The sequence below is a fragment of the Hypomesus nipponensis genome, chromosome 17, assembly GCF_054491055.1.
Source record: "Hypomesus nipponensis isolate SF chromosome 17, ASM5449105v1, whole genome shotgun sequence".
In the NCBI taxonomy this organism is placed as follows: domain Eukaryota; kingdom Metazoa; phylum Chordata; class Actinopteri; order Osmeriformes; family Osmeridae; genus Hypomesus; species Hypomesus nipponensis.
The window spans coordinates 5,618,686-5,687,070 of NC_140377.1; the positions used below are offsets into that span (position 1 = coordinate 5,618,686).

The 68,385-nt window shown below is 45.3% G+C and overlaps 7 protein-coding genes and 1 long non-coding RNA gene across 14 annotated transcripts; 4 read left to right on the plus strand and 4 right to left on the minus strand.

Moving 5' to 3' along the window:
- Positions 1-11,666: 11,666 nt before the first annotated feature.
- On the minus strand, positions 11,667-14,236 carry LOC146253150 (ADP-ribosylation factor-like protein 4D). 2 transcript variants are annotated; one of them, XM_084677688.1, is made up of 2 exons: positions 13,964-14,236; positions 11,667-13,049 (listed from the first exon to the last, which is right to left on the minus strand). In XM_084677688.1, exon 2 carries the CDS (start codon positions 12,908-12,910, stop codon positions 12,305-12,307), a length of 606 nt encoding a protein of 201 aa, XP_084533814.1. In that variant the 5' UTR covers positions 12,911-13,049; positions 13,964-14,236; the 3' UTR covers positions 11,667-12,304. The 2 variants fall into 2 exon arrangements, with proteins under 2 accessions (XP_084533814.1, XP_084533812.1); XM_084677686.1 differs by having other exon boundaries at positions 13,898-14,234.
- Positions 13,669-18,509, plus strand: LOC146253151 (uncharacterized). 2 transcript variants are annotated; one of them, XR_014731758.1, is made up of 9 exons: positions 13,669-13,786; positions 13,905-14,051; positions 14,937-14,999; positions 15,086-15,148; positions 15,430-15,672; positions 16,277-16,354; positions 17,112-17,181; positions 18,259-18,338; positions 18,416-18,509. It is a non-coding gene; the product is annotated as an uncharacterized LOC146253151 (long non-coding RNA). The 2 variants fall into 2 exon arrangements; XR_014731759.1 differs by lacking the exons at positions 14,937-14,999; positions 15,086-15,148.
- On the minus strand, positions 18,142-22,460 carry LOC146253152 (transmembrane protein 106B-like). 2 transcript variants are annotated; one of them, XM_084677684.1, is made up of 9 exons: positions 22,282-22,460; positions 21,878-22,042; positions 21,563-21,626; positions 21,264-21,417; positions 21,007-21,147; positions 20,869-20,912; positions 20,329-20,382; positions 19,668-19,856; positions 18,142-18,370 (listed from the first exon to the last, which is right to left on the minus strand). In XM_084677684.1, the coding sequence occupies exons 2-9, from the start codon at positions 22,032-22,034 to the stop codon at positions 18,292-18,294; spliced, it is 882 nt and encodes a 293-aa protein (XP_084533810.1). In that variant the 5' UTR covers positions 22,035-22,042; positions 22,282-22,460; the 3' UTR covers positions 18,142-18,291. The 2 variants fall into 2 exon arrangements, with proteins under 2 accessions (XP_084533810.1, XP_084533811.1); XM_084677685.1 differs by having other exon boundaries at positions 18,142-19,856.
- Positions 22,461-22,608: 148 nt separating this feature from the next.
- Positions 22,609-33,622, minus strand: nbr1b (NBR1 autophagy cargo receptor b). 2 transcript variants are annotated; one of them, XM_084678371.1, is made up of 22 exons: positions 33,397-33,622; positions 32,018-32,080; positions 31,869-31,887; positions 31,738-31,760; positions 31,384-31,569; positions 31,096-31,173; positions 30,771-30,967; positions 30,332-30,457; positions 29,850-30,053; positions 29,510-29,669; positions 28,980-29,249; positions 28,602-28,730; positions 28,430-28,505; positions 28,022-28,135; positions 27,646-27,822; positions 27,246-27,479; positions 26,928-27,132; positions 26,438-26,674; positions 26,251-26,327; positions 25,776-25,848; positions 25,462-25,558; positions 22,609-25,181 (listed from the first exon to the last, which is right to left on the minus strand). In XM_084678371.1, the coding sequence occupies exons 1-22, from the start codon at positions 33,496-33,498 to the stop codon at positions 25,008-25,010; spliced, it is 3,021 nt and encodes a 1,006-aa protein (XP_084534497.1). In that variant the 5' UTR covers positions 33,499-33,622; the 3' UTR covers positions 22,609-25,007. The 2 variants fall into 2 exon arrangements, with proteins under 2 accessions (XP_084534497.1, XP_084534498.1); XM_084678372.1 differs by lacking the exon at positions 27,246-27,479.
- Positions 33,623-34,110: 488 nt separating this feature from the next.
- syngr2a (synaptogyrin 2a) lies at positions 34,111-37,834 on the minus strand. The gene is made up of 4 exons (XM_084678183.1): positions 37,269-37,834; positions 36,115-36,352; positions 35,809-35,945; positions 34,111-35,587 (listed from the first exon to the last, which is right to left on the minus strand). The coding sequence occupies exons 1-4, from the start codon at positions 37,365-37,367 to the stop codon at positions 35,381-35,383; spliced, it is 681 nt and encodes a 226-aa protein (XP_084534309.1). The 5' UTR covers positions 37,368-37,834; the 3' UTR covers positions 34,111-35,380.
- LOC146253155 (transmembrane channel-like protein 6) lies at positions 37,015-46,299 on the plus strand. 2 transcript variants are annotated; one of them, XM_084678180.1, is made up of 21 exons: positions 37,015-37,141; positions 38,662-38,765; positions 39,420-39,529; positions 39,727-39,867; positions 40,042-40,185; positions 40,352-40,460; positions 40,577-40,664; positions 40,758-41,012; positions 41,422-41,618; positions 41,715-41,859; positions 42,434-42,577; positions 42,974-43,164; positions 43,961-44,111; positions 44,255-44,352; positions 44,445-44,540; positions 44,635-44,710; positions 44,921-45,054; positions 45,150-45,326; positions 45,448-45,526; positions 45,677-45,775; positions 45,930-46,299. In XM_084678180.1, the coding sequence occupies exons 4-20, from the start codon at positions 39,744-39,746 to the stop codon at positions 45,758-45,760; spliced, it is 2,292 nt and encodes a 763-aa protein (XP_084534306.1). In that variant the 5' UTR covers positions 37,015-37,141; positions 38,662-38,765; positions 39,420-39,529; positions 39,727-39,743; the 3' UTR covers positions 45,761-45,775; positions 45,930-46,299. The 2 variants fall into 2 exon arrangements, with proteins under 2 accessions (XP_084534306.1, XP_084534308.1); XM_084678182.1 differs by having other exon boundaries at positions 44,021-44,111.
- A 302-nt stretch (positions 46,300-46,601) lies between these two features.
- Positions 46,602-48,462, plus strand: LOC146253156 (heterogeneous nuclear ribonucleoproteins A2/B1). The gene is made up of 5 exons (XM_084678496.1): positions 46,602-46,804; positions 47,054-47,148; positions 47,556-47,651; positions 47,806-47,952; positions 48,183-48,462. The coding sequence occupies exons 1-5, from the start codon at positions 46,795-46,797 to the stop codon at positions 48,303-48,305; spliced, it is 471 nt and encodes a 156-aa protein (XP_084534622.1). The 5' UTR covers positions 46,602-46,794; the 3' UTR covers positions 48,306-48,462.
- A 140-nt stretch (positions 48,463-48,602) lies between these two features.
- On the plus strand, positions 48,603-49,920 carry cenpx (centromere protein X). 2 transcript variants are annotated; one of them, XM_084678408.1, is made up of 5 exons: positions 48,603-48,686; positions 48,978-49,029; positions 49,119-49,172; positions 49,301-49,389; positions 49,683-49,920. In XM_084678408.1, the coding sequence occupies exons 1-5, from the start codon at positions 48,657-48,659 to the stop codon at positions 49,695-49,697; spliced, it is 240 nt and encodes a 79-aa protein (XP_084534534.1). In that variant the 5' UTR covers positions 48,603-48,656; the 3' UTR covers positions 49,698-49,920. The 2 variants fall into 2 exon arrangements, with proteins under 2 accessions (XP_084534534.1, XP_084534533.1); XM_084678407.1 differs by lacking the exon at positions 49,683-49,920 and having other exon boundaries at positions 49,301-49,407.
- The last annotated feature ends 18,465 nt before the right edge of the window (positions 49,921-68,385 follow it).

The following is a 68,385-nucleotide window of genomic DNA, read 5'->3' on the forward strand; positions in this document are numbered from 1 at the left end:
TAGAGCACCAGGAACCGTCCAGACAGGTGTGAAGGACAGAGTGGAGCTCGCCTCTACCCCCCAGCCCTCCACCCCCCAGCCCTCCACCCCTCAGCCCTCCACCCCCCAGCCCTCCATTCCCCAGCCCTTTACCCCCCAGCCCTCCACCCTCCACCCCCCAGCCCTCCATTCCCCAGCCCTGTACCCCCCAGCCCTCCACCCCTCCAATCCCCAGCCCTCCACCCCCCAGCCCTCCACTCCCCAGCCCTCCACCCCCCAGCCCTCCACCCTCCAGCCCTCCACTCTCCAGCCCTCCACCCCCCAGCCCTCCACTCCCTAGCCCTCCACTCTCCAGCCCTCCACTCCCCAGCCCTCCACTCCCTAGCCCTCCACTCTCCAGCCCTCCACTCCCCAGCCCTCCAGAGGTGAAACAACAATAGATGCTTTGTACTTGAGAGTCATGGCAAGGGTTTCATGACGTCCACGTCCTGATACTGATATGTGCGTGACCTTTCTTGTTGTGTGTAAGTGTTTCTTTCTGAGTGTGTGTTTCGGAATTGATGTTGCTTTTCTCCATTCCAACACGTGACCAAGTCAAGGTTGTGGCTGCGAGGTGTTGTGTCTGCCTCCTGAGAACATGTGCCTAAACACAGTTACAAACAAACCGGAATCTTCCTCCTCCAGTCTCCTTCGCTTCAATTTCTCCCCTGCTCCTTCTGGCATGTTTTCTCCCCTCCCCCCCCTGTTTGTGTGTGTCTGGTGGTGGAGGAGGTGCAACCTGCCCAAGTATTCACGTTGCTTCGACATCAAATCCTTTGAGATTTTTTTTTTAAAGGATGTCAAATTGGAAGAGAATCCTGAAATTGCTCTGCAACCGAAAGCAATCAAAAGTAAGGATTTGGTCAACTAAAATAATCCCCGTATTCAATGCCACCAAACCCAAGCCATTTGACAAAATCAGTTTATCCCAATAAAGTGCTTCTGTGTCCCCTCAACAATATAATGCTTTTGTTCAATGAAGCCAGGGACAACCTCTATCTCTCTGTCCTCATCTGCTCAGGGGGGCTGGGGGGAGCGGGGGGCTGGGGGGGCATGAGAGACGTTTGTCAAAACAGCCATTCAAGTAGAAATGGGTTTGAGCATGACGCTTGAACAAAGACGAGACATAAAGTGGAGAATAGGAGGTGTTGACGCCTCCTGATTGGTAGTAAAACTCTGCGACCTCCTTAATACAACACTGTCCCTCACTTTATGAGCAGGATTTAGGGGCTCAGTAGTAGAGGGGAGGGGGTTGGGGGATTGGGGGCTAAGGGGACTGTAAGAGCGGGGGGGGGGGGTTACGAGTGAGATATGGGGATGTCTGGAATTCCACTCAGTGTCTCTAAACTAATCATTCGACTCAAAGAGCTCAAGCTGAGATGTTGGGACATTTACTGCGGCCAAGAGGGGTGAGGGGGGGGGGGGCTATGGTGGGGGCTGGGATGGAGGGGAGGTGACAGAGGGGAGGGTGCGAGTGGTGTGTGTGTGTTCACGGTCAAACGAATTACCCATGCAGAGGTCCTGAGGTGGGTAGCAGGATTCTTCCCTTTACGACCTGGGTTTAGAGAACGGCTGTGAAGGAGAGGCTGGGGGAGGGGAGTTGGTGGGTGGGTGGGGGAAGGAGGGGGCTGGGTCAGAGGAGTCAGACAAACTAATTAGCTGCACGGAGGTCCTTAGCTGCCACGGTAATCTATTCTGAGTCACAGAAGAGGAAAGATGGAGGTTGAAAAAGGTGTACAAAAGAAGAGCGAAAGGGGTGGAAGAGGACGATAATGAAAGGTGATGAGAGGAAGATGAGGGAAGGGAAGAAGGAAGGGCTTTAGAAAGCATTGAACATCAACGAGAGAGTAAGAGACCTAATAGCCACGCTGGACGCTCCTATACACACATACAGCAGCATCTGTGCATTCACCTTTACCCAATCTTCCCCAAAGGTCAGGTAAGCCTACAAACACACAGCACAATGCCAGCTTTGTTTCTTATCCGCTCCTTGAAGAGCAGAGAGCAGACCGAGGAGGTGTTGCAGATGTCCACACAAACACAACCCCACACTGGTCTCCATCCACAAACTGAAATATTGAACATTGTTGTGCCTCCTGTCGAGTCTTGTGGTTATCTCTGATCTCAGGAAAGTCGAAGACAGTTTTACACCGAGCGTGCCACGGGGTAGGAGGGAGAATGTGCAAACCTTTGATATCTCCCAGACTTTGTTTGCCCCGGCAACTTACTGGTAGCTTTGATCTCCATCAAACTCTTCTCTCTCTTTGTGGGAGAAAAACCAACATTCTAACGGGGTTAAATCTGTCCGGGAGTTTCAAAACTCTGATTTAAAATATCAAATAATCAGTTTTAATCCAGCATCAACCAACATTAAAAACATAACAACATAAGCATATTTGAATTTAAATTCAAGATTGACTGACAACAATGGATGGACGAATGGATGGCTAAATGGATGGACAATGCTGAACGAGCCAAATCACTCCAGCACTCTCTACCCTCACTGACCAAAGGCCATGACCTCTAGTGATGTGCAACATTCAGTCATAAAAGCAGTGTACAAAAGCTTGCCAGGGGATTCCAGGGCTACTATATAATCGGGGGATGGCCAGGTGTAACTGTTTGTTGAAAGGTGAAACCAGGTATTTATTATGAAAGGAAACATAAGATGCTTGCAGCACTGTGTGTATTTTGAAGGCTGACAAAACCACTTTCACAGTAACATTACCAACGGCACCTGAGGGAGAAATGTTCCAATGTAGCTGAATAAAAAAGTAACAAGAATTTATATGTATGTAAAAAAAAAAGATTACCAGATGGCTGCATGCTAAAAACCCATGTGGGCATTTTGCTGCAATGCCCTTGAGCAAGGCACTTAACTTAGATTGCTTCATTGTGTGTGCATCGGGTCTTCAAATGGATTACCTGTAAAATGTAGCCTATGTGCCACATTTCTGCTGAGTCCAGACCAAATACAGCAGGGGAGGAAGAGAGAGAGAGAGAGATTAATGTGGGAATAGAGGTTACCACAGCACTGTCCTCTTTCACACAACCCCAGAGATGCAGTGTTCTTTATTTGTTCTAGTGCTTTCTACTGAATTAGGCACTAGATTCTGGATTCCAATGTTTTATACTTTCACTTTCTTGGAGCGGACATAAACAGCCAGGCATCAGGTCAACAGCAGTACACAAAGATGAAACATCGCACGCCTCTGCAAACCTTCCAGCAGGTGCTAGTTTGCATCCTGATTAATGCCATGCTTCAGTGGTTGTTTTGGGAAAGAGGTAAACAATGACGTGAATTCTCTTTGACAGTGGTCATGGACAACCATAGACAACAGAACAGGGACAGAACTGAGTGAACTAAACACCCTACTGTGTTTAGCAAACAGAGCAGCGTGAGGGCTGCATGACCACAACAGGGGTCATGAAGGAGATCTTATGCTTAGAAAAAAATTGCCAGAAAGGGAGAAGATTATTTCACATAAAGACAGGGAAATCTAAGAGAAAAGAGAGAGAGAAGAGGATAGTGAGGGAGGACACAGGGAAGCACAGTAGTGTAACAGTCTTTGAATGCCAGGCATACTTCTAAGTGTGTGGCACCCTGCTTGGATTTAAAATGGACAGTCAGCTTAGTTAGTTAGTCAGTCAGTCAGCATGCTGACCAGTTAGTTAGTCAGCATTCAGTGAGTCAGTCGACATTTTGTGTAGAAAGCACCCCTACTAAGAAGTTATTTTAATCAAGCTTTTCACCTCTGTTTGCTCTTCTCAGTGAAGGAGGGTTAACTCCGTAGTCAGGTTAAATCAGTCATGGGCAGGCTGTCATCATCCTCACACGTCCTCCTCTTCCCAGCACCTTAACCTGGCCTAATAAACCTGAGATGACTAAAACCTTCCCTGACAAGTCAGTAGAGCTTCTTCTCTGCTGTGGCACAAACCCAGAGGTGATATAAAACCCCGCCGTGCCACAGGGCATGGTGTGGAATGACAAATCCTTGGTTTATTGGAAGGGTGCTCTTCATCTGACCTGGCACATAAAGAACATAACACCCCCTGATTCATTTCATAACAAGCTGGTTGTCTCCTAGGTGAAGTCTGGATCTGGAGGTTTGAACAGCTGTTACCCAGCTGAGATGCAGAGGGTTTTGCCCCTTCGTTGGTTTGAGTGTGTGTCTGTCTGTCTGTCTGTGTGCGTGTGTGTGTGTGCGTGAGAAAGAGAGTGTTCCTCTGCTCTGACCATTATTTTCCAGACAGTAACGTGGCCCAGCCGGTGTAGAGTGACAGTGCACCAGACTCTGGTCCAGGAACAGTTGGGTGTTTCTCCTCGCCGGTCATGGATTGGATCTGGGAGAAGAAGCTGATCCGAGATCAGTGCCTGAAGGGAAATTCAAAGCCAAGCTGGCTCCAATTAAAGTCTGCCTTGTTGCCTCTTCAAGTACCCAGACAGACGGCTTGGCCCAAAATGTCTTCCGAGGAGTATTAATATTCCCCTCTTCTCTCATTCTTTTTCTGCGGCACTGTCCATCGGACGTATTTGGATGGAAAAAATGGTTGAAAAAGGTCCTGGAACAGCTTTAGCATTGGTTTTCATTAACCCTCACCTCCCTTAACCCCCTTTGTCCCCCTCCCTCTCTCCCTTCACCCCCTTTGTCCCCCTCCCTCTCTCCCTTCACCCCCTTTGTCCCCCTCCCTCTCTCCCTTCACCCCCTTTGTCCCCCTCCCTCTCTCCCGGCACCCATCTCGTCTGTTAGGTAATCTTGGCAGGCTGGCCTTCCCTCGGGGGGAGGGCTTTACAGTACACAAACAGTGGGGCAGAGCTGCTACGGCTGGATGGAGGGGTGAGCGAGAGACAGAGAAACACAGAGAGTGAAAGAGACCAGCCTTTCTGTTAACAGTAAACAATCACTATTACAGTGTCACTTTGTACTACTCTGTTTACAGTTGTCAGGTCAGTGATCCACCCATCAATGATCCATCAGAAAGAGCAATCACAGACACACTGAGGGGTGGTGTCTGTTCAATCTTTCAAAGTGAGTCCTGCCCGGGACAGTGGGAAAGATAGTTTACACCATCAACAGAAAATGTAATTTACAATACAATGTTTCCACAACATATCCTGTCACATACTGTCCTGTCTCCGACTTCTCTAATGACTCATGTTACAAGAGGTTATGAACTCATTCTGTGAGGACATAGCCCGACCCTCAGAGGACAGTACACACTTCATGGTTGATGGCTTTTATCTGTGGTTCCAATGTTGACACAATGTAGTCCACCAAAACCCCACTAACAGGAGAAAATAATCTACTTTTGTTCTGTGGCCCTATCTCTCAGCATTTGGGTAGCCTTGAGTTACAGTGCTTCAAATTCATTCCACAAGAGTACTCCTCCTCCCATCAGCACATTGGAAAACGGTGGTAATTAATTCAATTATGCACTGGCCTGGTAACATTCCTGAATGGTCTGGACAGTGTTCCACATGGTCCTGATGGGAACATTCCTCACTGTAAAAGTCGATTAAGTATCGGGAGTTTACAGTTTGGGCCCAGAAAAGTTTAACGAGCAGGACAAATGGAGAAGAAGTAAAGGGATGGATAGAGCAAGAGAGCTACTACTGCAATCAATGATGCTGTGATTGTTTTGTTGAACAAATACGGACACACACAGACACAGTTCCCTCTGCAAATATGAATATACAGTTTTCATGAATGTGAAGTTCAGTTTGTACAATGAGAAGAACATTCAGTGGAGTCAAAGTGTTACATTACAGTTTGTACAGTTTGGGTGATGAGCATGCAAGGACATCTACTATGCACTGTCTGTTTGTGTAAAGTGTTGTTCACAAAAAGGAGAGGGGGAGAAACAGAGAGAGAGAGAGAGAGAGAGAGAGAGAGAGAGAAAGAGAGACAGAGAGAGGGAGAGAGGAGGGAGAGAGAAAAAGTTGACTCAACAGATTTTGCCCAGGATGTGAAATAGTCAAAAGACACATTTTGTGTTCAGTTACATTCCAACTTGTGACACATTGGTCTATTCATGTCACAAACATCGAAGGAAAACAATGCGTCAAACGATCTTAAACTTCTCTGGAGACAATGCATGGCCACTGCAAAACAAAAAATGGAAGTAAAACGCTTTCAAGTGTATTTCCCAAAGGGACCAAGTTGTTGAGGTCAGGCTCGGTTGGAGCACAGCTAGCTCGTGCCCAAACCACCCACAGGAAAGGGCTTAAACAACTACACATGTTTCACTGTGCAGCAGACAAACTCTCCATTGTTATACCTCGTCACTCCTTGACACAGGTCTCAATACTGTGTTGCACTTTCCCTACACTAATGACTATGGTTTAGAATGAGTTTGGGTTGAGCTGACTGTGTTTCCTTCCTGGAGGCAGCCTCCAGCCCGGGTTGGCAGCCCAGTGCCAAAACACAAGCTCCTGCTGGGTGGCAGCCCAGTGTGTGTGAGACAGACAGGAAGACAGGTCTGCTTAATGACCCTCTAAAGGCCTGAGAGCACCATGTTTCACATGATGAGGTTTGTTGACAGGCTCCGCTTGGTTAGCTGTTGTCATGTTCAACACTGAGCTGTCGACTCTCTCTCGCTTTCTCTCTCTCTTTCTCTTTTCCTCGATCTCTTTAAGTCTTTCCTTTAAGTCTTTTCTCTCTTTCTCTCACAGTCTTTCTCCTTTTTCTCTCCTGCCTTCTCTTCTCAAACCTTCAGTCCTGCTGTCCACCAGTCACCCACTCAGACTCTTCAATCTCCTTCTCAGAATCTGCTACCTTTATTTCGAGCCAGCCTCAGTTGTATGGCCTCAGTAGTATACCGGTAGGTCTGCCTTATTGTTGTCTAATAACTAGATCTTCTGTGAATTGAACTGTACCCTATCCTCTCTGTGAGCCGCACACAGCGTGGAACTACACACAAGCCCAGGAATACTAGACACATCCTAATTTATCATCTCCATTCACAAGTTTACAGTAATGACTCTCAATGATCTATGACCAATGGCTTCCCAGTAGCACATTTCAGGGGTATGTCATTAATTTATGGATAATGCTCTTATCTATCGCTCAGCAGAGGCTTCTAATGAAAGAATGTTCTGAGTTTGGACTGGGAGGTCAGAGATATTAATAACAATAGGTTGACCTCTGCTCTGGTGGCTGTATTACAGTGGCGTTAGAGTGCCTGCAGGTGTGACTTCATGCATCATGAGAATTGATATTACACAGCCAGGCCAGAGGCATTGGTTCCAGTCATAGGGTTTCAGTTTCAGGCATAATCATTTCAGAACAGGACTGAAAACTCAAAACAATAGTTCCTACTTCCCATACAGTACAATAGAAGAACTATGCTGTGTTGAGACACGTGCGCAGATGTCGAAAGCAGGACTTGACATGCAGGTCTGGAGAAGGTGAAGCAGATGTCTTCTGAACCTGCTAGCCTAAAGATGACATGTGACAAACATCTCTCTGGCTTCATGAGAATGTTGAGCTGAGGTATCCCTGTGTAGACACACACAGAGAAACCCACACACACACTCACACACACTCCCTTGTACACACGCACAGACACACACTCAGATCACTCCAGGGGGAGGGGGTGGGTAGAGGATGGGGAGTGGGAGGGCCTTCAGCTGACGGGCCATCTGTCAGCTAGCTGTAATCAGGCAAAGCCATTAGACCTCTGTACACTGTACTGTACTACAACTAGTGTTGAGGTGTTGATGGATAGTGACTGTAGTATCCCTTATATTGAGTCTGACCAACAGAATGGACCATCTAGACATAAACTCACACTTTTCATCAGTTTATCCATATGTCCATGTGACAGTTGATATGTCAAATCTTATCTCTTAATACAACCATGATGCATTATCAAGGTGTTCGAACATTCAGTATCATGTGCATAAATTCTATCATGATCAGGGGGGGGGTCATAAACTCCACAACTCACTGGGTTACACAGGTCGTCAAACATGAGCGCACCCTTCCAGCCGACACCCTGTCAGTATGTGTACTCTGAAGGCCCCAGGGGAATCTGGAAACTGCAGTCAGGCCTGCTCCCTGGTTCTTAGCCATACTGGCTGTGGGTGTGGACCTCGGGAGCTTCGATGTAACAGAGTGTGACATGGGGACAGAGGCTGGCTGTTGACTATTCTGACGTATGGGATGCCTAGCAGCCCAACGTTGGGTGTGACCTGTCAGCTTGCCAACAAGCACGTCTTTGTTTACACATGTACACACTGAAATGAAAGGTTTTGGAAGTTCTCTGAGTTGAAGCAATTGGGGCTGTGCGAGAACTTTACACAGCACGGAAGCACCACTGTCAACAAGACTATTCACACAAATGTGATAAAAAAAAAAATATATATATATTGCATTTTTTAATTAGTTCTCGATATAAAAGTACTGTGAGTTGAAGGTCCTTTCTGAAAAAGCAATTCCCTGTGCTCATCACCTGATTTTCCCTGTCTTCCCCCGGCCCTCCAAGATAAGCTGCTAGGGGAGGAAGAGGGAGAGGTTATGTTCTAATGATAGAAGCACTACAGTTCTATTCTGGAATACCTATCTCAATCCAAATGGCCCGTGAAGCAGGACACTCCCAGCCTGTAGAAAGATAGCCATCAAAAAACACAGTCTCCGTGACTGCTCTGGCCAGAGCGAACAAACGTAGCGTGCAGGACCCATTTAGAAACCCGCACCAGGACGGACTGCAAGTCATTTTTTTATTGCCGAGACGTGTCGTGTGGTGAATCAAATCATTCTAAGAAACAGGTTTGATTCCTTAAACAGTGACTCATGTAAAAGCGTGTCCTGACTGGATCTGGTCTCTCCCCTCATGGTGGGAAGAGAGAACCCTGGTGATGAAACAGCAGAAAAAGCACTCTGACAGTAACATGCTGAAATGAATCTAACTTTTGGTGCTGGTCTGACACTCCCTCTGTTCTTTCCGGTGAAGTGTTCAAGACAATAATGCTGACTAATCCTACCACAGCTCAAGCAGCCCAGGACACACTAGGAGGTTCCATTCCAGCTAATTGGATTTGGTATCAGTGGAGGTATATGGGGATAAGACTGTAGGAGCTGGCAAAGCAGGGGGAAGGGAATGGTAGTAGATGTGGTATCAGTGACGTGGGGGACAGGGACTGTGGCTGAGGGAGCGGGGGGGAGGGGTGGGTATTGGTGGGCTCTCAAATTCCTGTAGGACTTGTCTTCTCAGCCGGAGGGCCAGATGAGAGTGGCCTAGCTGTTAGAGGTTCCTCAAAAGGGGATCCATGTGTGTGTTGGTGTGTAGTTATCCTTAAAAAGGACAAACGCTGACTCCCTGACATGCGTGAGTTTCGTCTCTTCCTGCATGGGTGTGCCACATTTGTGTGAGATAACAAAAGCATTCTTCTACTGAATCCAAAACTGAATAGTGTGTTTTTTTCTTAAAAGGTAATTGACTGATTTTATAGGGTATTTCACATTGTTCCTTAAGGTATCCGAATAGGGTATGTAGCATTGGTTGGGCTGAAAATGGGCCGGGTGCTGTTCTATGCGCCCTAATGCAACCCTGTGAAATAGCCCTAGAATTAAAGGAGAGGTTTTATCCCTTTTATGGTATGCTCATAAATATTTAGAAGAGCTGTGCTCTGATTGGGTGATTTACAACAAGCAATGCTGCCAAGCAAAGATGCAACATAGCCAAACACAGGTTATTTATTCGAATGAAACAGTCAGGAAAATGAAATGACGTTAGCCCTATTGCCAGTAAACTAAATCATCACACATTCTACCTATGCTAGATACAGGAGATGAGACGATTTACATTTTTAGTCATTTAGCAGACGCTGTTATCCAGAGCGACTTACAGTAAGTACAGGGATATTCCCCCGAGGCAAGTAGGGTGAAGTGCCTTGCCCAAGGACACAACGTCAGTTGGCACGGCGGGGAATTGATCCGGCAACCTTCTGATTACTAGCCCGACTCCCTCACCGCTCAGCCATCTGACTCCTGCTCTTGCTAATAACTGTTAGCGACAAAATCATACTTACAGCTTGCGGTTGTGATGAGCATAAGGTCGGAACAGCACCTCTTTTCAGCAACAGCTTCTTAGCAAATCATGCTTAAAATTGTCCAATGTTTTCAAAACTGTCTTTGGTGAAACGGTTTGAGCAAATTAATAGTTGAGTGTCAAACTTCACAAGGATCGTCTTAAAGACATCAGCCATGCCCGTAAAGTGTTTGGTTCCTTAGGGGGGGAAAAGTGTCAGCATTCCCTGTACAACTTGGAACACTGCATTTACAACCGTGGTCCATTTTCAATTTCATTGAAAAACTTATTTGTAATTTCCGTGGAAGTACACAGAGCAGCGTGCAGCGAAACTAGTGTCTGAGAGAGGAAAAGGCTACCTTTGGCCACGGCAACATGCCCCATAGTCACAGCCCAACGGAGAGTTATCAGACTCATATTCTGACTAGAATTATGAGTATGACAACGTCAGGCTAGGCAACAGTTCCTATTAGCTAGAATTAGACTGTAGATCGAGATTAAAGAGAATGGTCTAGCATCATGTCTAGCATCATTGATTTCTGTGGTACATTTGAAGTCTGATCTCCTCACAGCCTCCTTTCATCACTTCACACAAATTCTCACCAGCCAAAACCCTCCATGTCATTGTTTCTTAGCATTTTATGCATTAATACATTGAACCAGTAATTTAACAGAATTCACTGCAACTCTTGAAAATTGAAAATAAAAAAATGAGAGACAAGTACAGAGAACCTTTCAACTGCAGAAATTCAGTAAGGGAAGAAGAAATGTGCCCCTGGCTGGAACTATTTATGATGCTGAAATATCTGGTTGACTTATTCTCTTGTATAATTTCAGGAGGAAACTTAATCTTACTTTTATCAAAGTATTTTGACTTGATGAAGGTACCATCCCCTTGTTTTACCCCAAAGCAGAGATAAAACCTATTTCACATATCCTGCACTCCCTGTAATCCATGGACACCAATTAAATGTTAGCAACAGATAATTGAATTGTTACAGTGGGTAGATACATTTAGTTAATGAATGCCCTCTAGAAAAGCCTTTGATGTGTAAATGACCAATAAATTGTTGGAGGCAAGTTAAGGTTAGATATCCTTTCGGTACTGCAGCTGATTTATTCGAATTATTCGAATGAATTATTCTAATGTTCCAGTTGTAAAAGCAGTGGTTCCTAAAGACATCCAAGATTCTAGATCCCTACCTGACTAGTATGAAACACAGATGGCACTGCCCCCTTCCTCAGTGTCTGATATGAGAGATGGCAGCTCATGTTTCGGACTCCAAAGGACATGTTTTCTATGGGTTTCTCTAACAAAACCACCTCAAAGAATGAAGCGTGATATGCTAGCCTTAAAACTTGCAGTGCACACAAGAAATTGCTACTCGTCTTGTCTCCTGTATGACTCATTTAGTAACATGACACTTAATAGCCCAAATTGCACCAGACAATGCATAAATCACACCTAGTGTGTCCTTCAGATAAAATCCCACAATACCTCCATGATTCTACACACTGAAGCTTCCACTAAAACAGTGAACGCTCCGCTGAGGGTTTGTTTTAATTGTTCATTGTGAATCATTTACAAGAAAGCACAGGGACACTGACAGAAACAGTTGTCTTCAAAAGTCTTCAATAATTTATTCATTTGTATAAGTATTACAAAAAAATATGTACATAATGTAAAAACTGTTAACTTCTTCATCTACCTCAGATAACATTTAGGCTAAGTCCACATCTACCATGACAAGTGAGTAACGGTGTGTAAAACTTGCATGGCCAGAACTAGCTGCTTTCAGGCAGTGATGTCACTGTGGAGATCCATTCAAGTCCTATACACCACCCCAACAGTGAGACAAACCGTAGTCCTCTTTTGATCTACAAAAGTAGTTGTGTCCCAAGCAGTTAACCTCCATGCAACAAAGTGAACTATAAGGTGTTAAACTATGAGACAAATCCCTTAGGATGCTTAGGATAGGCCAATAATTGTGACGGTACTTGTTAAAAGGAGATGGCAATGTTATTCAATACAAGTGACTTCTTTCAAGGGGCAGTCAAGGCTCAGTGTTCAGCATCTATCATAGACCATCAGATCTGTCTCCTTTTCTTTCCACACAGTCTTTTCTCGAAGACATCCCACTCCTGTCCCAGGATATCCAAAATTCCCAAGGAATGCCAATTAAGTCCATGGCAAAGCACCTTCATAGCGGAATCTCACAGACCCAAAGTCCACCACGAGCAGACCCTGCCCCCCTCATCTCTTCTTCTTGCTGTGCCGCAGCATCTTCTTCCTCTTGAGGATCATCTCGTAGAGTTTCTCCAGGGCAGGCTGGAGGCCCTGCCCGTCCAGAGCGCTGCAGCCCTGGGTGTGGTGCAGCGTGGAGGAGCTGAGCTCGTGGAGGCCCAGGGTCTTCTCCACCTCCAGGGCGGACACGGCCCCAGTCAGATCCTGTTTGTTGGCCAGCACCAGGACAGGAATCCCCTGGTTCTCCGCCGAGCGGGTGATCCGATGGAGCTCCACCTTGGCCTCCTCCATTCGCTCTGTCTCGGCGGCGTCCACTACAAACACCAGGCCGTCCGTGCGCCGCGTGTACGACTTCCACAGGGGCCGGAGCTTCTCCTGGCCCCCCACGTCCCACACCTGGAAGGTGGTGGTGGCCCGAGAACTCCCAACGGCCACCTTGATCCTCTCTGTGTTGAAGCCTTTGGTGGGGATGCTCTCCACAAACTCTCGCAGCTTCAGCCGGTAGAGGAGAGACGTCTTCCCTGCAGAGTCCAGGCCGATGATGACCACGTGTAGGGACTGAAAGCTGGGGAGAAAGGGGGTGTTGGGGGCGATCTCTGTGAGCTGGTTACCCATGTTGGCTGGTCCCTGGGTGGGAGGTGATGACAGACTGGAGAGGGAGGTGGTAGGGACAGTCTCCGGGCCAACAGTTCCTTCACACCTACTTCAAAGGCAGTGGCAGCAGAATGGGAGGCTGGCTGGAGTCACAGAAGACCTTATCAAAAGAGACAAGGCGAGAATCATGAGTCAACTGTTTAAACAAAGGCATAGTGTGGCCATAATTCACAGTAACTTGAGTCTGTTTCATAATAGTTAACTCTTAAATAATGCCCTTATCTGCTTAGAATGAGGAACTCACCAACACTTGTATTGCTATTTACTTAGTAGGGTGACTGAATATCTAATTGGTTATGCATAGTCCCTTTACGTTGCCTGCCGACGACTGAAATGGGTTGGAATGGCGGTCATTCCAATACAAGGTGGTTTGCATTTGCGCACAGAATCTTGTTGAAAAGAATCTAAGACTTGAAATCTGCAAAATGGGTAAAGTCTGACTTTTTGACAGTCAATAAATTATGATGGACAAAAATAATTTTCTAACAATCTGCAACAAATATATATATATATATATATATATATATATATATGAATGCATCTGTCTTAGAGATGAAGTTTATTTTAAAATGTTTTTTTTTTGTTTATTATCTAATAGGCCAACTCTTCCACTAGTAGTGGCTGTTGTCCGGCCGGTCGGCAAGGGAGAGCCTGTTACCGCGGTGCGCTATCTCTTAACTCCCTTGCATACTTGCTGTGGTCGGGTTGCTATGGACACAGCAATTTCAAAACATAGGTCTTACACTTCACAAGCTATCCTACATCAATCTCCAACAAAATTAGAAATTAATGTTGCCGATCACAAAACGCTAACTTGAAGCGATCTCGCATCATATGGTTAGTGCTAAGGACGACCAGTCTGACCTGCCGTAAATCCGCGTGAGAAATCAAATTCCAACCCAGTTAGATTAACTCGTGTGTTTTAAAACATGTAAATGTAAATCTTACCTTTCAGCTTTTCCGTACTCCTAAAACAGACAGCATAATTCCAGTATTCAAAAAATATATCCCTACTTGCAAGTAGTCCAGGAGAAAGCAAGCAGCTACGTAGAAATGCTGCTGAACCTTCGAATCTCCGTCGAGAAATGAACTGGAGAAGTTGGTGAGAGGCAGTTGAACCACACAACCCCCACCCATGAGTGACGTAACATGAACCAGCCCAAAACAATCCCAGCCCAACTAAATAGGAGATCGCTGACCTTTTTCAGGGGTCAGTTTGTGAAAGCATAGTATTTAGACAATGTGACAAACAAAGTTTATGTTTATTGTATCATCTGAAAGTATAATGATAACAAACAGTAATGTCCAAATGAGCCCACTACTTTTTGCAATGTTTTTGATGATGGTTTAAAGGTGGGTCTACTGCCATTGAACATTGTGAGAGAGATAATTAAGAGGACATTACAATAAACAGATGGTTTTGAAGATGCTTGAGAAACTGGCTGTTATCTGAAAATGTATGTTATCCAGTAGGCTACACCTGGTCAAGTCAGGGAAATGGAAAACAATCTTTCTCATTGAAATGTTAATGATTTGTAGTCCTTTCCTTTAACTCTTGTCGCAGTGACATTCTGACCCATTGACGCCAGTTTGACCTAGATGTGGCTGTAGATTCAGACTGGGTGTTATGAAACCATTATGATCATATCAGCATCAGAAACCTTCCAGAGATGTTACCTTGAGTCCAACAATGACTGGCTATAGGTGTGTCATCATGGCAGGATGCAAAACTGAACTGCCTAAAAATAGACTTCAGATGCAGCCTATCTGCTTTGTTGCCGGACCATGCAGCCCTTAGGGGGAGAGATACACCATGGTGTGATATAGATGAAAGAGACTCGCTGGGGTATTCAGGAGCATTTGGAAATTACTTGCACCACCAGCAATGGCACAACAATCCCACTCTGGAATGATAAAAGAGTGTTTATTATTAAAATAATTAATCTTATTTATTTCTTTATTTATTTATGTATTTGCCTTGAAGCAGCTACCAAGCAATTACCTGCTGGAAGTGTACTGATTAACTATCTGTCCAGCTCAATATGAGATGGTGAGAATTGCATTACTATTTGGCATCTACAACTTTTTTAGTAGTCTTATGCAATATGTAAATGTAATGTGTCTGTTTATTGACAGTAACCTGAAGTGGGTCTACTCAACATTGCATTGTAAAAATGTGGACAGAAAAACGAACAAAAGGTATTTAATAAAAAATATCTAGTCTACTGTTCTCTCGCTGCTCTTTGGCAGTAGGCTACATCCCCCAAATTTCGCCAACCACATTTAAAAAAGCAAACAGGCATGTGAACGCTTTTTTGGTACAAAGGGGTTTAGCTCCCCCTGTCGACAAGTCGGCCACTTCACAACAATGCAAGACCAAAGCAACGTCTTAAAAATAAACGGATTACACATTTATTTACTATACGTTATGTACATTTTAGAGCGAATGTTTGTCAACCCGGTGATATTCTTCTTTTCAGGCAATGGGGTGAACACCTTAAACCACTGGGGGTGACTGAGCAATGATTTACTTAGCCTATCTCAGCTTTCTCTGACGTAGGACCAACCCATGAGAGCGTCCAGTTGCCAGGTGACTTGCGGTGGGAATTAGGCTACTTAGAACTGGGGGGTAGAGAAAAGTGCCCCACATCAACATCCTTAGTGCAACTTACTTTGTGAGGGTTACCTCAGGATTTTACACTTTGTGGACTCCCCGTGGATTCGTAAGTAGCCCCTATAGAAACGAACAACTTTAGAGTTTAATTTGCAAACTCTAATTATGGTAAATTAAGAATTATGAATTCTAAGAATGTTTTCATTCTGGCTGTATGTTAACTTGCATATTTGCTTGTAATTATAACTGCATTTGATTATGATATATCTTTAAATGATTGCACTGGGTTGACATTTATCTCAACTGAAATGTTAATCAGCATTAAAACCACCATGATTTCAATTGAAGTTCCATTGTAACTGTGTGTTTCTTCACATCCATATGAAAATATAAGACGGCCTTCATAAACTTATATGTCATTTTGTTATACATTTATATCATTTAGATGAGCCAACTATAGAGAATACGTGTCCCATTAGGCTGTGTTTATGTTTATGGAACAATTAAGATTGGAGTCTGCAGTTTTTGCACTGTCATTAATTAGAAGGACTTGGAAACCACTTGATAGATTATGTCTCAGGTTTCTGTCCTTGTATATCACAATCACTGTGCACACGTGCGCGCACACACACACACACACACACACACACACACACACACACTAATAAGCCTGTGTGGTGCTTTAATAACAGACTCTCTCTCCCTGGTTGTAGTGTGAGATGTCTGCCATGCACTGGGAGGCCCGTCGGCGCCAGTCAATGCTGGATCGCAGGATGTCCAGAGACAAGCAGGTATTGGATTGAAAATGCAACCTTCTAGCAGAACTGATGCAGCACTTCCTCATTCATTATTTATTCACACTTAGTGGTGGAAACAGTAGTTGCACATGCAACACCCGTGTGTGGGGTCAGTTGATCTCACTTCCTCTTGTTAAATTTGCTGGCTGTGTACCTTTGGACATACCTCACAACTTTGTTGATAACTGCCTGTGAGATTTTAAACCATTACATTCAAAATCCCAAAACAGTAGATGTTCAAATGGTGTCATATTTCAGTTCAAAATGTATATTGGAATCAGATTGTGAAAAGGCTCTCTGCTGTCTTTATGGTCCCAAACAACTGATGGACTCTCAAACTTGACTCATTCTTTTCATGTTGCTCAGTTTCATTTAGGATGTTGTAGGTCAGGTCTGTGGGTCAGGTCTCAAGTTTCAAGTTTATTTGTGAAACAAGGTCAGGTACATTACAATTCTTTGGTCCTGTCTTGACAATCCTTAGCAGCCTAACTAAACCTATAACAAAGAATTTAAACATAATACGTAAACACAAAGTACTAATATATATATAAGCTAAAATACTTAACAATTCATGTAATGAATTAAATGAACATTTGAATGAGGTATGTAAGGTGGTACCCTGTCATAGATATGCTACATACCTGTTTCAACCTGTCAAGAGCCACCTTGTATAGTTGGTCACCATAAATGATACCTTGAGGCTTCTCCATGTTGTTTTCTGTCTGCAGTATTGAGAGACTTTTCTTTCTAGTTACAGGTTCAGAAGGAATCTACAGAAGTCAGGTCCAAGCTGGAGTCAGATGTACCGGTCCAACAGCCAGGTACCCCTACCTCCCTTTAAACCCTTCTGCACCTTTCTTATTGTAGAGTTAGCCAAAACACGCCGGCAATGATTATGACACATGACCATGTTTTACAGGGTATGGGTCAAATGTCAAGAAGCATTTTGGTTTCTGAGAATTTGCATTTTGTGTGCATTTCACACAAAGAGCTTGATCTCTGGATTTGTAGTCAAATCCTCTGCCACTGATCTATACTTTGCCAACACCTAAAGCCAAAAGTTATATAGGCCCAAAGTTTGTCTACCTATCCCTACTGCTTGCCTCAAGTCCAAACATGACTTGGTTAAGCCATCCACCATTGAGCCCACAATAGAAGAGACACTAATCCCCAATTGACTACAATCACCTCAGGAATAAGTGTAAGTGTTTACACCCACGGACTCAGGTGGCTCATGCATATCAGTGTGATCTGATCTACACATAGAAAACCCCTCCTGTGGTTCCCATTAGCCATGTCAACAACAACCCATTCACCAAGAGGTGACACAAGCACTCATCCTAAAACCACAACAGACATAAGTTTAGTATGTCTACAATGATTGGACAATGCTGAATGGGCTGTGATTAAAACATGACTACATTTCCCAACTACAATTACACATGTATACTGTACACAGCTACTGCTGTACAGCTACCGAGTATGCTAAACTGAACTCTGTGTGCGTGTGCAGTGCATTCCTGTCTCCACAGTATCTGGGGAGGTTGTCACACTCTATGGTCCTCTCATTAGACTGAGGGCTGTTGAATAATACATTTTGGACCTCACTCAATCCTGACCACACTCTGTATCAGGTAGCACTGGAGCGGCCCTGAGGATTGGAAACCAGAGATTTCAGCCTCCTGAAAGCTGGACCTCTCAGAGAAAACAGAGAGAACGGCTGCAAAATCTTCATTTCACTGCTGACTTTCAATTTTTTAAATGATTGAGTAGGGACACAATTGTAGTCCTGGCACTCTCATTGTTGGTACAGCAACATAGGTATAGACAGGTTGAGTCATGAACAGAACTTTTTTTAGAAGGGTCTGTTTTGTTCTCTTGTCCCTCTTGTCCTACAGCTGTGAATGAGTGTTGTCACTGTCAGAACAAAATCAGAAACCCGGTCCAGTACAGCGCCAAGATAGACAACAGATACTCGGTGAGTGTACCCCCTCAGTATCAGAGTTGAGGCTAAAGAAAGGAAATGGTAATTAATGATTTTGTTTTGTTTTACAGTCCACACAGTACTCTCAACAATGGTGAAGAAAGGTTTGGACTCTACATTACAAAGAAATAAACAGTACTGTGGAGAAGACATTCTTTTGTTGAACTATTATGCACTTGATGATTTTTGCTGCTTTCCAACATCACATTTAGGAAGTCTACTTTCATTTCAAGGGACTACTTTCATTTCAAACACAGTGCCACTCAGTGGCTATTCAAAGTCACAACAAGTAATAGTGGAAAAATCAGTAGAACAACTTCACAATTTGGCAGAATAAGGAAAATGAAATTAAACATTACACATTAAAGGCAGTACACACGAATGGTTCCAATATAAATTTTCGCATTTCCTTCATTTTGTTTATAACAATAGAACCGAAACAATATATTTTAAAACAACTGCCTCATAAAAGTGTTTGAGCTGAGTGTAATCTCTAATAAAAGTAAATCCTTGTAGACAACTGACTTCCTCATTCCCAAAAGATGTGTGGTTATCTAGTGACATACAGTAATGCTTACATGGACCATATTTGACCCCACCAATATGTCTTACAATAATAATGTGAATTCCACATCCCCGAAGGATTCATAGAGTTAGCATTGAATGAAGGACAAAGGCAGAAAAGTGTCACATAGATGTCATGTTCAGTATACAATTCAACACAACATCAAGTGTGCTTACATGTTTTCACAAGACAAACAGGGTTTTAGAAACCAGGAATCTATTTCAAGCAGTAGATTTTGCAACAGCTAAATCCAAAACATGATTTATCATGATCAAATATCAAAGTTAGATAGTGTTTCAAGGATTACATGTGAACAGTATGAAACTATGTAAAAAAAAAAAAACACAGACAAAATAAACATTTTATGATAGGAAATCATTGGGTGGTCATTCAAAAAGTAGTGCAAAAATTGATCTGTAAGCCCAAGGTAGTGTTTTTCAGTTCAAAATGAAACATAGCAAGAAATGCATGTTGCAGAGACTATGCAAACATGTTCTTCAAATTTCATTTTTTCATTACAAGGCTCTAACCAAAACAATGGCAACAAAACAAAGTTCTAAAACATCACCAACAAAAGAGAAATGAGAAAGAAGTTTCACAGAAAGATGCGTCCAAGCATTTGAATCTTGCAGGTCTTTTGCAGCAGCTCATGTTTAAATTCTTTATTTTTTACTGATGCTTATTCCTGTGGCTGACTGACTGGTATGGTCACATGGTCTATCCCGTGACTTTGTCTTCACAGTTTAGCATGCACTCACTCAGTTTCCAACAGTTTTCCAGAGGAGCCAGAAAGGAGGTCTAAGGATGGAGGCTCGACCCCAGTCGGGAGGACCTGTCCAGGCTGGATAAGGTGGACAGTGGTGGTGTTGGTTCCACAATCTATGTACTCATAGGTGTCCAGAGAGATCTCCTCATAGTGGGCAAGGTAGTACACCGTCATGGTCAACCTAAGGGAGTGGAAACATAGCATGGACATGTTGAACAAATGAGTAGTTGGACTGGGAGAAAAACACTTTAAACACTCCAGAAGTGGCAACGCCATTTTACTTTTGGTTTTTCTAGTGGAAACAGAATAATTAAATGATGGACTCTGCAGAAAAGTGCCTATGTGGCGTTTAGGAGAGTTTTGTTTGTATATTAATTTATTAACATTCATTAAATAACTAGGTCAGGCTAACAGTACAGTGTTTAAGTCTGCTCGTGACCCATTTCTGAATTGTCTTCTGCTGATAAGAGCTTCTTCATTTCACATTCCTATACAACTGTAATCCCAGTCTGGCTTCTGACTTACCAAGGAGTAAGTCAACATTTAGTCAACACATTTTTACCAAGTGACTAGCATCCAGCAACCTTCAATTGGAATGGTATGAAGGTTGCCTGTGTCACACAAATAGACATCACATGATCAATCTTACTCACTGGAAGTGTAGAGACAATTTGCGGACAGCGTTGATAGAGAATTTACAGTAGAAGCTGGGAAATAAAAAAGACATTCTGATTTAATTCATCAAGTATATGGTTGTTTTAGAAACAATTGAGTCATTTGTACATACAGTCATCCATTATTTTCTCAAAAGTAAAATTGCCACACTAATCTGAGGTTCTCAGTTTGTTTAGGTGTATCTGGTGCAATGATCTAAAGTGCAAAGCAAGTGTACATTCCAATACTTTCACATGACAGAGAGAGAGACAGAGAGAGCAAGAGACATAGAGAGAGAGACAGAGACAGAGAGACAGAGAGAGAGCGGGCCACACATGGACACAAGGAGAGCCTTATTATAACACTGTGTTCTTCGCAGAGTTTTCAGAGTACCTAAACATGATATCATGCTATTTAGACATGTCTAAATGTCTACAACTCCAACAGTATGATCTTTTGACTCAGTAGAATAAGAGGGTTATTCAGCAAAGCCACAGATAACCGTTTCCACAGATAAGCAGGTTAGAGGTGCTACTCACTACAGGCCTGGGTCCTTCAGCGTGACAGGCATCTCAAAGGTGTACTGTCAGGAGAGAAGAGGAAAGCTACAGTGAGCCAAGGACTTAAGTTGTAGCACTGCAGAGCACACAGTTTAGCAAACACGCAGTATTTCTTACCATTTTGTCAGACAGAGGTTTAACAATGGTGACGTTTTTAATAGCAGTCGAGCCAACAACCGTTTCAAAGAACAGCACCTGGCCTGTGAGGTTGTACGCATAGACGGTGGCAAAGTTCTGGTTGGTTATATTCAGGATATTCTGTAATAAGGACAGAGTTAACATGATTGCATTATTACGATTCTATTTCAATGAAGTTGTTGTGTGGACATAACAATATAAATATTCATGGTCAATTGAATCAGAACACGACTGACTGTGACGTTCATCAGGACGGTGTTGGATGGGAAGGTGACGAAGACAGACTTGACGGCCACAGGGGACAGAGTGACACAGCGAGGGTACAGGAAGAACAGGACCAGCGCACTGACCAATACGCACACAGACACCGAGACTGCCACATACAACTTCCTGTAAGATGTTAAATAACAGAGACATGTGAACGTTGGATAAATATTCAAAGATTGTGTGTTATGAGTACAGCTATCGTAGAAAATGCATTACTCATGATGTTGGTCTTAAGTCTCTAAATGTAGTCTTCCTTCTTTGAGCTTACGTATGTCGTGGATCCAACCTCTGGTCATTGCAGGGTATAACTGCTACTAACATGCTCTCTTGACCTGCAAAATAAACATTACAATCAATTACAGCCAGGCAGCTAGCCAGGTTTTATATTCACTCTGATGGTTAAACAAACAGCGATACTACTAGACAAGGACAGACAGCTAGACAGGAAGAGGCAGCTTGACAGTCAGATAGACAGACAGACAGGCAGACAGACAGGGAAAGACAAAAATATGAGAAAAGGCAGATAGTCAGTAAGGCACTGAGAGACAGTCAGATATACAGGTACAGGGTGGACCCTACACACCTTGTGGGATGCGTCCAGTGCCCTGGCAGGTAGGGCAGTACACAGTATCAACAGAGTGGCTCCTGCTGGAACTCTTCCTGTGCTGGGAAATGAGGTCCTTCTCATCCTCATCCTGGTGAGACCCCCCTACCACCACACTGCTGCCCACTGTTCCCATGGCCGCTCCTTATGAAAGACAATCATGTTGTCTGATCATTACTTAATACACATCGTATCTACAATAGCAGACATGCGCTACATTAGGACATGGTCCATTGTCTTCCAACATAAATAACAAATGTTGCTTCGTCGTACGCAAGGGATTGAGGAACTATGTAGCTACTTCAAACAATTTGCATATTCATTTCATAGCTCTCGAGATAATAGATTAATGTCTTCGCTCAAAGAAACTCTTGTTTACTTACCTTTATGAAGATTTAGACAATGGCCAACATTATCAAGATGGAAAATCCTTAAACTTGTTTTAAAAACACATCTGACCGTAGGCCGACATGTCTTTTACTCGATTTAAGAGCAAGTTTCCTTATGATTTCGCGAAGACAAACTATGGTCGGATCGATGTTGAATTTAACTCCAGATCCAGGCCAGCCCACACGGAAGTCATTTCGATGACGCAGCGTGAATCTTGTAGTGTTTTGTCGCCTCACTCCGGGGAATAGTGGCATAATGTATTTTTTCTAATAATATAGGTGCAGACTCAGTAGGGGAAAGACATTTCAAAACTACAGACATTCGTGAGTGTAGTGACTTTTATTTGACAGAGATTTGTACATCACATATATAATGTTCATAAAGTGCAACACAGAAAAAGCTTAATCCGCACCATTCTCTTATTCTAAAAACCTCTGTTCACTCCTATGAAAATATCTTAACCATTTGGAAAGCATACAGTACGTTTCATTGTTTCAAGTGGAATTCTCTTCTGAAATATCATTTCTGTCTCAATAGATATTTCAGGGACAAGAATTTCAAAATTTAATTATTGAAAATACCATCATCATCAACACAATTGTTCTTTATTTTATATTTTATAACCTCCTAAAATAAAATACTACCAATTCTTTATTATCTCTATAATAGTATTTATTATATTGCACATTCACTGTAAATCTGGGAATGGAACTTAATATTTTGTCACCTATCGGAGTATAGAGGTTCATTCAACTTTGGTTTGACATCGAGGACATAAACTAAATCCAACTCCATTCTTAAAAGCAGTACATTAGAAACCTGTTTTCATTCCTACATAACATATATATTTCTATGTATAAGTGCTTTTGTTTTTTTCTCACGTCCATATCTTTCTCCCAACTTTTATGAGTGCAAAACATCTAAAATTATTTTCCGGCAACAGTTTCTAACATAAACGTACAACAGTGCAAATCCTAACACAAATGAGCACATTTCCAAGAGATGACCATCAAAAACAACATTCTCTGTGACTTTTTTTTCAAACAACCAATACGTTAACCCTTACAATAGCATAATAAACCTTTCACTTCACTTTAGAAACGAAAGCACACTCAGCCTGTCCATATCACAGAAACAAAGAAACAAACAAAGAAAGCACGGCAGCCTTTCGATACATCTTTTGATTCCAGTCAGTTTTCAAGTTTGGAATAAACTTGATGCGTTTCTTTTTTTTCCTTTTATGTCAAAAAGAAACAACAAGCTTATAATAGAGAATGTCGATCCCATCAGTCATTGACCCACAAGAACAATGAAGTAGAATGTGAATGTCACGTGAAAGCTGTTAGCTCTTCTTTAAGACAATGATCTTTTCAACAGGATCTCATACACACTAGTCCAGTCTTTGTACAACAGAAAAAGAAGAAGAAAGAAAAATAGAAAGAAATTCGGATTGGTATTTTTTTCTCCTTTCGTTATTGTATGGTCCTCATTTGAAACCCTTCCATGGATACTCTTGGAGTGCGTCTTCAATGTATGGTCCCAATTTTTTTTGTTGCAATTACATTTGACACACCCATTTCAAATACCCACAGCATGATGTCAGCTAAAGGAAAATCACATCACAATAGTAGGGGGGAATGCGTTTCAATCATGAATAACCAGTATCACTTCATAATAGTACACTGATATTTGAGCAAATCAGATGAGAGTTTGGAGGAGTGTGTGGGTGTGTGTCCAGGTTTGTTTCTATACCGGTGACACCGAACACAGAGAAGTTGAGTCTCTTTAACATTGACAGTCATGCACACTCTGGGAACAGTGGCTGGGACTCACACAAACTCACAATGTAGCATTTAAAAAGCTTCTTATCTATACAAAATGGCATCAATCAAACAGCCCATTGTGAGAACTAGAGGCATATAGCATCTAGCATCAATTAACCTTGCAATCAATCAATCAAATACCTCTTAGCCGGTACAGGAAGAATTCAAAGGACGTCTAACTAAATTGAATGATTTGATGGGGATTACTGGACATGAGGCCTCTGAGTAAATACTGCAATGCAAGTTGGTTTGAGTGTCAGCCAAAAATGTAAAGTGTTTGTTATTTGAACACACAATGTCGTTAATAATCATCATACAAAGTCAACACCTACAGTATGTTTATAAATAAGTCCCATCTGATTCTGGGCATTGATAAAGTAGGCTAGCTATCATACACCTATTGCCTATATTCTGTTAAGCAAATTGTAGCTCTTTAGTTTTTTTTATAGCTACATACTATCTTTGCATCAGGCTATAGCCACAAGAGTGAATGTGCATGTAGCTTTGTTGATAGCAACTGATATGTTGACCACTGCTGTCATATTGATGCCATAGTGATGCCACAGAATTCAATTGTTATTCACTTTCTCTATTCCTCCTCTCGCTTTTTCTATGCAAAAGCAAAACACCACTAAAGGCTACGGATGAATGAGTGAATCTACAGACTGTAGCTATTTGATAGTCTAGAATCCCAGAGTTTTCGGGAATGTCTCTTTCCGCTCACAGTCAGGATGTGACATCCTGTTGAAGTGATCCAATCGGAAGAAAGGAGGAGGCCATGAAGGCGAGGCACTGCCGTTTAACACCTCCTCCTCTCGCTCCACCTTGTCCTTACCCTCTCATCAAAGGTCAGGCCACTTCCCCCTTCCTCCACCTCCTCCCTCCTCCTCCCTTCCTCAATAGCGTGTAGAGTACCAGTCATTATCTGTCATCTGGACCAGCTCATTGACCACATCCAGCAGGTTGTGGCTGTGTTTCTTCAGCAGCCGTTGGTTGAGGGGCCGGTCCCCGAAGCCCATCTCCACCAGCACCGCCATCATGGTGTCCTGGGTGGTCCCGTCCACAGGAGGCTGGGAGACAGACACACAGGTTACGCCAATGAGCAGCAAAACAAAGACGGATTGGTGCCTACGGCTCCGTGGAACACTAGAATTGAGCCGCCAATGGGGCCGTGGCTTTCCAGGAGATGCACACTAGCGAGGTGGTTCCAGATCGATTTACTCGTCGGCACTGGTCCAAATCAATAATCAACTGAGTGCATGTCTAGTTTTAGACACTTCCTGTTGTCATTTCCTGCACTGCAAAGCTATCCGTCACTGGCTTGCGCAAAGTGGCCAATCATGTACTGACCTGTGTTGGTCCAGGCTGCCCAGTGAAGAGAGCCTTGTAGGCTGACGCTGCTACAGAGAGAGCTCCCTTCACCAGCCCACCCGTGATGCCTGGGTGCCTGCATACAAGATAACGTATGCAGTTTGTGACAACGTCATTCGATTGTGAGCTCGATCCTAACGGTCGTCCAAAAAGGCCATCAAACGTCACGAGATCACGTATGCATTTCTGGATCATCGGTCATTTGACCAACGGCGTTATAAAAAAAGAAAAATCGGCAGCATCAGCGGCGTGAGGTTTTTAGCGCAGCAGGAAGACGTGGGGCTTCCTCTCACCTGGGGTCCTCAGAGGCCTCGGCTCCCCCAGACGCTGCTGCGTCGTCAGGCTGCGGCTGGACCGGGCTGGTCCCTGTTAAGACACACAGACACCACAACGGTGGTTAGGGGGGTCCTATGGTACACATGATTCCGCAAACCTGGCCATAGGCTACCTGGCCCTGCGGATCAGCTCTATTCGATGGGAGCTGGACTGTGAAGGGCAGGGTTTTACAGTGGGATTACGACACGACAAGCAGCAGGACAGACAGCGGGGCAGCAAGCAGAGCACATGATCAAGCTATGTGGAAACAACAAGCCTTTGTCTTTCCTGGTTGTGTGCGTGTGTGTATGTGTCATATTTTCTCCTTAAATAACCTGATGAAGACAAATCACTCAATAAAGCAAGTTCCAACTGAGCTAGACTATGTGGCCCCTCCTGACTGTCAGATGGTGTGTGTGTGTGTGTGTGTGTGATCTAGTTGTGTTTCCTTACCATCTACCGTGACCCCAGGCTGGTAGAGTCCAGTCACGTCCAGACTTCCCTCTGATGGTTCAGCATCACTGTCCACACTGTAACACACAACCATCCATCTCTTTACAGGACATGACCACCTTCCAGAATGTGTGTGTATATGCATGCAGGGTGATGAGTGAGTGTGGGTGTGTGTGTGTGTGTGTACCTGGATGTGGCAGCAGTGTTGGGCCTGGGTGCTGCCACCACCACAGGGGTCAGAGGCTCATCATCCAGGGTCTGGGAGGTGCACAGCATGTCGTTGGCACTGCTGGACCCTGACACCGCCCCGGTGGCCTCTTCCATCTCCCTTCCTTCTCCCTCGGGGGTGGTTCGACCCTGACGTTTGTGGTCGGGATCCCCGGGGGTCTCGGGTAGGGCTTCTCCAGGCTGGGACAGGGCGGAGCTGGGGGGGCACACCACAGACAGTGGATGGATTGATTCATCTGTGAAGCTGTCGTGATGGGCGTGGTCGTTCTCTCTCACTGTGAGCTCACACAACTCGAGATGAAGTGTTATCATTATAATATGAAACAGGTAGCATTTTTTGGAATGAAAAAAAAAAAAAGGAGATCCCATCTGTAATGTATCCTTTCTAAATCCATTCCTTGAAGCTAAATTCAAACTGGGAGCACTGTTGGCACGAGTGGTCCACTCACCTGTACATGGACTCCCCTAGTGGACGACTGGTGTCAAAGCAGTCAGGGAGGATGATGATGTAATCCTCAGAGGAGGCCGAGGACGAGCGACTGCGGGCCCCCTCTCTGTTTGCTTCCCCCTCGGGGTCTTTCTCCGCTCCCTCCTTGGCCTCATCGCCGCTGGCGTCCACGCAGATGCTCTCGATGTCGGATTCCAGACCCCCGTCTGTGGAACAGGATCACGGGGCGGTTAGTTTTCACTCGCGGCCCAACCCGTTTGGGAGGGGTTTAGGGTTTGTAGCGAGGCCTTAAGGGGAGGTTGAAGGGAAGGCAGATCACCTGACATCCTCTGCTCCTGCTGACAAGCTGTGGGCGGGGCTGGGGCTCGTACGGGGGGCGGGAGAGCGGTGCGGAGCGGGGGGGGGTGGGGCGCTCGCAGGGGGGCGGGGAGGGTGGCGCGGAGGGGCGCCGCTGCGCTGGTGTCCTGGCTCTTCTCCCCCCTCCTCCCCCCTCGATGATCGGCCCCTTTGACACAGGTGGAGGAGGAGCCCCCCTGAGCTGCTGGGCGGAGCACTGGGAGGAGTCAGAGGGAGGGGAGGGGGCATCAGCACACCACTGGTGTTTCTACATCGAAAGGGGAACACTGCTTACCACAGAGATAGTTTACAGGGGTGAGGTGTCTTAACCTCCGCTAAATGTAAAATGTGTCAGGGCAGGGGGGGGGGCGCTTCAGTCTCACCTTTCCCTGTCCTCGGACGGGTCCCATGCAGGGGGGCGTGGTCAGGAGCCTCCTCCAGAGTGAGGGAGCGAATCACGGTCTCGCAGACAAACTGAGTCCCGCTGATGTCCTCCTCTCCTTCCTCCTGGGCTGGGACTCCTCCCACTTCTGTGCCAGGCCCCACCCCCAGGGACACGTCTGATGGGAGAGGATTGGAGGCCCAGACTGAGTGACAAGACTCGAGAGCCTATGATGTGATCCAAGCAAGTCAACATCTACAACGCTGGACAGCAAATAGTCCATTGTGGCTCGTTCCACTCTCATAAGCTGTTTTAATATCCAACACTCATAAGTCCCTCTGAAGCACTACACAGATGTGCCAAAAGGCATGCATTACCCAGAATGCTGGTGACTCCCTGGGCCTCAGCCTCTTCCTGTATCAGTCCCAGGGGTGTGGTCTTCTCCTGTAGGGGGCCATCATGGGGCAGGGGGGACATACAGGGGGTCATATCTGCGGGGGACAGATGGGAGGTAGAGAAGGAAGACTTGTCTGTCCAGTATGTACTCGTCAGGCCATTTTAGGGGTACAGCTCGGTGGTAGAGCATTTGAATAAAGGTTCCGGGTTCCAATCCCCTGTACATCGCTTTGCATAAAAGCATCTGCCAATTGAACACACACCATTCATTCCCCACGATGCTAAAGAGTTGTGCTCTCTCGCTGGCTTATGAGATGTTTGATATTTTAGTACACCGTGTTAGTACACGGTTTCACCGTTCGACACAGCCCAGCAGAGCTCAGTCTTACCAGCAGGAGTGTTATTGGGAGCACTCTCCAGCTCCTGCACTATGTTGATGTCCAGCAGCTCGAAGGACAACAAATCCTGAAAGGGAGGAAACAAAGAGAGAGAGAGGGGTTTCAAGAAAAGAGCGATGGCTTAAAGTACGGAACCGTGGCTCGAAATAGGCGCAGTGAGCACCTGCGCGGTGAGAAGGTCGACGGAGGGGATGTAGTACTCCCCCTCTTCCTGGTCCACCGACATGAGAGGCTGCTCTCTGGAGACGACACAGGACTTCCCAGGATTCCCAGTGGACACGGGGTTCTTCCCCTGCAAACACAACACGGTTATACGAGTAGTATACCGAAACGTACATAGTGGACAGGACTACTGAAAATGGAAGGGAAGAGGGAGGGAGGGGAGGGGAGGGGAGGGGAGGGGAGGGGAGGGAGGGAGGGAGGGAGGGAGGGAGGGAGGGAGGGAGGGAGGGAGGGAGGGAGGGAGGGAGGGAGGGAGGGAGGGAGGGAGGGAGGGAGGGAGGGAGGGAGGGGGAAATGAAGGACTGGACGGGTAACAAACCTGCGGGGTGACGCAGGGTGACACCAGCACCCCATCAGCCATCATGGCTGCAGGCGCCAGGGGGTCCACCACGATGCTGCACCAGACACGGGGGCCAAACTGCTCGCCGCCGTGGGCCAGGCGCCAGTGGGAGGTGTAGGAGCCCTCCAGGGCCGGGGCGCACAGCGCCACGCTGACAACACCCACCTGCCCAGGCTGCAAGGAGGGGACAGACACCTCCCTCCAGCGGTCCCCTGAACCCACCGCGAGGTTACCCCACATGAACTTCAACTGGGAGTGGAGAGCGAGCCAAAAAGAGAAAGAGAAACAAAAAAGAGATTTAAATCAGATGGATCCAATCTCACTTTGCTGAACTATGACATTCTGACAAAAATAGATCACACAATAAGATCTGCCAGCCAGCCAGCCAACTACACTTACTGGAAATGTAAGTCACACTTTACAAGTTAGGTCATTTATAGATGGCCTACCCATTGAAACAAACATAGTGAATTGTGTTAGTGTGTTGCTCAATCTAAAAGCTCCTGTACCTTGGTGTCGGAGCTCCAGCAGACAGTACCAGTGTTCCTCATCTTCCAGTACTTGATGAACTTGGTGCCCGGGCGAAGGCGGGTGCCGTCGGGCAAGTTCTCGTCCAGGAACAGGGCGGTCATGGCAGGAACCACCAGCGGGCAAGGGCGCTTCGGACGCCTGGTGAACGGAAAAGAAAAACATAAAAGCTTAGAAACAAGCTGCATACTTGACTCCTTCACCTCAGCTAAAGATGCCATCATCCAAGACATAGAGAGAGTGAGTTAGTGCGTGCATGTTCATTAAAACACTCATAAAGGGGCATTTCACCCAACATGGCCGGGTGCGGTGAGAGCGTACTCGGGGCTGTTGGCCTGGGTGGCCCGAGGCTGCAGCAGGACGGGGGAGGAGCTCCCGTCGCCGGCGGTGCTCCACTGCAGGCCCCGCCTCTCCATCCTCAGCTGTTTCCTGATCTCCTTCACCTCCGCCTTCAGCTGGCGCTTCTCCGCCTTCAGACGCTGCTTCTCCGCCTTGCGGAAGCTGCGGTCGCCTCGCCGGTAGAACCTGGGCGGCAAAAGCTGGGAGTCAGAACACTGGAGTAGAGAACATTCCGGAGGTCGGAAATGATCTCGTTCAGACCCTTGTAAGGATTCGATTGGACTGACACTCATGTAATACCAATCAAAATCCAAATCGAATGCCGCCATGTACAAGTTTAGATAATTCTTCCTAAGAAAGACTACTCACATCATTGACTTAATAATACAAAACTGTATATCAGTTACACAGCATCTCAGTTTAGAGAGCTCTTTGTCTTTCAGGACCATAGAGCAGTCACCTACCTGCTGTGGTCAGGCGCGGGGGACCCGTGCTCGGGGATGGAGAGGGGGGTCCGTGCTCTCACCAGGTTGTGGCTGGGGTCATGGGAGAAGCTGCAGGGTTCACACAGCGTGCAGGACGTACACACACTGGAGGAGAGAGAGAAACAGACTCCTCATCAGACAGACTGATCCCACCCGTGTGACGAGAGCTGGCTAAAGAGGGAGGGGCTTCGTATGAATCATCCTGGGCCTTCTCATGAAGGGAAACTGTTCCGTTTTAGGTTTCATTATCTCAGAAAGGAACATTTAGGGGGATTTGGGGAGGAGGTTTCTTCTGAAATGAACACTTGAGGGAAATTTCGAATACTCCCAAGTGTCCACCGAACCCTGCTTACAGACACATATAAAACACACACACACACACACACTCTAAGACAGTCTCACATTTTTTCACACACACCTGCACTGGTACCCTCCTCCAGCAGTCTGGCCACGACAGCTGCTGCAGGCAGGGGTTGAGCTGGGTGCCCCAGGCAGAGTGGAGGAGGTGACCTCAGGGACCTGGGCTTCCGCGCCCAGGGGCTTGTGGATGCAACATTGGCCAGAGAACTCCCGGCAGATCTTCTCCACCGCCTCACGCACCACCTGGTCCTTAAACTAGAGGAAGGGAGGGAGGCAGGGTGGACTTGAAATGAGACTGACCTTAAAAAAAAAAAAGCGAATGAAAACATGCATCGAAAAAGAAAACTGTGTATGGAGGGAGATGGGTCTCTAAATCTGCGTACCTTCTCCATGTAGGATGTGAACCAGGCTGGTGGGGTCTTGTCCTCCTCCTTTGTCCCCTTCAGTTCCTTCATGATCACCTGTGGGACCAACGCAGGGAACACAGAGGGGAGAGATCATTCATCCACGTCAACACTTCGGCTACCAGCTAGCTGGGCTAATGTCCTGACAACCAGCCCCGATTCGTGTGCGTTCGTCTTCCTGAGAACAATCATACTGGGTCTGACCCTGGCCAAGGGTTAGTTCTTAAAGCAGCTTGAAACACCATGTTGTATAAGGCCGGTCCTTACCATGCCCTGCTCAGGGACAGCAGCCTGGATCTTGCGGCTGACCACCTGGGCCAGAGTCGGGCAGTGTTGGGGTGGCCTGAAGCCCCTCTTGGGCTCTGTGGCGCTAGCCTTGGCTGGCACGCGTGTGGGCTGGCCCCTGGTCTCATACACGTTCATATGAAGACGGTTCCCTTGTCGCGATGCACTCTGAGGAGAACAACGTGGAATAATTTTGCTGCTTTTCGTAAGACCTGTCAATCGACTGTTTGTAAAACACCCTGGTAGCAACAAGCGTATAAGCTCCTTTGACTACTCATAAAATGTTTAGTGTTGGTATTTGTCATTCAGAATTTTGACCAAAACAAATCTACGTACCTTCAGGGCTTCCTCATACTCCACTAGGAAAAAACAGAATATTAGCAAATAATGTATATCATTTACATGTATTGCTGATATGTTTTCAACGTCTGTTTTGTGTGAAAAGTTTAAACTATTCCAATACATACTTTGGCTATTAATGGATACCTGAAACATAAGAGACACAACGTTGATTAATTTTGTTCTACACTGTGAGTGAGAACGTCTTGCTGTAAAGTGAGCAAGTGCAGAACATGATAAGGCATGTTAACACGATGGACCTATTGGTTCTACTGACCTCCTCATTTTCCTCGTCAAAGTATGTCACTTGCAGGTTACACAGACCAAAGGACCTTTTCACCTGTAGAGACAAAATGCGATGACCAAACAGCTGACTGTGAACAGACACATCATAGAGGGACCAGGATCCCAATGTCATCATAGACAATGTCCCCATTAGAATAAACCATGGATGGGCTACAATTGAAAGAGCTAGTCAGTGTTACGTGATTTGGTATATAGCTACCTGAAGGGAGAATTCTCCTTGAGAGGGGACCAGTTTATACCTGGACATATTCTCAGACCCCATGGTCATTTCAATTAGGATGAACTCAGTGACTTGGTGATCTGAGTCATGATGAAGGTTTAATGCCAGTGTCTGAGTCAAAAATAAGTAATAGCTACTAGCTTGGTAAAAAGTATAGTTCTTAACTGAGCTAATAGGTTCACTGGAAAATTAAATAGTAAACCGATGTTGCACTTTCAAGTCTAGCATTGCATCTGGGTAGTGGTTCCTTTGGCTGGTCGCCTCTCCATACAGATCGTAGACCACAACTCAAATGTGACACATGAGACTCAGCAGCTGGCCACTTATATAAATTAAACTTTCAGTCTGGTTTTGTTGTGGAGAGAGGGAGAGGCAGAGGGAGAGAGTAGCATTTGAAGGGAATCTTCAGTGATGAATTTATTGGCACTAGTTATATTTCAGAACAAGTATGCTTGGCTCTGGTGTTTTATGGCACAATAGAAATGTTTAACCCTCATTCATAAGTGAGTGATATGAGTGATCGCTGACTGTAACCTGTATTTTTAAGAGGTGGCAGCCAATATCAGATTACAATCCTCAAATTTCCTTTCGACTAGTCCACCAGAATATATTTCATTTAGTCAATCCTAACTAGCCACTGCCAAAAACGACAACTGACGAAAAGATGACATGCAAGAATGTTACCGGACTTGTTTCGTGTCTGCATGCTTACACTGATTTCACGATCACCCCACATGACAACAGAATTGACAGATTACTTGAAACAAAAGCTACTGTGAGACAATGACAGCGGCCTGTTCATTACAACATGTTGAGTATCCATTTCAACCTTATTTCTGTCACGTTAATAACATTGAGGAAAAACTATGTGAGCATTAATGCCCATTCCAATACCGCTGGTGTGTTTGTTTAGATGGCTAATCTGCATAGCCATGCCAGGCCTTCAGCAAACAACAATAAAATATGGTATACACGTTTTCAACAAATTGGCCTTTGTACAAATCTAGCTGATACCGTAATTGTATCAGAAACCGCTGAAGGTCGTTGAGTTTTACTATGCCTTTACATGAGCCAAGACAAGGTGAGACTGGAGCCGCTGACTCCACAACCCATTCGTTACCGTTCCTTACCATGGCCTCCATTGACTCCCAACTCTTCGTCTCCGAACCAGACAGGAGGAAATTTTTGGCATTGCCCCTGAAATTCACCTTCAAATTAATGTAGAAGTCCATCGCTTCTCACTTTTAGAACTTAAAACATATCATGAACGACTACAATATATGTTTATTGACAAGATATTGAGGGTAATCTTGTCGTTTGGCTGCTATGACTTATCTGGATGAGGCGTATTTTCTGTTTACATCACCTATGTAAACACACCCACATGACCACGTGTAAGGAAGTAGTGTCCAATGTTTTTGTTGCCGTCAAAGCTGCGCACTGAGCAAGGTCTGCGCATATACGATTGACATCGAGAAATTGCTAAATGTAGTTTTCTATACTACATTTAGCAGGAACGATCAATTAGAAAAACAGGAATACTTGTTAGACAAAAAGCAATGTCGGTCAGTGCCGTTGAGATACGTTGAAAGCACGTTTCGTTTGACCATTCTGAAAGTAGGTGTAATTGTATTGTACTAGGTCCTACGCATTATGTACCAGCTACCCCCCCCCCCCCCCCCCCCACACACACACACACACACACACTTAAAGCTAACCATTTACAGACTGCCTTTTCTTTTCTCAAGCTCCTTCACACACTAGTACAATGAATCACTGTTCAAATATTTACAATTGGAGCACACCTTTCTAGGCAAACGTTGACAAAAAGCTGGTTTGGCTACTTCATGAACAATGAAATCTTTATTTGGCAAAAGTACAGTAAAATTACTGTTACAAATGAATGTGTAAGGCACTTGTGTATCATTGCTGTCAAGCCCCCAATACAGGCTATAAAGGTTTAAGTAAAACAAAACTAGCATGGTTTATAATTGCAATATCATGTACTATTGTTTGGATTGGAATTTGGCTGAGCATATACTGAAGGTGAAACCCACCCCAGACAGAAGCCTTTGGAAGGCCCAGTTGGAAAACACCTGTAGTTTGGCAGAGGTAGGAGTCCCACACAATGTGGTAAAGGGTCTTAACAGTCAACCCAACTTAACTAAATACACACAGCCATTTTTGCAGTAACATTATACAAATCCAAAACAGAAACAATATTCTGAACAGTTGCAACTATCCTAAATAGCATAGCGAAATTACTATTACATTAATACATTCAACTGCCCAAAAAACACAAGGCATATTGTAATCCAGTGTACACACAAAACCACACTTGTGAATTCAGTGGTTATTTATAAAGAAATTCTATGAGGAAGATCTATAGATTTGATTATTATCTTAGTCCGTATGTGCTCTAATTTAAGTACAGTTGTGGGGTTGTAACAAAGAAAACAGCATGCATGGGTTTGCAGAGAACATAAACTTTGCTGTACCTTATGATGTAATAGGCTCTAGAATGATTGAATGTGTATTAAGTAGAGCATAAACTAATTTAAATAGAAAATGATCCCAAAAAATTCTACTGTGCAAGGTGTCATTTACACAGATATTTCCCCAGTTAGAAATTATGTGTCTAAAGCAGCCATCATTGTCATTGCATCAAAGGGAAATGTAAATCATTGGATGTGAATAGACAAGCTTAAGGTATACAACTCAGTGAAGAAAAACTATAAACGAAAGAGAAAAAAATATCACAAAGACATTTAGTAAGTACAGAGGATGATGATGTCAACAGTGATTTCTCTCTCCAAATGAAGATCTGTGTTTGGCATCTATATAGAGAGCTGTTAGACGGTGCACATTCATTGACTAATTTACACACAATCATAAAATGCTGAAAATCTCTCCAAACCCCACTCCATATGGCATGAATACAAACCGACTGCATTTCAGAGCACCATTCCACATGCAAGCACAGGGCAAGCTGTAACTGAGCAGTTACAGTCGGGAGAAAAGACTGAGTGCAGAAACCAGTCTGTAGCTGAGGCATTGTTGGCAACTACTTAAAAATACCCACTCATCTATTTCATGTCTGAGAAGGGCAATCTTTTAGTGTGCCGGGGGTTGGTATTCTCCAGGACGCTCTGATGCTTGGCTGAAAGGTGACTGCTGGTAGCCCTCAGGGCCACTGTTTGGGTAGGGAGGATAGGTGGGTGGGTAGGGCGTACTGTTGTCGTTGGCTGGGTCTGTGTAGCCTTGGTCAAAGTCACTTACTCCTTGCTTGAATCGCTTATAAGCAAATAGAGCCAAAAGACCCTGTGGAAGACGAAAAAAAAGTATATATATATTTAGATAGTTATCTGCAACCCACCAATATGTAGACCAGACAGCAACCCATTTTCTTCTGTAAGTGAACATTCTGATACCAAATGCAAGTAGTCATTCGGAGACACAAAATGACAGTAGTAAGCAAATCAGTGTGGATAAAGACTTATCTGTCCGTGGCTAGTCAAATATCAATAGTAGGAGTGACTCACCCAGGTAAAGATGGAGAAGAATGAGAACGTCACTACGGCTCGGGCAGCATCGCCAACATTTTTTAAGTCATCGCTGCTGTGTGACCACTGGTTGGCCAAGACGCAGAAGCAGATAAACCACAGGAACGCCCAGAGACCTGCCATGGACCAAACAGCCGCAAGTGAGCAGGGCTTTCGCCTTTTTATCGCTAGCAAGATGCCTATACTTTATTTCACCTTTGCTCAAGAATGGAGTCACACAATAGACAACCTGGTGTGCTTTCCAAATAATATATAATAAACAACTGAAACCATTAAAACACTTACCCGAAAAGGCCAGATCGGCTGTAACAATATGCTTTCTCTCTTTAGCGTTGCTGATTTGAGGCAGGTAGGCATCCAATACGAGGAAGATCACACATGCCAGGAAGGCCAGTACTCCAATACCCAGACCAAAGTTGCAGGCATTTTCATTTTGGTTGAACATGCAATTCAACTCCTGCGAGGATGGCTTGTTGACAAAGCCTTCCCCAGTAATGGTCGCAAAAACCACTATGGAAAATAGCTAAGAGTGTCCAGAAGAGAGGGGTACAACAGGTAATTAATAACCACAAACTTAGCAGTCCATTTGAGAACATAGGCTACATTGTTATTAAGCACAGACAGGAATAATGCTGTATACACAAGATCAGATCAAGCTTCAGACCAAAAACCTGGAGGGGTCACAGATGTGAAGTTCAGATGTGAAGAAAAGCTTCTACAAGCAGCATAGAGTGAAACTCCTAGGACCTAGGCTATCACATGATTCACACAGCATGATTAGGCTTCCTCCCCCACCACTATCACAGAACCTGGGAGGCACAAAAACCCCAGACCTCTCATCTTCGCTGGCTATTTAATTTAAATGTAGGGTCATAATTGACTGATGTCAGTTTGCACAACAATAAATGGCTTGTTTGTGAACTTTTATTTGCAAGAGAATACATTTTATTCGAGTCGTGTTTTTGTACCAACTAGAACCTACAACTCAACGAATTGAGTGATGTGCAAAACGCACGCGTCGCTCCCTACCAAGACAACGTCATGTAAGGTTCCCATTTATAGTAAAGGCTCATGAGTTTATTTTTTATAATTTCTTCTTTTTTAAAACAAATGAAAACAGTAGTGGCACTTTATTAGGCCTGAAGCCTATTTCAAATAATTTGCGTCACTTGTTGCTTGGCGAGCAGTAGTTGGATCCATATACTGTACTGTACGAATTACCATAATAATCTACAGAAATTGCCCTTTTGAAGACTGGTACAGCTCAGAAATGTCAGACAAACGTTGAAACCGAGTATTGCTGAATATTACTGTAAGTCTGTATCCTTCGTTAGCTAGGTAGCAAGTCAACTAAGCTAGGTAGTGTAATGTCAAAAGTTTGGTTAGCTAACAAACTAGCCATTAGCATGCAGCTACCTAGCCTGCTGGCCATCACTCACCCAGCTCAAGATGCGGACTATAGTTTGAGGTTGTTTTACAAAGCTCGTCAAATCGAAAGCACCCCCGGCAAGCGAGGCACCAAAGGCACTAGATTCCATTTTCCTGCTAAATGACCTAGCGGGAAATCAGTTGAAAGGCCAGACAGCAGCTCACACAGTGTCCAGAGATATGTTCAGTTGTCAAGTTGGTTAGGTAGCTTGGTTTTCACAGTTCTCACTAATTTCCTGAAAAGTTTAAGGACCGCCCCTTTGGCACCAGGATGAAAAACTATCTCAACGTCAGCGAAGTACCTAACTGACGTTGAGATAGAAGAAACCGAATGAGGTGAAGAGAATAGACTCGTTTGAGCGCAAGAGGCCAACGAGATAAACCATATCCTTACAATTTTTATCAGGACGAGTAATAGTATTATTTACATGGTCCAAATTAAATAACCCATGTATATCACACATAACATGATAAACAGTTAAAAAGGCCGTCCAGACTTTAAAATAGACGGGTTAAAAAAAATTAAGAACTTAAAACGTACAGCTGGGGCCTAAATGGTTAGCTACTTTTTAACTACCACAATCGGGTGAATACGTATTATACCACTAGATGTCAGTAGTGCTTAAAGCTGCATTTCAAGTATCTGATTGGACGTTGTGGCCTTTCAAGTGAGACATAAACGAGCAGTCTGGACTCCTGAGTCCTGGCTCAAAGTGTTAATCACAGCGATTAGACAAAATCGTAGCTGGTTCAACCATGGAGACAATTAGCTAATGGCCTACATGTCGGTCAAGGAAGCTTCGGAATGTAAAAAAATGTTGCCAAAAATGTTGCTGATATAAATAAACCCTTCAAAAAGATAGGTATATCTCACAAAGGTACCAAATACTACATTGTGGTGTTACCCAATCAACCACGTTCAGCCTCACCACACAATTAATTTTTCTCTCTGAAATGGTCACGCCCAGACAAAAGGCAAAAAGAGTATTGACAGAAGTCCTTAGTACCATAAACATACACGGACATTAATAAATACATTCGAAAATTAATAACTACAGAAATAAATGATGAAGGAAATAAATACATGTATATTTTTTTTATTGATAATGAATATTGATGAATGCATTTGTAAGGAACTTGTATGTTTTATGTATACATATATTTATTGAAACATTTATTTATTTATACTCATGGCAGGTTTGGTACTTCATTGGTTATTGTGATAAGAGTCTGTGGGGGGAGTACACAAGAGCAGGTCTGGCTTACCCAGGAAGAAAGTGTTTCTTTTTTTTCAATAGAGGAACTTACAGGGCAGGCAGCAGGGTGTTTTCTTCTCAGTTTTGTGTATTCTGTGTTTTTATAAAAGCACATGTTTTTTCTCCCTGTTCTTCTTCTGACTGTTAGGAAAGATACAAGTTTGTGCCAGCGACTGAAGACCAGAAAGGATATAGGCTTGCAATTCATGTTAGCTTCACTATGAACCCTTATCCAGTGGATCTTGAATATGAGTGAGTTTTTTAAAAATTTATTAAGCATTAAATACAGAGTTTTTCTTGTTTATAAGTTAGGTGATTTTGCGCATTTTGTACTTTGGAATAGTAATTTGCAAATTGCAAAAGTCACAATATTTATCACACAAAACCGTTATATTTTATTACAATTGAGCACTGAGCAGTTGGCTCTTCTTTTTCCATTTTTGAAGTTTCACAAATATCTGAATCAGGTTTAGTTGCAGTGGACCATACTTATATTCCCTGACTAATTAAAGTGATTAAGGCACGATGAGGCTTGTGAATGGCTCATCTTGGCACCAATGTGAATGGTTGATATTGTATGTTTTATCATTCATTGTATCATATACAACATTGTATCTACAATTTCATAAAGCCTTACAAGAATATTGTTTTTATCGTTAGGCTATGATGATACCATATTCTACTGGCACATAAATAAACCTGGTGTGCTCTTTGGTAATTTGTTGATCTCCTGTTTCTTTTGGAAACTGTGTCTTGTGTAAATTCATGCCTTATAATAAGTATTAATGATTAAGTAATCATGTTCCACCATAATACCTAAAAACATATTTAGAAAATGTCTGCATAAGGTTTTTTGCCCTCATAGTGTCCCTATTCCTTGTTTTCTGCACCTCCCTTCCTCCCAAGGAACCTGGCAGTTGCAGACGAAGCCCAGGACTGCAGCCATGCATTTCTGGAGATGGAGGCCTTGGGGAAGTGCACAGGAAAGTCTGTGCCATGAGCCGACAGTCTGCTTTGTATGTGTGTGTGTGTGTGTGTGTGTGTGTGTGTGTGGGGGGGGGGGATTAGGTGTAGGCTGTTACAATGTTTTAGATCTTCCCACTTTATCCATCTTCCCACTTTATCTATCTTCCACTTTTCCGATAAAGCCACCTCGCTTCACAACTGTATGGTATAAATATAAATAATGTAATCTTTTACAAATCCTCCTCAGATAGTCTAGTTATTCAGATGAAGGACAGGCCAGATGAGGTGGAAACCAGGGATAACCCCTCACAGACCAACCCACTGAGGAGGAACCATTGGTCTGCTGCCACCCAGAAAGTCCTTTCCTCCATGCCCAGTCGTGCTGTAGGTGAGTTCAGCCAACAGTCTCGACTCCATACAAGTAAGCTGACTGTGAAACTAAGAAAGCTAAACAAAAAGGGAACCATATGGAACCATCTAATCTGCCAATCTGAGTGGTTTTCTCAAACTTTGAACTGCTATGGCTCCGAGTCTAACCACAGGGGTTTCTGTGTTTACACAGGACGGAGTCAAGTAGCCATCATCAGCCAGGGCACACATTGTTCCACTCAGCCATGCAGGACCAGGCAGAGGGTCCAAAACCCTAGGATCTCCACCAGCACCAGCCAAAACAATGTTCTGTCACACTCTGAAAACGGCGGCGAAGGTACAGCGAGTAGCCCCCCTGACCCCATGAGCTACTTCTGTTGAAGCTGTCAACTGAGTTTTCACTCAGTAACTCTTAGGTTGGGTGGCTATGTCTGAAGTCCTTAATCTTAAATCAGTTGTCTGTTCACCCAGTGTTGGTCATGTTCATGTTCATTGGTTGACAGAGAACAAGAAGGAGCAGCTGGTGAAAACCCTGCTGAGTCTGTCTGTGAGAGATCGTGTTTGTAGGCTCCGTGGTATGCCTCTCAGTCTGGCTGCCAAAACTGAGCTGAAGTAAGAGTCATTCACACTCCGGTCCTTCCATTTGGATTACCTGTAGAGTGGTGAAATGACCTGAATTTTCATTATCACTGAAACATGATTGATGCTGATATTCTCTTGTGAAATAGGAAACTTGCGGTGAACGATCAAGTGGATAACTCCCTCTCAAGCAGACAGGTTCCTTACTGTGAGTGCCTCAAGGTTCACATTGTAAAGGTGAGCGTAACCCAGGCGTCCCAACACAGCTGAACTGTCAAGGGAGGAATTGGACGTGTGTGTTCATGTGTGCCCTCGTGTTATCCTCCACAGGCTTGTCGCCATGGCACGTACAGCTGCCTCCCCTTCCTCAGTTCTCTGCAGTTGGGACAGGGGGCGCTGAAGAGGCTTGGCGGTCGTTTTGGCACAGGAGTGCTCTCCTATTTCCTTTTCCTCAGGACCCTTGTGCGCTTCAACATTCTCCTTTTCCTCAGCGTCGGCGTGTTCCTGGTCCTCCCCCAGGCTATCCAAAGTCCCTACCACCCTCCCAGCCAGCACGGTTACGGGATGGAGCTTCTTACTGGGACGGTAGGATGCATATAGATACTGGCGTCTACATAACAACTCATTGTGACTTGAGTGCCAAACCAGCTCTAGTAACAAAACAAAAGCAAAACGATGTAAAGGTTAAGAGCAACAAACTAGTGTGACTTGGACAGGAGTGTTCAGAATAACTTACTATGCAGTATAGAGTTGTACTGACTATAAGCCCTTTTTACATTTAGTCATTTAGCAGATGCTCTTATCCAGAGGGACTTACAGTAAGTACAGGGACATTCCCCCGAGGCAAGTAGGGTGAAGTGCCTTGCCCAAGAACACAACGCAATTTGGCACGGTCGCGAATCGAACCGGCAACCTTCTGATTAATAGCCCGATTCCCTAACCACTCAGCCATCTGACCCCTGGCATGTTTTACTGAGCCTCTCATCTCTCTCAGGGTTACCTCTCAACGAGTGTGATGTTCTATGGCTACTACACCAACTCTACCATCACCTGTGGACGTACTGAGACTGAGAGAGGCAGCAATGAGCCAACCTGTGCTAACCATCTGATGTTGCCCTATAACATCCCTTTGGCCTATTTCTGCACAATTGGGATTGCTTTCTTTCTCACCTGTGTCATACTTGTCTACAGGTAGGGTCCACACTTGTTTCCTTTTGTTATTAGCTGTCTAATATTTTTTGTTAGTGTCATATAATAAAAATACTAATCTTATTTTGATTTTACCAGCCTGTCCAAGTCCTTTGGGATGAGTTTTAGTGTGCTCAAGTCTCACGCAAATTTGGCACCTAAAGTGTTCTGCTCCTGGGATTTTAAAGTCAGCAAGAGGGCATCTGTCCGACATCAGTCGGAGAACCTCAGGACTCAGCTGAAGGTACAGTTCAAGAGACATGAGCACTATGCTGTGTGGTGAGGCCCACTCAACAGCTGAATGTGTTTGTGGTAAGATTTGCATTTCTCAGTGCTGGTGGCATTCAGATACACATTCAGTCTCTGCATAGTTGTGTTCAAGGAAGTAAGATGTGAAGTAAAGACAAGAAAGTGAGAAAAGGGAAATGTTGATCGTGCAACTGCATCTAGACCATCTTATTTCAACATGCATATTTCTAATTATCAGTGAAAGCTCAGATGAAAATGATCTTCAGTTCAGTATCATAATTAGAGGACTCACCCAACTATCTCTACTCTTACGTTAACATATTCTGCTAAAATAGTGAACAGGAGTCAAGTGTTTCCTGTCACATTCACACATACCCTGCTAAAACAGTCAGACCGCTGTCAGACCAATAAGTTAACTTCTCAGCACTGCAAAACCAAATTGTTGACACTCCACTTGTCCTCACCACTTCTAATACACTCATTCTCTTGTGTTCTTCTATGGTCTCTCGTTTCTTATGTTCTCTCTCTTCTTATCTTGTCTCTTCTGTTCTCCTCCCCCTGGGTTTCAGGAGATTCTATCTGAGCTGAGCAGTGAAGAGGAGGAGAAGGGCTGGATGCAGCGTCTGAGGAGAACAGTGGTCCAGTTAATAGCATGGACTGTGTGTCTAGGCTCTATCCTTCTGAGTGCCTGGTTCATCCATTTTATATATCTGGTTAGAAGGCTGGGGGGAGCACTTACACACACACTTTGAACATAGACACACACGTGTATGTGTTTAGTCACACATTTCTTTTATTTTTCTGAAGCGAGTCTTATCTTTCAACATTTGTTGCCTCTTAAAAGAAAATGGCAGAAGTGTATTGTTTTTGACTGGGCTGGAGTTATTAGCAAACAAAAATACAAAGTTGTCTGACATTGCACAGCCAATTACATGAAGCTTGTAAAGAAGGCCTAAACAGCACAACTACACATTCAGCGAGATGCCTTACAATATTTCAGAACCTCGGGTGACAATTCAGTTAGCACCACCCATGTTCCAGCTACAATTCTTCTGAAATGTTCTGATGATATTGCCTGATGCGCCACTGGTTGCTTCTGTACACATTAGGAGTCACAGCCCTCATCTGACCTGAATACAGCAGAGGATGTCAAGCACCGTTTGGTGAAAGAAGCCTGTCTGCTAATCAAGCCAGTATTGGTGTCCTGTATTAACCTGCTGCTACCTGGCGTCTTCAACATAGTGTCCTGGGTGGAGAACTATGACTCACCTAGCTTGTGCATCTATGTAGCCATCTTAAGGTGATTATAAAAACTTGGGATCGCAACTTTTTTCATTGCAAGCAGGTCTATGCATTTTACATCATGTACATCAAATATGCCAGTTGCTATCATTCCTTACCTAATGCTATATAGCCTCCCATGGCTCTGTCATCTCACTGTAATTTCGATTTTGAATCATGTAACCGATCAACAATATTCATACATGTTTTTTGATAATTCAAGGGTTTTCAGTTCAAAAGCATCACACTGCCTAACACATTACAACACTTACATTTCCACAAAACATTTATATCAGGAGGGACCAGTGCATGAAGTTAAGATAATTGTTTATTGAACAAATGATGTGATGATTAGTTTTGACAGAAAGTCTTTTGCAACTAGCAAGACAGTGGGAAATATACAGGCCTAAGTATGCAAAAGTATGGTCTTCCTTACCGAACTTTTGCAAGAGCTTCATTTGTTGGTTATGTTACATAGTAATTTTCTGTTTTAAGTGATTGACATGTCTGCTGATCCTTATCATTCATTGTTATGGGTTATGCAACTAGAAAATATGTGTTCAGGTATCTCTCCACGGAGGTAATTAATTCATGTTAAAAGGATGAGGGAAGATGTTTTGTCAACAGAAGTTCCAGTAAACTGGTTGTATAAGGTTTCCTTCTTCACAACTCACTGGTGTGCATTCCAACGACATTTGCTACAAAAACATATTCTGGTTTATTTGGAAATGGTTACTATTTCACCTGTAAGATTAGATTAGACGTTTAACTGCTCAGTCATCAGTTATTATGAACTCTGTTGTTACCCACTGCAGCGCTGCCAGCTACTGCATTCCTGAAAACAGTAGCACAGTTGACCTGACCTTCTCCTGTAGGAATCTGTTGCTGAAGTTGAGTGTCCTGGGAGTGCTATGCTACCATTGGCTTGGACGGATACCGGCAGATGCAGAGATTCATGGCAAAACGGTGAGAGAGAGAACACCTGGCTGCCTTCTGCTGCTCCTGTGATAACACTCCACGCTACCCACCCCCCACCACCACCACTACACCACACATACAATGTACTACTGTTGAATAGTATCATATATAATACTACTGTCTCTTCTCAGTGCTGGGAGACCTTTGTGGGTCAGGAGCTGTATCGCTTGCTGCTCATGGACTTCATCTTCACTGTGCTTGACACACTGTTTGGAGAATGTCTGTGGAGGTCAGTAGACATGGCAGAGTTTGTTTACATTTCTTGAGATATCTTGTTATATTTGCATAAAACACTGCCCCCCCCCCCCCCCCCCCCCCCAGGCTATTTTCTCAAGTCGTGTTGAAAAGTAGGAGGAAACCGGCTTTTGACATGGCTCGCAATGTCCTGGAACTAATCTATGGACAAACACTCACCTGGTAACTTGATGTTGCAATGTACAAAATGTGTAAGTGCTATTTTTCCTCCACCATTTTAAGATTCCTTTCACAGATGTACATTCCAATCCTACAGGCTAGGTGTTCTGTTTACGCCATTACTTCCAGCAGTGCAGATCATGAAGTTGCTGTTATTGTTCTACATGAAGAAGGTAGGCCCCATCTCACATGCATAGCTCAGCGCTATCTTTACTTCACAGGGTTTCTTTTGTTTAAACGTTCAATGACTTAATTCAATATCCATCTGCCCAACCAAAAGGATTGTGCCAAAACCCTTTAGATACACCAATACACATTGAACCGTAGCTGTGCTTGTTTTTATGCCTGTCCGTTGGTCAATCCAACTGTGGTCACTTTCACAGAAAAGCCTGATGGTCAACTGTCAGGCATCCAGGAAGCCCTGGAGGGCCAATCAGATGAGCACCCTCTTCATGTCTCTCCTCTTTTTTCCTGCATTCTTGGGCGCTGTCGTGTCCGTGATGTACACCATCTGGACGTGAGTGTGTGAAATCCACGTTCTCTCTCGCATTGTGCTGTGTACACAGCCTCCCACTGTGCTTCTCTGTCTTCCTGTCCATCCATCTCCTAAAGGATCAAACCTTCTTCAGAGTGCGGGCCCTTCAGGAACTTCAGCACCATGTTCCAGTCTGGCAGACAGTGGGCCAAGGAGATGGGGAAGAACCACCCGAGCCTGGCATGGCTTCAATGGGCCCAGACGTACCTGGTGGAGAACCTTCTCATCCTGTTCTTGGTTGCAGGGGTCTTACTGTGAGTAATACCTCAGCTGCTCACGTGTCGCAAGATGACAGGCAAAGCACATAGGTTGTTGTTTTTGTACTCCTCGTTTTACTGTCAGTGTTTGAACCATCATTAACTCTTTTTTTTTCAGAACGGTAATCTACCTTCACATGCAAATTTTAGACGGCCAGCGAAAAATCATCGGACTGCTACAGGAGCAGATAGAAAATGTGTGTACAGTCATTTGCGGGCTATTGCTTATCAGCATTGATGCTTTGTGTATTTATTATAATGTAGTCTTATTGTACCTCAGTGTCATCAACTCACCCCTACATTCTTGCCATGTTTGTCTGTGTATGTGTGTGTGTCTGTCTGTGAAGGAAGGGAAAGACAAAGCATTTCTTATTACAAAACTGCAGGCCATCCATGATGAGAGGCTTCCTCTTCCTTCTTCTAGCCATTAACTTCAGGGCAGACAGGTGGGTGTACACATACACTGACAATGCATCAGAACAAGCCAGGATCGGCTGTTCTTAAAAAATAAAATAACACATTAACCATTTGAAAATAAACGTTTGAAAAGATTAATGTTTTTATTACACTTGTATTGTCTGTAAATGTTCCACTTTTCAGGCTTGATGATAATTGAAACTTTATTAGACATCCTTCACTGCTTATCCATAACCATCAGAGGGCGAGGGCATCCAATCAGCCCATGACATCAAACCCATAGTCCACCTGTGTACATGCAAAACTAAATGTACATACATTTCTTTGTTGTCCACCTGCAGGAAGTCCAGTCATTATATGATAGTGTATTAACTTTTACCTTTTATTTCTGTATGTTATAAACTATTTTTATGCTGATTAAATGGTCACAAAGCATGTTCAACGTTTTGGTCATAAAATATCTTGATGGTGATATTGAGCATGTTTACTTAAAGGCCTCTTTGAATTACAGTTGCTTTTTGGTATAACATCATTAAATCATTGTTTAACACAACTTTCTTATTCAATGTTGCACTCTTTAGAACATAGAAACTGTCACTATGAAGTCAGTTTTAGAGAAAATGAAACTGACATTTAAACACACACACGCGCACGCACACACACACACACACACACACACACACACACACACACACACACACACACACACACACACACACACACACACACAGCTCAATCCAGTCCAACCACTTAAGACAGAACATATGAGAAGCCTTATGGGCAAATACTGATGGGCCATGCCAAAATCGATAGAATTGTAACAAGGATAAATCTTGTTTTGCAGCATTGTTCAAAAATGAGGATACTACTCCAGTAGTTAAAACCTATTCAAATTTAGATTAAGTTCACCTGTACATGTGTGATGTCAGAAGTGGGAGGGGCCATTCTTCTCTCGTGACACGTTCTGGATGTTGTTATTTAAGGTGAGTGTTACTCTGAGTGTAGATGAGCTATCTTACTGCTTTGGACTGGAAGAAGTCTATATTCTATGCTCACTGGTAAGTACCTTAGTGTTCTGTTTTGTGAAGACAACAATTCTTTGTGGGGTTATAGGATTCTTGAATTTGAATTAAGACAAAATAAATAAATAGTATTGTTGACTTTTCTTGAACTTTGTTGTTACGCTACTGATTTGACTAATTTTAGTATTCAAATAGCATAAGCTGAATAGTTAATTAAAGAAAGTGGTTAGGGCTGCTTCACTGATGTTTATATACCCTCATGGTATATACTCCTATTTCTTTCAGAAGCATTTATAATGGAACCAGCTACATCTATGAAGAGAGTCTTCATGAGCCTCCCTAAAGAAAACATGAGGCGTTTGGCAGAAATATACGAACTGGTAAATATTTTTTGATTTTCCCTCACACCCACAGGAAACACTGTCCCTTTGAAAACTAACAGTTATTACAACTATAATCAAATCCAATCAAATGTATTTGTATATCCCTTTTTACACGCAAGCATATTACAGAGGGCTTCACATACGCCCATAGAATTGCCCCTCAACCAACCTAAACCCTCAAGGAAGACAAGAAAACACTCCCAACGGGAGGAAAAATGGAAGAAATCTTGGGAGGAGCAATTCAGAGAGGGATATAATACTACATCTAATTTTGTATTGTAGTTTACGTATTCAGTGATTGTTTTTGAAAGTGTACCCTATGTACAGACCTCTGAAAACTAAGATTAACTGTGATATGAAGGCAGGTAACACAACTGTCTGCTTCTTGTGCTTCTTCATACCAGGACCATGGACTGCTTGTTAAGAATCTGAACCCTTATATAAATGAGGGATATCTCCAAGCTTACTTCCGAGAATGGGGCAATATAACATTATGCACGGTAAAGATCACCGATAATTGAATTAGCCAATTACACTGGCCGTATGACTGTAATGTGAGTATAATGTATAGTTAATCTTTGTTTTCAGGTTTGAGTGATTGATTTGAACGTAATGCAATTTATATATTGGTAATATATTCCCTTTAAAACACAGATCCACAAGGACAACTCCTCTGGAAGTCCACAGGGCCTGGGTTACGTCAGGTTTTCCTCTGAGGCAGAAGCTGACATGGCAGACTGGGTTGGACCTCATATTATAGGAGGCACCGAGGTGGTGACCAGGAGGGTTTATAGCCCAAAGGTGAGTCACCCAACTTTCCTTGAACAGTTATAAATGCTTAAATCTCACCTTAAACATATCATGCATCACATCATGTAAAAATGTAATAACTTTGAATATGTATACATATCTTTGAATAAAGTTTACTGTACAAATCTCTGTAAAAAAATATAGGTAGGATAAATAATGGGTATATAAATAAAGGATTAACAATTAAGTAGATTATTGAGCCAACCCTTATCTCCAAAAAGATAAAAGATGAACCAGCGAGTGAACAGACAACAATTATCTCCAAGCAAAGACCACGACGATCTATGGGCCTTGGATACCTTCTTGAGGATGCTCAATGGCTGGATGACGAGGAAGAGGAATAGACTTTGTCCCTTTTCCTAGTGAATAAGTGAATAAAATAGGCATGTGTTTAAGGATAGGGATATGTATGTTTTTCTAAAATATTGAAAAGGCTTGGGTTTTTTTTGTGTATGGACATGATCACTTTATATAAATGATATAGAGAATTGCGGATAAATAAACAACATTAAAATTGTAATACAATGAATTGTATTTGTAATTGTATATCATAAATATTCTGTATTTAAAAATAAAGTCATTTAATTCACTATGCTTTACGAGTGACGTCATTAAACATGTAACCAATCAGTGTTCAGAGCGCGCTCGTCGAGTGTTTTCCGTTTAGCTTTGACTGGGACACCGGAACTTGGAAGATGGCGGAGAAAGAAGTAGCATTCAAAAAGGTCGGAGTACTTTAGTAGTGACAGTATTCATCAGAATAAATTATTAAAGTTCTAATCTATATGTTTCAATGTGGGTTATTAAAATATCTGTAAGCTACTTGCCACACCGTAAAGGTCAGCTAGATAGCTAGCACTAAGCCTTGAAAGGGTGTGCAGACAGTTCCCAGTTCTAGAAATCTAATCAAGCTAGAATGGCAAACTTACAGTACAGTACGACATATTTAGCTTAAAATACGTACAGGTAGTATGGTTTATAACTATCCAAGTTAAGTATGACATTTCTCTCCTAAGGAGACTGTGAGCAAACTCCTTACCAGTTTCTTCAAGGAGGAGAAAACCAAACGTGAGTGACTTCATTTTACAGGCTAGACGTTAAGTTGAACTGGTGAAAATATCATTTGAACCGCCACTAATTTCTCCTGTTTATGTCAGTTAGTGGGAATGCTGCCCTTCTCATGGCAGAGATGCTGAAAGTATTTGTTCAAGGTAACACATTGATTATTGCCGTTCTCAACTGCAGCAGGTTTGGAATAATATAAACTGAATTCATATGACCTATGAATAATATGAAAAGCCTACTCATCATAGTTCTTTGCTGAAATGACATTTTTCAGAAGCTGCTCAGAGGTCTTTAAAACAGGCGGACACAGAAGATTGTGACCAAGTGGACATCGAACACTTGGAGAAGATCTTACCTCAACTGGTGCGTAAATACATTTAGATTTTTTTTTACACATGCAATAAAATAAATATACTACTTGTATTGAAATTCTTTCAACACAATAGTACATTATCTACAGATAGTTGAGCTCTGGCCTTGTACATTTTGGACACTTTGTCTCAACGCATAACACAAGGCTTCTGTAGCATCACTACATGTCGTTTGATACTGTTAAATCCTGTCACATTAAGGAAGAGTGGGCAAGTGTGCACTTCAGTAGTGCACGATAGAATCATGAAGCATACTTAACATTCCCTTCATACTTTCCTCCCCAGCTGCTTGATTTCTAGCCTGTCAGGAGATGGAGCCAGAGTGTTGTGCATAGTGCACTTCTTCCTCCCAGCCCCCAGGGTTGATATTCAAACTATTAGATTGTGTCAGTGTCAACTTACCACTCGTGTCAACCTATGATCTCACTTGTAATGTGGTCTTGCACATTTCTGGACATCTCACCCACTGTCTGTATCTTGACATTGGACAATGTAAAATACTGCAAATAAATAAATATGTTCATTAACAATGTTGTATTCAGAAATAATGTTATGAGACCCAAACGCCTTCACCCGGAAATGAAATGGAGAGCCACAGCGCAGTCTCTTTTGCCCTCTCTTGCCACCACAAGCACCAGCATCCCCGCAACATGGCCCACCTGTGCTCCTCAGTGCAACAACAGGTGCTTCCAGCATGCTCCCTGGCGCCCCTCATCAAAGCCTCCCAGAGCAGTTGGAAGCAATTAGAGTAATAAGGGGAGCAGCCAGCCCCTTAGATGATGACAAGTGCCAGGAAAAAAGAAGTACCCCCTCCGGCCACTTTGAAGTTCCCTTCTGCTGTCCTGGGATGTTTGGTTATATTTGGGGTGGGTGGGTGGGGGGGGGGGGGGGGTTGGGATTGGCAGCAGGGACCTCTGCTACGGAAGAAAGTTGAATGGAGTGTGTGTGCGTGAATGCGTGTGTGCCTGTGTCAGCCAAACATCACCGCAGAGACCACACGCGTAGATATTTGGTTTGAAAGGAAGCATAACAAAACACACTGGAACATGGCCCAGGAAGAGCAGGGTGCAATTCTGAAGGTAAATAAACAGGAAGGCCAGGAGGATGCTGTCTCCCGCCCTCCTTTCTCTCTCTCGCTTTCTCTCTCTACCTCTCTCTGTTTCTTCATCTCCCTCTCTTACCTCTATCTGTTCTTTATGCAGACCGGGAGGCATCTGAGGGTCTGGGTAGGATGGGTGGGCCAATGGACAAGGCAGCATAGCATTTCTCTGAGTCAGCAGCATGGCTATACAACACCTCAAACGATTTATTTGTATAGCTGAGGAGTGAGTCCCAACACTCACTACCCCTCACACAGACAGACAGCTGGAAGTAACTTGGTGAGGATCATTGAGCTCTGCTGGCAGCTCAATGATATGCCTGCCTGGAGGTTGACCCTGCATCTTCTTTTGATGTACCCAGACTAGACACCATATAAGGTTTTTTTGTGTGTGTGTATTTTACATACTTAATTGTACATGTAAACTCAACAGGTAGTGTGTAAGCGTGCTCTGTGAGGTGTATATTTCAGCTAACAAGTAAACAGATCAACAGCGCAATTGATGTGGTACATCATGAATGCCACAAAGATTACTCATCTAAATCATGTGAGGAGGGACATGAGGTTGCACCAGCCTCTATCTTTGGATTAACTTATGAGATAAATAAACACATTCTTGAATCCACTGACAGCATGGTTTCAACACAACAACAAGTACTTCTTGCACAGTCGTACTGTGTGTACTCCCTTTACTGTATAAAACCTCAGACATGCAACGCTCCGAATTGGTGAAGTAGTGAATTACCCAGCGAATGTTCTCCTTATGCATCTTAGTGGAACAAATTACATCTGAAGGCAGTATTATTAAACATACGAAAGCAGTTAGGACGAGAACTGGGAGGGGCGTTAAAGAGAATAATGAGTTAAAGCTTTTCTTGATCATACATTAAAGGCAGGGAGTGTCGACAGCCATTCCAGACACTTTGGAGGAGCTCCCTTGCTCTGGAGGTCTTCCCAGGAGACTGAGAGAGATGCCTCTCCAGGAGACAGCAGCCTGTGTTGGACTGGCCTCAGATGTGGGGCCCCACACTGATCCCTGCCACGGGCTGATTGTGGCCCTCAGGATTTGTCGTGACATAATGGAGACTCCTGTAACAGCAGTAGCGTGACCTCTTCAAAGACTTACCGTTTTACAGATCCACGCAGAGCCTTCTTTTTTTATGTTTAATAGAGTGTCTTTAATGTGACATTTTAAGTCTTGTCTGATAAACGTGAAGTGTAAAGACATCAATATAAGGTTCTTATCATGCCTGCAGTAGTGAGTGTGCCCCTGGAGTGGTTAGACACATGTCTTGTTTGTTTGTTTATTCATGCAACCTTTTCAAACTTTTACCTTAAGGAAACAGACGTCTAAAACTATTAAGATAAATAGATCAGCACTGTGCATGACCTTAACACAGTAAACATTTTACCTTGATCATGTGGTCTGATCAAGTCACCTGTTGCCATGCAGCACCACACAGTGAATTATATTTGACAGTAAAGGAGCAGAAATGGAAAACAAATGAGGACATACAGAGCCATAACCCTTTCAATGTCGGCATGTTGTAAATCTAAGGTTATCATCAGGGCTCCCCAGTCATGCCTGTGGTGTCAGACAGTGATGTCGTTGGTGGAGTTGTCTGCATCGTTCTTTAGTATCCCTCTGAGGATATGTTAGGAGAATGTCAGCTTTCACTTGCTAATCTCCCTCTCTTTCCATTACTCTCTCTCTCTTTCTCAGTTACAGATAAAATGGACACAGCTTCTCCCTGCCTTCCAACATTCTGTCATCTCTTTTCTCCTTTCTTCTCGGGCCCAAAGCATTAGGGACCTATGGATGACGAGCAATTGCAGAACACCCAGAATAATTATTCCTTTTCAGACTTCAGACAGCTGCAACAATACCCAACTTGGCAAGATCTGAAGTGTATGCATGTACCACATAAAAGTTTTTAAAAAAACGAGGTGGCACATAACACATTCCCTTTTCCCATTCATTGCATTCGTAAAAACCTTTACAGTATCTAGTGCATCATTTATATTATACAGTGGTATGATACTGATTCATAGACTCTTGTATTTTGCAGATCTGGTTACTTCATGAAATAAGGTGTTCTCTGATCTAAAAAAAAGGATAACGTGAAGGTGTGTATGTGCATGTCTGTGTGTGTGTGTGTGTGTGTGTGCACGCGTATCTTTGTGCTGGATTTGGCTACGGCTGTGATGCATTAGAGAGAATAAGAGACAAGAGGCCCCAGTGGCCCCCTCATGGGCACTGAGCTTTCTAACCAGGGAGGAATGCTGGTGGGGACCCAGAACACATTCCTCATGCACACTTCATGTGCTCTCACACGCAACACACACTGGCATTCATATACAGGCACATGGAGACTTACAAACACATATGCTACTCGCAAACATTGGAGCACTGATGGAGGTGCTCTGTAACCAAAACATACTTATACACACACACACGGTCACGTGAAGTTTTTTCGCGTGAGTGTGTGTGTCTGAGGCTGGTGTGTGTGGTGTGAATGTAAATACAGCGTCGGTGTCTCCGTATGCGGTATGCTACGCTCTGATAGTAGGGGTCTCCGGGCCAGGGGCCTCTCAGAGGGACCCTTATCCAAAGCCAAGCTTCGTTAGGGAGGCACGGGGCCTGTTGGGGTGCTGATTAGAACATACCTGGTCGTTTCAGCCACTTGGGCGCTCGGCTGGGATCACTCCTAACTGTTTTTGGCGCTTGGCCGGTACTGTGGGGCTGGGGTTGGTCTGCTGCTGTGCTCAGCCTATTGGTGGAGCCTTTGGAAGCTCCAGGGGGCGGAAAGGACTCTTCCGGAAGCAGTGAGGTGGATGATCGGGTCAGAGACCTTGGCAGGCAGCTGAGGAGGGAAAGGGAGCAGGAGGGATGTACAATTAGGCTCCGGACTGAGCTATTTCAGGAGCCAAGAGCCCCTACCTTAACCACCCTGCCCTCCTTTCTCCTGTCCCACTACCTCCCCTCCCCTGTCCGATGGCCTACATGACCAGCGCTCAGACAAGAACAACAGGGTAATCCCCTTACATAACACTGCGCAAACTGACTGAAAGAGAGTGCCGTTGAATTTGCTTCGGGAAGCCTCTAAAAATAAAAGCGCCACTTTGTCCAAGATGACGTCAAAAGGGGTGTGTATGTGGGGCGGTGGGGGGGGGGGGGAACGGGTCATGCCCCAAATGAGCAGATCAGACCCAGCGGGACCGGAGGTCAGCAGAGCGCTCTATATTTAGACCCTCTTCAAAAGGTGCCGGTACTAAAATACTGGCTCACGGGTCCTCGGTGAGCCTGTCCATCAAGCTTAGAGATGCTGTGAATGTGAAGCGTCATGTGCTTGGAATCCTGAGTGCGGCGACGTTTGATGATATTTAAAAAGGAGCAAGTAATGACTGAAATCTCTTTAGCTGGCAGAGGGGGGAGGGGTGCGGGGGGAGAGGAGGTGTGGGGGGAGGGGGTGGGGGGAGGGGGTGGGGGTGGGGGTGTGTGGGCAGTGTAGGTCTGCCCTTTGTTAGACTCAGTACAGGACTAAATCAACAGGTGTCACATCCAGCTCTTTGCGCCTGGCTTGTAGTCTACTGTTTCAGTACAGCAGCAAGCATGGGTCCAGGGATTTGAGACAGAAAAAGTGAGGGATCTGTGGGCGCTAAGTGTCGTCAACATGGGCCACAACAACTGTCTTTATTTCAGGTTATCTGGGTCCAAATTCAACTCCTTTCAAAACCGGGTTCATGCACTCATGGCGTGACATGGTTCCTTATTTTTTAATAAGTCCTCCTCACTCCTGTGTTCCCTTCTCTCCAGGACAACAGTAGAGGCCAAGCTGTTGTCTGTCTGTCTGTTTGTCCGTCTGTCTGACACAGTGGTCGGGGTCACCGGATCTCAGTCTGACCCGGTGGTGGGGGCCAGATTATCCCTGGTGAGTCAACAGGACAGCTTTCATGTGGACAAGGGGTTCATGGCCAATTTCTGAAAAGGATGGAGAGCAGTGGTCAGGGGTCGGGCCAGTGATGGTCATTTGTATTAACAGTTTCCTGTACGGAGAGATCTAGTATATACACACATGGAGCATGTTCAAAGAGAGACAGTCGGAGAAACACACACACGTGTGGAAAAGAGTCCCTCCACCTGCTCTTGGTTGAGAACACCAGCAACACTAGTGAAGAACAGCACGTCCAGAGACAAAAGTATGTCGCAGTGCTGCAGTTACTTATTCCAATGATTCAGCTGTGCAGATAGTTTCCCTTCACTCATAAGCAATCAACCCTGTCAAACGTGGACATCTTGGAAGAAAAGAAAACAGACCAAAACATTGTACGCACAGCAGAATTGTGGTAAACAAGCACGAAGGCTAAAATATCCACCGACTGACAACCACAGCCAAAGCTCTTTGGATTGAAAACAAGCAGAGTATTGAGGCTGACAGACAGATGTTATCAGCGGTAGAAAAAAGCGAGCTATGCTTTTCCTGCAGTTCTTCTTTAAAGAGCTGCAAAACGGCGGATATGGCTGGTGTGGCTAGAGAGGATCCGGGGATCTCACCCCCGCAGCGTAAACAGGGACAAGGCCTGAGAGCGATTAATGCAGAGGAAGTTTGCATTGAACACGGCATAGCTGCCTCACCTGTGGAACCACCCCCTCTGCAGTGGCACAAGAGGCCATGCCACATTGCCAACCCAGGGGACAGGGGGGCATGGAATTACTGTTCCAGGTGGGGATGGACTCACCAACCTTCCAAAGGGAGTGATTTTTGACCTGATGAATCTCCCCGCACGACTGCTGTGAATGAAGCTACAGCACAGCAGCACGGTTAAAAAAGAAGCCTTCTGTGACTCTCGACACGAAAGCAGAGACACACTAAAGTGGCAATTATAGCAAATAGTCGACTCAGGTGTATCTAGATCACTTCCATTCCATTCTGCCGTATTATTAGATTGACGAGGGGTAAGGCTCACCCAGGTAGTGCATTTTGTGCCTGCGGAACAGATGACCTGGCAAACTGATGGAGGAGCCTGGCTGTTTCCAACATGGACACACATTCAGATTGAATGTACTAGACAGTTTAGGTAAATAATTGGCATGCTTACTATACTGACTAGGCTGATGATGAACATGAAGTGCGTCAGTTGGCCTTTGCCCAGAGAACACCATGGCCTTTTTTGCGTCAATCATGGGATGTCAAAGAGCACAGGCTAAGGTAGTACTAGGGCATGGCCATTAATCATACCTGGGAATCAAACCATTTTTCATGGGAGCCATAAGTTGTGTCTAGTTGAATGGTCTAATCTTACAAGCCCCCCAGCTCACCTTCAGACATGAAAGTGCACCTGCAGCATGCGCCATACAAATCAAGTGAGACGTACAGGGGGAGTGGAGGATGGAGGGTAAAAAAACAGCTAGCGTCAATAAGAATGGCAACAGGGGGTTGGACGTGAGGTGGGTTTTCTCTCATGGAAGGGAGAATCAAACTTTTTCTTTTTCCCTGGCAGGAAATCTAATAAAAAGAAGGCAGAATGAGATTGATGATTTACTAACCTGTCTCAACATCAGAGTAGAAATAAACCAGAGCTACTGGGAACCGGTGGGTCTGCAGGAGGAGGAATAAGAGAGGAGAAAGAGGAGGAAAAACACGAGGCGTAGGATGCTGAGATGAAGAGGAGAAAGTGGAGGTTGAGGGAGAAGAGGAGGAGGAGGAGGAAGACAGGGTTGACACACACATGGTGGAGGCTGGGCGACGTTTCCCGACAGCTGGAGCGTCTGGGACACCACGTGTTCTCCTCTGGGATGTAATCAGCCTCATACTGAGAAGTCTGCACTCTGAGGGGAAGCCAGCTATAGGGGGGAGGGACAGCTTCTAGAACCCAGCACAAGACAACAACAAACAACACAGTGCCCAGATGGGAGGGGTTGCTGAGCTGGTGGCTCTGCTCTGACTCAGGCTTTTCTGTTGTTGTTAAAACCGGTGGGTGAGAAGAACAAGAGAAAAATAGTGAAGAATTGACCTCCGGTTGGAGGCCAGCACTCTATCCTCCGATACATTCTTTCCTCCTCCGTCTGAAGCTACGCGGCTAACTTCTAGACAGGAAACGTAAACCCTCTCGAAAAACCACAACAGGGCAGACCCAACCTTAAAGAGGCATCATTTTAACGCCCCCCTACCGTCCCCCCGGGAAAAACAACAATCAATCTTGCAAGTGCCCTCAAAAAGGTCGCCTCTGCTCTTACCTTTTTGTACATAAAACAAAAGTATTGCCGGTCATTGCTCAGACGGCTTCAATCGCTCACCCCATCGACTACGAACACATCTAACAACATGCTGAGACAAAGACCATGAGAGGTAGCTGGGGAGTAAAGTAGAGAGGCCTCCTTTGAATTTGACTTATGGGGGCTTTTATAGTGTCTGACTGGGGGTGGGGGGTGGGGGGGGCGAACAGTCTCACTCTCTGTTTCGCTCTCACTTTCTCACTGCTTTTTTACTCCACTGGGTGTCAGTCAGGCTTGCAGCGGTGATGTCATACCGTGGTGTTTTGCCAGGGAGAGGTGCCCAGAAGAACACCATGCTTGTCATCACGCCGGTGACATGGACTGGAACTACATCCCTCGGCTGGGTTACTCACAATGACTCACGGCATGATCCAGTCGTGTAGAGGTATGAGGGGCTGAGGGACATTCCTCTGTTCCATGACAGCCCAGTGGAGGGGGGGGGGGGCGGCATGGGGGAGGATAACCCCCGTGAGTAGATAGCAGTACTCTCTCCGCTTTCATCCACGGGGAGACCAGGTCGACCGCGAGCTCTGGTGGATATTGCATTCAGTTACACTTAGCTGGTTGAGGGGGCTTCAGAGAGGACATCAATAGGAAGGCAATATCCTGCGTCCTGGTTCTGCGGGAGAGGAGCCACCATGACATGTCTGAGTGACCAAAGAGAAAGGACCAGGTGTCCCCCAGCCCTGCTTCCTCTCCCTCCCCCTGGCCCCGCTCCAGGGCTGATCGTGCCCACCAAGGGCTCCAGAGGGCCCCGACCCCTGGTGCAGGAACCCAGCCCAGTCATCTGTGGAGTTGGGTGGGATGAGAGGCTAGCCCTGGGAGGACTGTGGTTTACAATGGCTGCACGCAAACGAGGAGCTCGAATGTCGAGTTAAAAGACAGGAAATGCGTGGCGCTGCGTCACACTATGATATTAACAAGCAAGTAAGGCATCACCGGTCAGGAAAATGACACAACTAGTCTCTAAGATTCGACATAGTGAAGGAAGGGAAAATCGACAGGTCTGTTCAAATATTCGACTGAAATCGCTGAACATGAAAGTAGCAGCAATCTTAATGGTAGGAGTGCTAATGCAAGGCTACAAAAATGTGTTTTCATTTTGGGCCTCAAGTGCACTTCTGTTTTCTATTTTCTGGTTTGGATGAATGTTCAGCAGAGACATGCCTCAGAATGATGGGATTATATGTATCAACTAATACAAAAAACTAAGATCCAATGAGGAGCGGCCATGTACAAACTATGCTTCAACATGTCATCATCTGTGTGGTTGGGAAGATATGTAGCCAGACTTGAATCCAACATGTCAAACCCCTCAGAATACAATTCTGTCAAATACAATCATCTCTGTCAGAAAGAGAATGAAGAGGGAACGTTCTGTGCAAATGTCTTAACTGCCAAATGTCCCAGTTGAAAACAGTTCGGATTAGATGATTCACTGGCAAGCACAGATGAAAGGAAAGATGAGGTGACAGTCTAGAATATGCTCCGAACAGATATTCACAAACAAACCTTACTTGAAAGTGATGATGGTTGCCAGCATGTGTAAGAAAGACCTTCAAAAGGCCTTCTTTTATAAAAGGTGGTGAAAGAGTCTGTTGACTGAAAACAGTGTAAAACTGATGTTGCACTGCAGGGTGTGGGCTGTGATAGAATACTGACTTTGTGTCCACCTCCTTGCCTTCCACCTCGCCCTCACATATTTCCATCTCTCTGGGGGTGATAGGAAGAGGCCTGTCTTGGCTGTTTGCTTTCACACGCATTCATTTGTGAATTAAATATCCCAGAAAACGATGTGTCAGCCTGTTGACCTGGGGGGAAAAAAGTCAGGGGTGGAACATAAATGCGGTGTCGGAGGATAGGAAGCCTGGGGTCATGCTTGCTGACAGTAGCTCTCTCTGCTCTATCTCCTTCCTCCATCTCTCCTGGTTGAAGAAATATTGCACGAAATATGAAAGGAGAAACGGCCAGATGCTCACCAACAATGTAAAAACAAAGCCATGTGAGACGTTTTATTCCTCGTTGCATCTCTGGTACTGGGAGGGGAACCAGAATCTGCACACCTTCAGCTGAGTCAACTATTTAAGTCTGTCTTCGAGGCTTAGAGACATGATCTTCAGGATGGGAAAACCCAGAAATGTGGTAATGATAGAAATAGACAAACATGGTAACGTTTGATTGCCAGACTTCCCTTTGTTAGTATAGCGTGTTTGAAGTCCTGGAGGGAGGGAGAGAGAGAGTGGGGGGGGGGGGGAGTAAGATGTGGACAAACTGTCTTCAATTTCTACGCTTTCTGTGACTCAAATCCCTGTTCTTAATGATAAAAATCTCCTGGATGGGTTACACAGGGAATAGGCCTCCATAGCATTCTGCAGAGCTACCGAGCACTGCAGCGTGCGTCGCGGAGCTTCTGAGCACTGCAGCGTGCGTTGCGGAGCTACCGAGCACTGCAGCGTGCGTCGCGGAGCCAACGAGCACTGCAGCGTGCGTCGGAGCCTGCCGTCCTGTCCCTTTGTCGGACCTCTCAGTGTCTTCTCAGCGTCAAGCGTCCCTACACGTCGGACAGCGCGAGCCGCGGCTGTCCTTTCTCTGCTGTCAATCTATAAATAGGCCCTTATGACTGTGCTGTACATCGACAGATGTTCTGATTGAGCTCTGCTCGGCTCCTCCATGCGACACAGTGATAGGCCACAGACTTTGCTCGGTTGCTTGGCGTTCGTCTGCGTTATGTCCATTCTGAATTGTAACCATTCGCCAGAGCTAGTCTGGCAGTAGACACCACTAAGCCACGACAGCAGGCTGTGGGAACCTTTTGCCCTGTTTGAGTTTTGTGCCTCCACACCGGCAAATGAGACATCTGAATATGTCTGCTTGGGTGCGGTGCAGAGACGGGAGTTCGGGGCACTGGACTGAAACACAGGGATCATACACAAGGACTGTGCAGGAGATGATACAGGCTTTTATGCTTTGATCTGCTTGTTGCCGTGGAAAATAACCTGGCCAGTCTTTCGTTTGACTGCATTCCCGCAGTTTCCACCTTAAAATATCTCTCATCGAGAAACACTTTGCTTGTCGACAATTTTGCTATGACTCTATAGTGTTAAAATTCAATGGAATCACGGGGTTTATTATACATGAAGTGAGTAACATGACCTAACTAAACAAAAGAAAATCCCAAACAGGATCTCCTATCCTCCCAGGGAAAAAAACTCTCAATGAATGTTTGTCATCTGTATTTTTCCAAGCCTGAAAGACAACAATACCTGCACCTTGGTGATGTCTTTAATTGCCATTTAGCATTGAGCAGTCTGAACAATGGATGTCCGGCAGAGGGGATGCTGTCATGTTTAATGAGGCCCTCAGTGAAAAGAGACGCTGTGTCGGCGCGACCAAAGGCGGCCTCCTGAATTCACCTCCATTGGGCGAGAGCGTTCCTGCTGGGATTTGACGGACTAAGAGGGCACAGACTATCTCTCCCCCCCACTGTGGGCCGGGAGGGGCCTTCGGTGGCATCACTGGCCCTCGCTGTGCACGGCTGGAACAGAGATCACAGAAGGGGGACAAGGGACAGGGGCGTGCGCCCCAGTGTATTGGGGAGAGGTCATACCCATGGTGCCGCAGCGCACGGTGTCATGGTGTAGCCGCCTGTCAGCAGGGGCACTGGAACACAGAGAGCCAGCCAGTGGGAACCGCACAGACCTCCCTTGCAGGGGCACCTGTCCAGGCCGAGCATGGAGCTCTCCCAGGGTTAAAAGCCCGAGGAACATACAGTTTACCAACAAAGGCAGGCATCCCACCACATAGACACATGGAGACAATGACATGTAACTCAAGGGGGGGACAACAAAGCCTGTGAAGAAAAAAAACACTAAACCACTGACAACTGTGAAGTCCAGAGCCCATATTTAAAGAGGGGTACATGGTTCACAGATTCACACGGAGTCCCCCGCCCCTAAAGCCCATTCCAACTGCTTTGATTCTTTATTCATCCCTGTCTTCGTTTCTCTCCTAACCCCCGCCACCCTGTCCTTAAGTCCAGCTGATGGAGGCTCTTTTGTCCAGCAGCACCCAGGCAACAACTTCAAAGGGCTGCAGGGTATAAATGTGGAGTGGCTGAAAACCAAAACACAGCCGATAAATAAAGCAGTCCCTGAGGGAAGGTGATTACAACAGGACCTCTGGGAGGGAGGGAACAAGTGATAGACAGCGGGTAAATAAAGAAATAAGGAGATAGGAAGGGAGAGAAAGAGAGAGAGACAGAGAGAGGGGGAGAGAGAGATAGAGAAAGAAAGAAAGAAAGAAAGAAAGAAAGAGAAAAAAAGAATGAAAGAAAGAAAGAAAGAAAGAAAGAAAGAAGAAAAGAAGGAAAACAGGCCACAGGCCACACTAACACACCCTTACATTCTCAATAGCAGTCATTAGTTTGACATTCATCATCATTACTGAATACACAAAGGTGCAGGCTGGGTCATCCTTGGTTTAATGGGCAACAATAAACAAATGACAAAACAGCATTAGACTTTGTACACTATTATGGCGCCTGCTTTGTGGCAGATCATCAAAGCCCATTAATAGACAGTGAAAGAAAAGTAGTATCGCTGTTCACAGCAACGTCCTCATCCATGAGTCAGCACAACAAAGAGTTGGGGCATGAATCTGGAAGCCTTTTTGATCTGAAGACACGTCCGTGAAGCCAAATGATATGTTGACAAACTATTTGGTCATTCTGTTCTGCTTCACCTACAGTCGTGCCAGTCAATGTTCTGAAGGTTGGTATGTATGTGTGTATGTGTGTGTGTGGAGGGGGGTGGGCATAGGGGGTTAAAAGGCTTTCATCCCTCCAACCCCCTTTGGGACCCCCGTACAGTCACACTTGCTGACGTGACGTGTCTTCGAGCCACAAAACACACAACAGTGACACATAGACTCAAGGGACTGGCACCAAGTCTCCAGCAAGCCAGCCAACCAGCCGGCTAGCCAGCCAGTCTGCCTGCTTGCCAGCCAGTCTGCCTGCTAGCCAGGAGAGTCCAATCCAGCCCACCCTCGTCTCAGACTGACAAATGAGACACAACTTAACTGGAACACCGCTTGTCATTAACACTCCCAGCCCCAAAGAGCATGACATCTCTTTCTTAATGCTAGGCTTCCTTCCAAGGCCCGTACATGGGTCTAATCCCAGCTATGTGGCTGGGTAAGCAGAGGGGTGGATGGAGAGGAAGAGGGATATTAGAACTACAAAGCCCACACCTTCTAAGGTGGATTAGAGGACGTGCTGGATCCAGTAGATCCAAAAAAGTCCCACACTTCATTGAAATGGGCAGCATTGTCTTGCTCTTGTTCCCATTAGGGCATTGCACAACGACTGTACAAACGGCAGGGACAAGCAAAGCATGGAGAGACTGTGAGAGTCACGGAGATGACATGAATGCAGTTCATGTTCAGAGACTGTGTTGTGTGATTAAGGCGAGGCCACATCAAACGGCGTGGCTTTTGGAAAAACCACCACTTGAAAAAACACGGCGCTTCGGCTGCGGCGGAGAGGCGGAAGAGAAGAGCCAGAGACGGAGGAGAGCGGAGGAGGAGAGACACGAGGAATAGAAAGAGGAGGAGACACACGAGGAAGAGAAAGAGGAGAAGAGACACGAGGAAGAGAAAGAGGAGGAGAGATGAGCGGGAGGTTGCTGGGGGTGGACGGGGGGTCTTACATTATTGTCCCTTCAGAGAGACATACAGGATGAACCACTATGTCGTCTCTATTAAATGTATGGTTGGGGGAGACCGCTCCTGACCAGGCTGAGAAGCACCGCTGACCTCGTAGGCTAACTACAAGCTATATGACGTTGGTTTAACATTTTGGTTGGGCATCGTCGACAAGCCTTCTTGATGAATTTCAACACTTTAACGTCAACATCACAGGCCATCGACAGGCCGAAACGAAAAAGATGAATGTAACTCATCGTGCGCGACATGGAGTAAATGTTTCGCGTTAGCGAGTTTGCTTCAGTGCTGTCATTGGATCTGACAACACTTCAACAAGCCATTACAACTCTGAAAAGCAAACAGTATGTGGAAACACACTCATCAAAGCAGAGTGGGGAGGCTTTGCATCAAGACCCCATTCACTGCATCTTGTACTCGGCTGGAAAGACTGTGGAGGAGCCCGCAAAGGGACTGGCCTGCAGAACAGCAATATTGTAGCCATATGTGTGAGCTTGTTTACTTATGCTTGGCTTTTAACTGGAGGAATCTCATGAATTAAACCACAACCTAACAGCCTAAATTATTAGCATGTTGTTTGCAATGCCCTCGCCACACACACTTTCCCATTGAAGAAATTGAGTGAAAGTGTGCTCGCACACACAAACACAAATGGATAGGTATCGTGCACGCAATCAAGCACAGATGGATGCATACACACACACACCTACGCACACACACTCACATACATAAACACACACACACACAGGCCCCTGTTCACCCTTAGGTAAAGAGATGGAAAGTTTGTTTCCAGGAGCCTAATCATGGAAATCTCTCCTTTAAACAATAAACTTTCAACTTCATTTAATCTCTCTCTTGCCAGGACCACATCAAACAAGCCCTAAGGTCAAGAAGGTCAGCAAAAGGATTTGAATAATGACAAGGCTCAAGGAAAGGGAAAGAGCGAGCGGGCGGTGAGAGAGGCATGGTAAACGAAAGAGTCAAACCGACGGCAGGAGAGGAAAGGACGTGGCCGATGGCGAAGGAAAGAGTGAAAGAGCAATAGGGTGGTGAGGGGAGGGCGGGGTGAGGGAGGGAGGGGGGAGAGAGAAAGAGACCACTGACTAGGTGCAAAGGCTAGGGCATGTAACGCCAGACCCCCTGATTATGTTGTTACACAAATAAACAGGGCCTCCGCAGGCTCCCTAGAGTCCAGCTGTGGAGCAGGAGAGGAAGGCTTTCATTTCTGAGGGGCTGAGGGGGGTGATCCAGAGCCCCCCCCCTCCTCCTCCACCCCCCCCCCCCATCTCCTCCCAGATCCATCAGCAGATCCGTGACCAGCCGCAAAGGATCGAGCGCCATTCCTGCCGTTTGACCGCGACGCGCATTCTGAACCGACCATCGCCGTGCGCCGGAGCTCTTTAAACGGTACCCTCGAAGCGCGCCGGGGGGGGGGGGGGGGGCGACGTGTCTCATGGAGCGGAGCCTCTCTGTGTTGGGTTTGACGGTGCGGGGAAGGGGGAGGCCAGCTGTGTGAGGACAGGGAAGTGTCGGAGGGCAAGGGAACGGGACGGAGGCACCCTGGCTCTGATGTCCACCGGCCACATCTGCCATCGTCTTCCCCCTTCACCTCCGACCATTACGGGGGCCTTCTCCTCGCCGTGTCCCGCAGCTATCAACCCCACATCAAGGCTGGCCGGCCCCGACGTATGCCCCCCTTCCCTCCCACCCAACCCCCTCCATTAAGGGGCCATCATCAGATAAACAAGATAAACAAGTCCTATTTCTGGCGGACCTGATCAAAGCGCTCCCTGTGAACCCCATGGCCAATTTCAAGTGGGCAACAATCTAACGCAGATGAGGTCACATGGAAATGGGGGAGAGTAACCCGAAGTCGCTCCAGGCGGGGGGAAAGGGAAGAAAAGAAAGGAGGGCAGACAGGAGAGAGGAAGAAGAGGAGGAGGGGATGGGAGGGAGGGAGGGAAGAAGGGGATATGAAAGAGAGCGGGGGCACCATCCTGTCTGCAGCTTTGAAAGGATGCTTTCCCCATGTTGACGGGACATCTCACTCTGAACTCCAGCTAAACAACCTTCCTAGTCTCTCAGCGCTCAAGGAATCCCCGGATCTCCAGTACCTGTGTCTACAGTAATCCTTTACAACCCAACACAAAACCTGAATACTCACATAGTTTAACCAAACAAAGGGGGGGGGGATCTGCTGACCGGAAGTTGCAGACATTAAAGGCATCTTGGTTGTTGTTTTTGAGTCCGATGTTTTGGAAAGGAAGAGGGGACAGCCTCCCACTCCTCTGACTTCCACCAGACCCAGTTCTGGTGCATGTCCTGTCTGTCTGTCTGTCTCCTCCAGCAGGGGGTTAGTTCTGGTGCGTGTCCTGTCTGTCTGTCTCCTCCAGCAGGGGGTTAGTTCTGGTGCGTGTCCTGTCTGTCTGTCTCCTCCAGCAGGGGGTTAGTTCTGGTACGTGTCCTGTCTGTCTGTCTCCTCCAGCAGGGGGTTAGTTCTGGTACGTGTCCTGTCTGTCTGTCTCCTCCAGCAGGGGGTTAGTTCTGGTACGTGTCCTGTCTGTCTGTCTCCTCCAGCAGGGGGTTAGTTCTGGTACGTGTCCTGTCTGTCTGTCTCCTCCAGCAGGGGGTTAGTTCTGGTGCGTGTCCTGTCTGTCTGTCTCCTCCAGCAGGGGGTTAGTTCTGGTACGTGTCCTGTCTGTCTGTCTCCTCCAGCAGGGGGTTAGTTCTGGTACGTGTCCTGTCTGTCTGTCTCCTCCAGCAGGGGGTTAGTTCTGGTACGTGTCCTGTCTGTCTGTCTCCTCCAGCAGGGGGTTAGTTCTGGTGCGTGTCCTGTCTGTCTCCTCCTCCAGCAGGGGGTTAGTTCTGGCGCGTGTCCTGTCTGTCTCCTCCTCCAGCAGGGGGTTAGTTCTGGCGCGTGTCCTGTCTGTCTCCTCCTCTAGCAGGGTGGCAAAGATGGGTCATCCCACAGCAGTTTTAATGTTCCTCTGATCCCCCTGCCAAGGCTCTTGTGTCATCTGTCACAGGTAAATCACCTACAGCTTCCTTTCATACATGCCAGGGAGACACAGTGACGACTAGATTTACTCTCGGAACCTCAGCCCATCCTGGAAAATGTGGTTTCCAGTGTCAGCCAGTGCTGTATATCTTTCGGTTATTTCATTGCATTTGTCATGGTGGATGACCCCACGGAGATACAATATGTCTTTGTTCTCTCTTCGCAGGAGCAAGAAGGCCAACATGGTGTTGAGCTGCTGCCCCATCAAGGTGGAGATGTGTGTGTGTGTGTGTTCGTGTGCGTGTGTGTGAGTGTGGGAGGAGGGGTTGGAGTGAATAGGCGGAGAGATGCCCTTCCTCTCCCCCGTGTACGTTTGCATATTCTTCAGGGATAAAAAAAGGAAATTCCACGGCCTTCTCAAGAGGGCCATATTGAATTGTAATGAAAAGATGATTCCAGCATACTTAAACAGACCCCCCTATGGGACCACCCACAGAGAGCAGAGACAAACACGAGACTGGCTGCATGCTCTGCTCCTAGCCAGGACTCTCACACCAGGCAGGCAGGCCCTACGGACACAAGCCTTCTGTCCCAACACTTTGAAGACTCAGGTCCTTTGTTTGGCACTCTGACTGGCAACTTGTGTAGGCGACCCATCAGGTGCGGAAATTTGTTTGAGTGAGTGTGAACACTGACTCACCTACATGTGGACACTTGAGTCAACTGCTAAAGGGATTCCAGTAATATACACAAGTACATGTAAATGTGTATGTCTATAAGGGGGAAAAACACTGCCGTTACACATAACTTTACTCTACCTTGCAAACGTTAGGTCATGCTGAACTTTCATGCAGAACGAACACTAAAAGTACGTCAGTGTTTGGATCGCTGTCTTATCACAGAATGGAAAAAGGAGGTAGAAGCAAACAACAGCTTTACTCTCAAATGATCCTGATAATGAGTGGCCAAGTCTATTTTTATCCCTCCTCTCTCTCTCTCTCTCTCTCTCTCTCTCTCTCTCTCTCTCTCTCTCTCTCTCTCTCTCTCTCTCACTCTCTCTCTGTGACAGACCTCCACCTCTCTTGCCTGACCAGGAAGGGGGGTTGGGGAGGTGGAGGGGGGAGGCAGTAAACAAAGCTGGCAGAGTTTAGACAAGCATGCGCCTGGCGTGATGACTGCTCAGGCCTGCGTGAGATGGGGTCCATGGGGGTCCAGGAACAGAGGGGCCCCCGAACCACATGAAGCTAACAGACATCACCACAGACTCTGCTTAGACCCTGCGGTTTCTCTCAGAACTCTGATTGGCTGACACGTACCCTGATGGCGAGGAGAGAGGGAACAGACAGAGGTTGTTGACTGTGGTCCATGTTAAGGATTGCTGCTGATGTTTTGTCCTCCCTGGCTGTCCCAGTATGTTCATCTGATCGAAGAGGGTTTGTTTTTGTCTTTTTTTTGGGTTCAAAGAGCCAATGCGTGGGAGGATAATGCTACTGTTGACAAGCAGAGGATGGCTTTCAGCGCATGTTGTTTTGGGTCACATCTGAGGAAGATTAATTTGCACTCTCCGTCTTGGAGAATTAGCCTACTGTACTTGACGTCTCGGTGTCTTTTGGATGTGGGGTGGAGGTGCTTGTGGCAGTCAACGCGTACAGCGAAGACAGACACACCCTGGTTCATCTATCCAGACTAATTAGAGGATGCTGAGTCATCCACAGGATTCGGACGGGTTCAAAGGGACCTGGGTGTCCTCTGCTGTAATTTCAAATTACTGATTTCTGTTATTAATTATACATCTTAAGTGCCTTTGAAGATGACTGCAGACCATCCTTCACCAGGACGACATAATGTCTGGCGCTCAAGAACTGAGAAAGGAAAGAGCCGCTGGCTCTGATAAAAGCAGAGCTTCCAGGAAAATCTGCAGGTCCCGTCCTATTGTATCATTATTATTTCTCTGCTTTGTTTTTATCTTTTTTTTGAAGCAAAACACCAGCCTCTGACGTCAGTGTGTCATTGTCATTTCAAGCGTGGTCTTGGGAGCGTAGCAGGGGCTGTGATTGAACTCTGAGAGCTGCCCCGAAGCAATACTTTGAGGGTGAAACCACCGCGGAACCACAGATAATGCCTTGCAGTCCACTAGTCTCAACTACTGTCATCAGATTTTCACTTGGTGAAATTCTCGAGTAAGATTGTCATTCCAGTTTCCTTGTGAGCAGACGGCCCTCGCCTTGATGTCGAACTGGAGACAAGATTCTGAACGGCCCGGAGACGTGTGTTTAATGAACGTAGCCCAGTCAATACATTTGTCAACACACCCGAGAGGGTTTTGATGGCGTCTGTGGCTATGTCTATGGGTCTAAGTGCCAACGGGTTATGCAAGGGTCCTCAGTGTCAGTGAAGTTAACATACACTGATTAAAACGAGAGTCTTGGAGGTGAGGTCTTGCGGTCTCGAGTCAGACAGGCGGCGAGGGGTGTCGACACTGTGCTCACCTCAAACGGGGTGGTGTTCGGGTCATCGCGAGCGTTTTTTTTGAACGTTTGATGTCGACAGACGAACCAGTGGGAGAGTCATCTGAGTGGCAAGACTGGCTCAAGGCTGAAGAGGCACGAGACACTCAGTTCAAACACGGCTCCGCTTGGGCCTTCTCCACTTTCCACACACAGGGTAAACACTTTGCAGGAAACGTTGGGGTGGCCATGCCTTCTTTCATCCTCGCCACAGACAAAATAGACATATAAAAACATCGACGCTGAAAAGTGGCAATAGTCCTTTTAATTCCAGACAAACCAAATGTGAACGACTTAATTACAGAACGGAACCCAACCCTTTTTTTAAATGACACTTACAGTAAGACCTTTGATGCAAACGCATCCTTTATCCTATTTTTTGTTTTGTC

Coding starts and splice junctions, on each gene's coding strand:
- LOC146253155 (XM_084678180.1), top strand. CDS start 39,744: ATGAAGGACAGGCCAGATGAGGTGGAAACCAGGGATAACCCCTCACAG. Junction 39,868..40,041: donor CATGCCCAGTCGTGCTGTAG/GTGAGTTCAGCC, acceptor GTGTTTACACAG/GACGGAGTCAAGTAGCCATC. Junction 40,186..40,351: donor CTCTGAAAACGGCGGCGAAG/GTACAGCGAGTA, acceptor ATTGGTTGACAG/AGAACAAGAAGGAGCAGCTG.
- syngr2a (XM_084678183.1), bottom strand. CDS start 37,367: ATGGAATCTAGTGCCTTTGGTGCCTCGCTTGCCGGGGGTGCTTTCGAT. Junction 36,353..37,268: donor TAGTCCGCATCTTGAGCTGG/GTGAGTGATGGC, acceptor GGACACTCTTAG/CTATTTTCCATAGTGGTTTT. Junction 35,588..35,808: donor TCTTCTCCATCTTTACCTGG/GTGAGTCACTCC, acceptor CGTCTTCCACAG/GGTCTTTTGGCTCTATTTGC.
- LOC146253156 (XM_084678496.1), top strand. Junction 47,149..47,555: donor TGGCAGAAATATACGAACTG/GTAAATATTTTT, acceptor TCTTCATACCAG/GACCATGGACTGCTTGTTAA. Junction 47,953..48,182: donor GGAGGGTTTATAGCCCAAAG/GTGAGTCACCCA, acceptor ATCTCCAAAAAG/ATAAAAGATGAACCAGCGAG.
- cenpx (XM_084678407.1), top strand. CDS start 48,657: ATGGCGGAGAAAGAAGTAGCATTCAAAAAG. Junction 48,687..48,977: donor AAGAAGTAGCATTCAAAAAG/GTCGGAGTACTT, acceptor TTCTCTCCTAAG/GAGACTGTGAGCAAACTCCT. Junction 49,030..49,118: donor CAAGGAGGAGAAAACCAAAC/GTGAGTGACTTC, acceptor TGTTTATGTCAG/TTAGTGGGAATGCTGCCCTT.
- LOC146253152 (XM_084677684.1), bottom strand. CDS start 22,034: ATGGGAACAGTGGGCAGCAGTGTGGTGGTAGGGGGGTCTCACCAGGAT. Junction 21,627..21,877: donor CACTGGACGCATCCCACAAG/GTGTGTAGGGTC, acceptor TTTATTTTGCAG/GTCAAGAGAGCATGTTAGTA. Junction 19,857..20,328: donor AAATTGTCTCTACACTTCCA/GTGAGTAAGATT, acceptor CCACTCCCTTAG/GTTGACCATGACGGTGTACT.
- nbr1b (XM_084678371.1), bottom strand. CDS start 33,498: ATGGACTTCTACATTAATTTGAAGGTGAATTTCAGGGGCAATGCCAAA. Junction 29,670..29,849: donor ACCCAGGCCAACAGCCCCGA/GTACGCTCTCAC, acceptor TCCGTTCACCAG/GCGTCCGAAGCGCCCTTGCC. Junction 25,182..25,461: donor GGCAGCCTGGACCAACACAG/GTCAGTACATGA, acceptor TCTGTCTCCCAG/CCTCCTGTGGACGGGACCAC.
- LOC146253150 (XM_084677688.1), bottom strand. CDS start 12,910: ATGGGTAACCAGCTCACAGAGATCGCCCCCAACACCCCCTTTCTCCCC.